This window comes from Andrographis paniculata, unplaced genomic scaffold (genome assembly GCF_009805555.1).
Source record: "Andrographis paniculata isolate CXL003 unplaced genomic scaffold, ASM980555v1 Contig11END, whole genome shotgun sequence".
Taxonomy (NCBI): domain Eukaryota; kingdom Viridiplantae; phylum Streptophyta; class Magnoliopsida; order Lamiales; family Acanthaceae; genus Andrographis; species Andrographis paniculata.
The window spans coordinates 3681155-3753243 of record NW_026137391.1 but is presented as its reverse complement, the minus strand read 5'-3'; the positions used below and the strand labels follow the sequence as shown (position 1 = coordinate 3753243).

Sequence of the window (72089 nt, the reverse complement as noted above, 5' to 3'; positions counted from 1 at the left end):
CTATTCTTTAAAAAAACAAATCATCAATAGCATCTTTCAAGGAGTTTGAAGTACTGTCACTAGCATCTACTAATCCAACAAATTGCTCTTTAACTTCTTCCATATTGTTTACATATCTCAAGAAAATAGAGATTTGTTCCTTTACAGAACTGTCTTGAACCTCATCAATCAAAATTGAGAAAAATTTTTCTCCAATTTCCTCAAAAATAACTTTCTTCAGTTCCGAAGCACAAGCATTGATAACATCCTTCTGAATCTTAGCAGAAGTCAATTGATTATTTCCCGGAGCATTTAAATTTATCATTTTTTTTAACTTCTTCATTAAGCTCACAATGCCAATTCAAACTTTCAAGAAACTTACCTCATTGCAAGGAAGTTTCAGACTTATCATGTCCACGAAAAGCAGAACCCTGTTGTAAAATCAATCGAACGACGTTCACAACTGCCATCAATCGAATATGTAATCAAGCTCCATTCTCTTAATTATTTGGGATATCACATAATCAACATTATTTCTCTAATAACTAAATGATGAAGCTTGAATTTTAGCACCATGGTATGCATTTTCTGTATCTCCAACATGCTCTTTAAATTTTTCTAGAGCTCTTTTCCAATTTTTGAATCCAATTTCTGTAAAAGTAGTATCTCAACCATGTTTATGACATTAAACAAGTAGAAAACCAAACAATATGCAACATCTCTTTAACACTGTATTCTAGCCAATCGAATTGATCAAACATATTGCTTGAAACTTTCTCATAAATTTTCCATAGCTAGTCTTTGGAAAATTGTAGTTGCGTGGTTGACATGAACCTTTAGCCAAATATCGTCTTCTCTTAAATTCCTATTCAAATTAAAATTAAACTAAAAAATTGCAACTTAAAACTAATGTGCTATGTTAACTAAGAAAAAAAAAGTAAAATTAAACTTACAAACAGGATTGCAAAAAAGAAGATGAAGTGGCTACCGTGGTCTGTTGAATTTTAGTTGGCAAAATTAAATATAGCATAACCTGCAGATGTATAAATAAATTAATTATCAATTTGAAGTATAAAAAACAGTTTGAGAAAATGCACTTAAAAAAGTTTTTTACATCTGTTTCAGAAAAAAATATATATAAATAAAAACTTACCGTGTTAGATAAGCTGGTGGAGGCGAAAAGAAAGTTGAAAATAAGAAGAGGAACTGAGGAAGTGAAATATAATATTTTAGAGGTGTTAGACAACTAGATAGGATGAACATCGAACGAACAAAATAGAACAACATGAATGCACGATGGAAATAAATTTAGGGTGGTTTGATTTTGAGAATTGGAATGGGGTTTTTGATATATAATTACAACCAATTTCATTTGTTTTTATTTTTTATTTTTAAAAAGAAATGGGTCAATATGGATGGCTTGCCAGTCCAAAAATCATAATATTAAACTAAACAAAAAATAAAAATTTTGGCAAAGGTGGCTACAGCCCACATCTAACTCCACCTCTGTGTGTCATCTTCACTGCCTATATAGACTGCTAATAGGAGTCACATGAATATCACTCATTCAGGATCTGTATCTCTATCATTTATATACCTTTATGATACTTACTACATTCCACAGTTGACTTTAAATCTTGTATCAGTTGGCCAATTAGTTGACCAAGGACTTACTGTTACTTTCTCTTCTTCTGGTGTGCAGGTTTAGGATCCACATACGGGTCAAAATTCTTGGGACTGGTCAAAAGGTGGGTCAACTATTTGAGGTACAATATTTGAAAATCCCTTCCTGTAATTTTTCTGCTGCTACTACTCATACCCCTCTTACTACCTTTCGTTCTCCTATTCCCTAGCGACACCCTCATCTTGGTCATGCGTCTTACTCTAAAATTTAGTCTCTCGTAAGTAAGAATCATTTGATTTTTACTCGTTTATTAATTTTTTTCCTCCCCAAAATTATTCTAACATAGTATTAGAGCCTTAGGTCTCGAGTTTGAGTCCCACCATCCCCTATTTGTCGTTGTTAATGGATAAGTTTCATGTGGTGGCGTTTATCCCCTTGCCACCGTGAGGGGACGTGTTGTTTGACTCTCGTTTGTAAATAGATAAATAAATGATGCACATCCTAACAGTTTAAGTTCTTATGTGAGTCGGTCATTTACATCATCTAACATACAAAGTGAGGACTTCTTGATACTTGGATTAAACCCTAAACCCCAAATAACATCATATTGTATCTAACTAATACCATATGTGTGCCAAATCATTTTATTAGTATGTTTAATTTGGGAGTGATGGTGCGAAATATAGCATGCTTCAAAGCTTGCCACAATTTTGTATAATCTATGTAATAAAATGACCTAAGAAATATTTGTAGTTCTTGGTTGGAGGTTAATATGCATGAGTATTTCTTAGCTCCCGCATATACAAATTAAAAAAACTGCTCAAATTTTGAAAAATCTATCGAACAAAGAGTAGTTAATGTTAGACTTCTAATGTGATGTTATATGTTATCTTAATTCAATGACCTATAAATAAGGTCACATAGTGTCATTCCAACGTAGGAGGAAGATTAATTCTTCATTTTACAACTTTTTGATTGGACATGACTATTGATCTCGCCCGTCAAATTTCTAAAACTTCTACAAAAGTCCATAAATAAGAATTGGTCAGTTTTGTAATATATTATAGATACTTTTATTATTATTATTATTATTATTATTATTATTATTATTATTTTCCACTCGTGTGAGATTCATAGCTCAAACCATAGAAGATCATATGAGTGCACATGAATAATTGACATCACATGTGCTGGGAGTATTGTGCCTAGCTTCTCACCCTATTTTGATACTGCCCTTATATTTTACTGGTTGTTGGATGTAGTTATATTCCTTTTCAATTCGTGAGTATTAATAATCCCTTGTTGATTGTTTAACTAACATGTTAGACTGGTTAGAGCCTTTTGACCCTATATGCTCTTGCGTGCTCTTATGTGATATGAATTATTTGATTTGAATTTTACACTTCTGGGTATAGTTTTTCCTTCGGGCTAGAATCTTATTTGTGATACATTGATTTGTGATGTGCCCGTTGTAGTTAATGAGTTGGAATTCCTTGTAGAATTTTTGGTACTTGAGTTAAGTAAGTTTGATTTTATCTTTGATATTGACTAGTTGAAGAGGTATAGAACTCAGTAAGACTTGCACATGGACAAGTTGACACTATGGATATTGGTTGAAGTGAGGATATCATGATATAAGCAACCGAGGATGTCAGAGTCTAAGGTGGTTAGTGTCTTAGGACGAGCTTAGCGTCCTTTTCTTGGAGTAGAATAAAAGTCACCCGGTCTATATGTGATTGGTTTGTGAGATTAGAGCAAAGGGGCCAAGAACAAGTATTTGTTGACAAGGATTGGGAATTTGTTTGATCGATTAAGAGGTCTGAGTCCCACAGGCACACAAGCTACGCTAAGCTGGATTTGTCGGGATTGAAGATTGGCCCCACAAGTCAACACGAGTCCTTTCAGCGCGCTTATGTCCTCACTTATGCGCACTCTGAGAGACTTCCCAGGGGGTCACCCATTCTCAAATTACTCTAGAGTTACTCCTGGAAAGTCTCTCAGGGTGGACGTGAGTGAGGATAGAAGTGCGTTAAAAGGACCCGTGTTGACTTGTAAGGCCAGTCTTCAATCCTGACACGTTCGGCTTAGTGTAGCTTGCAGGTTGGGGTGTCACAATTAGTATCAGAGCTGACCTGCATCAGCCCACAGCCGTTGATTGAACTGTTGATGGGCCTAGCAGTTGATGCTCCTTGGAGTGCAATGTGGACATTGCATTCTAAAGTGGGGGATGATGTGATACCCCCGGAGTTGAGCCATTTCTTGGACAACTCCCGTGTATGGATGAGCCGATATTAGGCCACCTGAAGTTGATTAGAGGTTAAAATAAATTGAATAGACTACTCACGTAAAAAATGTGCACATTCCTTTTCGTGAGCCTTATTGAAAGAACTCTAGAATTAAGTGTTCTTGCTCTAGAGTAATTTGAGGAAGGGTGACCCCCTTGGAAGTCTCACATGGTGCGCGTGAGTGAGAACAAAAGCGCACTGAAAAGACTCGTGTTGACCTGTGGGATAATCTACGATCCCGACATGCCCGGATTTGCGTGATTTGCTGGTCAGGGTGTCACATGTGAGTGTATTCTCAAAGCTTGAATTGTGTTCTGGGTATTACCAGATACATGTGAAGGGAAGGGATGTTAAGGAGACAGCTTTTAGGACTCGCTATAGACATTATGAGTTTGTAGTGATGCCTTTCAAAATCAGCAATTCCCCAAAAATATTTTGGATTTGATGCAGCAGGTATTCGGGAAGTAGTTGGAAGTTTTCATTGATGACAACCTAATTTATTCTTCTGATCATGATACCCTTGCTTAACAATTGAGATTAGCGTTGGAGACTTTAAGGGAGAAACAATTATATGTCAAGCTGTCAAAGTATGAATTTTGATTGAGTAATTTGTATTTTTTTTTATAATGTGATCTCTGCTAAGGGTGTGACTACAGATGTCTCGTAGGTTAATGCAATATTGAGTTTGAACCATGTAATGTATAAGAGTTACGAGGTTTTCTTGGATTGGCTGGCCACTGCCAGGATTTCATTAAGATTGCACAACCATTGGGGAATCTAACAGAGAATATGGTTAAGTTTGTATGGGATGATAAATGTGAGGTGGTCTTTCTCGAGTTAAAGTCGAGATTGACGGTTGTGCCAATTTTGGCATTGCCCGAGGATGAGCAACAGTTTGATATCGTCAGTGATGCATTGTTGAATGATTTGGGAAGTGTGTTAATACAAAATGGTTGGATTATTGTATATGCTTTAAGATAGTTGAAATCGCATGAGGAACGATATCGATCTTCCAATTTAAAGTGGTTGTCGTTGTGCATGCCTTGAAGATTGGACGAGACTACCTGTTGGAAATTAAGTACCAGACATCACGGATCACAAGAGTTTGAAGTATGTGTTCACACAACCAAAATTAAAAATAAGGCAACAACGCTGGTTAGAGTTGGTTGAGGATTATAATGCCGAGATTTTGTATCATAAGGGTATGGCCAATATGGTGACAAATGGTTGAGCTGGAAGGGACATCATGTGGGTGCCCTTTTGTTCTAAGATAAATTATGTGTGGAGATTTGTTGTTTCATATGGGAGATAGTTCTTCCATGTTCTACGCAAGTATGTTATGTGTGTTATTGGTGGCACCATTATTATATGATGAGATTCTTGAAAGGTAGCGGGCAGATCCCAAATGCTTTAAAATTATGGAATAAGTCCAGAAGGGAAAATTTAGATTCACAATTGATTTTTTGATTTATAGTGATGGCATCCTCCAATTTTGAGGAAGATTATGCATTTCAGATAATGCCAAAGAATTAAATAAGAGATTGTTGGATAAGGCTCATTCATTGTCATACTCGGTGTATCCAATGGGTGATTACATATCTAATTATTTATGAGGCAATTTTTGGTGTCCGGATATGAAAAAGAATGTTGCAGATTATGTGCTCGATGTTTAATGTGTTTGAAAGTGAAGATTGAGCATTGTAAATAGATGGGCTTGTTATAACCACTTGAGATTTTGAGTTGGAGTGAGACTCAAGTGAGATGGACTTTGGAACTAGCTTGCATGCGAGTAAGAATTAGACTGATTCTTTTTGGGTCATTGTTGACCAATTTTAGAATGCAACAATATTGATTGATGTGAGGAATGATTGATTGATGACTAATATAGGCTATATGTATGTGCAGAATATGGTAGAACATTTTGGGGTGCCAACTAGTATTGTAACAGACTACGATTTCCAGTTTATGTCATACTTTTGGAAGAAACTTCAACGAGAGTTAAGGATCAAGTTGAATTTTAGCACACTTTTCACTTGATAGTTAAACTAAGCATACTATTTAGATATTAGAGAAAATATTGAGAGCTTGTGTACTTCTGTTCAGTGGTATTGGACTAATCGGTTTGGATTGATTGAGTTTTCTTATAATAATAGTTATCGCATGAGCATTATGGTTGCACCGTTTAAAGATGTTATAGAGTGACAATATCATACCACATTGTGTTGGGATGATTTTAGTGATAGAGTCTTATTGGGGCTGGATTTGATTAAGAAGACAACATAACATATTCGCATGATTCAAGATCGAATCCATGCAACCCAGAGGTGATTGAAAAAAAAATATTACACTAATAAGAGTCACGGAGTTTGAGAGTTTGAGGTTGGAAACTGAGCATTGATTCATGTATTCCTTTCGAAAGGTGCTGAGAGATTTGATATCTGAGCGAAGTTGAGTCCATAATCTAGAGCGGACCTTATATAATGTTAGAACATGTTGAGAAGTTGGCTTATCGGTTGGACTTACCAAGTGAGTTAGGTTAGGTCTATAATATTTTATATGAGTTTTATATTTGGAGTGGCATGACCAATGAGAGTAAGATAATCAAACCCGATGAGATTATTTTGGAGGATGATTTGAATTTTGATAAAAAAAAATCGATCCAGATTTTGGACTCGAGGGTGAAAGTGCTGAGAAACAAGTAGATACACGTTATGAAGGTGTGTTGTGGAACTGTCATAGAGTTGAGAAGGTCACGTGGGAAGAGGATCATTTGATGAAAAAATAGTATCCCAAACTCTTTAGTATGCTTGTGTGATTATGTTCGTGCATTTTGTATTTACCTAAAATCTGATTTTTACAAGCCTGTGATTTGGTTGTATGTGTGATTATATGTCTTTCTCTATAAATTTAATACCATCTGAATCGTTGATCTGAGCGTATATATGATATTTATTGATGCTATTATGGGTATCGTTGCTTGACTCATCGTTGTTGTTGTGTTGTTGATGAAGAGGTACTGAATTCCAGAGTTTGGAAGTGAATTGTGGTGTTGAGTCGCAGATCAATTTTGGAGATGAAATATTTTTTTAGGTGGTTCGGATGTAATACCCGATCCATAGTCGAGTTTGCCCATTAGGTCTTTTTTTAATTGAATATCTTAAAGTTGTAGTTTCCAATACGTCGAGGCCTACCAAAACTAAGAAAGTAATGGTTGAAGTGCACGAAGGAATCGACGTATCTCACAGACATGGTGAAAATATGAGATGGACGATTTTCCTTTGTGATTATTTTTTGCCAATGATCTTCATGGATTGTGTGGACTATGCTTGTGTCTGTGAAGCATGCCACGGCATGAACTTATCGAGAAGATTCCGACAGAGGAATGACATTCCATTATTAAGTCATGTCTTTTCCAAGCTTTGACTATGAATATCAAAAGGAAGAAATATTTGTCATCATCAAAGGACCATTCTTTTTTCTTGGAAGCCACAAATTACTTCACCAAATGAGTGGAGGCAATTTCTCTCATCCAAGACTGCCAAAACCATGTGACTAAGTTTATAAAAAATAACTTAATTCATAAGTTCGGAATTCCGCAAACAATCACCACAAACATAGGAACATTTTTTACAAGTGCAAGAGTCAGTTTTTGCCACCCAATATAGAATCAAGATTCTGCATTCTATGCCTTTTATTATCCCCAAGTTAATGGGCAGACGGAAACAACTAACAAGGTTTTGATTGCCATGGTTAAGAAAGCATTGGAATGAAATCCATAGGGGTAACATGAAATATGGGAAGAATTTCTATAGGTTTACTACAATGCAAAGCCATTAGTGATCGGGAGAACGCCTTTCAGGTTAACTTATGGACAAGACACGGTTTTGCCCATGAAAATTATAGTAATCCTTAAAGATACTTAGAAAAGATCAATTTATGATGTAGGAAAATAAATACAAACTACTCTATGATTTGGATTCCCTATTTGAATAAAAGCTTAGAGCTTTGGACCATATCCAAATGAAGAAAAGGCAAATAGAGAAGAAATAGAACAAGCATGTTTGGTCCACATCCTTTCAAGAGGAGGATTTAGTTTAGAAAGTCATTTTTCTAGGATACACAAAAAATACTATAAACTGGGAGGGACCCTACATCATTTTGGCCAAATTACTAAATAGTTCATACAAGATCATGAAACCGACGAAAAATTAGTTTTATTTTGCTCTGAATGGAAAAGAATTAAGGAAATTCTACCTATTTGTTTTGAAAAAATGGAATAATAATAGTAGTTCATCATATGAAAAAACATAAACAATCAAAGTCACAAGCACCAAAACACAAAAACGGAAAAATCGAGTTCAATGGCCTAATATAGTTCAAAACAAACTATTTCGTTATGGGTGGTGGATTCATAGAAGATTCTTCAGCAGCTACTGCTTCAGGAGTGTCTTATTGCGGATCAGTGGTCTCGGAAGACGGAACAGTTTGAGTGAGAGCAAATGGAGCAGTTTTCTCAACTTTCGCGGTAGGATAGTCAGTGGACTCAAATGGAACTGGTATAGGCTGAGCAGGAGCAGAGGAATTACTGATGAATGAGGTACCCTGGGAAAATATGTTATAATATAACTCTTCCAATAAGGAATCAGAAAGTACCTTGGTGGACGGAATTCCAAAAATGGTGGATTACGGCAGCCACGTTGGCGGAATAACTTAAAAGAGCAGAAGAAAGACTGCTTATGATGAAAACAACGCGGTTGGTGAGCTCAGAAGCCATATCGGAGGAGCATCCTATGCCACTGAAAAGCCCGATCATATGGGTGGTCTAAAGAGACAGCCAAATAGTTGCAATTTCATCCCAAGTATCATGCAACTCTTCCAGACCATATACCATCTTCTCGTATAAATTTTCTCTTGTTGCATCTTTAATACAAAATAATCTAGTTTCTTCACTCACTCGTATAGGTCCGTCTGGCGGGAGTGTGGGCAGCCAAGTTCTCGTCCAATTGGTTTACATGCGGGTCGTTCTTTTAGTCTTTGCTACATTCATTTCACTTCCTCCTTGAGTTTCTCTTGCTCTGCCTGCATGGCCTTTACTTCCTATTGCTCCTCATCAAATGTTTGGTGTTCGATGGTGAACACAGACACATACATTGTTTTCTTTTACTCCAAGGAGAACTAACGGGTCCAGCTTCTTCTCATTGTTCTTCTGGATAGTGAAAAGAAGTTTGGACTTATCCGATACATCATCTATCCGGTTTACCAACCCTTCCAATATAGAAAGGGCACTACGGATCAGTGGACTTATTTTTCTAGATTAATCTCAGCAAGGAAATTTGGATGAATCCAAAAGTCTGGAGGTTGAAAGGCATTCCAACCATCAAAGTATTTAACGGATTTTTTGAAGTAAGCGGACTTGCTGAGTTTCTAGAACAAGAAGAGGAGCGGAGCTACTGGAAAAGCACTTTTCATGTCTTCCAGTAGAATCTGGACTAAAGGTGTTGGTTCAAGCTCTAGAGCTGATGAGGATCAAAAACAAAAAGAGTTGTTATTTAGGGTTCTTTTCGTGGTTCTTACTGAAATAAAAATAAGCATTTCGAAGAATCACATGTTCCTAATGAAGTAAACAATAGTATTATACCTAATGACAGAGATATGCTTTGACGTACCTCTTTGTGGCTTTGGGAGTGCTAGATCGAAGAGTGACTTCTTGCGTGTTAAGACATTGGACAACCAACGACCAGAGGAGGCCGAAATCCCAAAGCTAGAGGAACGCTTCTTAGTGGTCGTGGTTGCAAACAGAAAGAAATGTCATAAATTTTCTACAAGCCTTTTCGATAGACTATAATGGAAGATTACCTGGCATAAGAATTGATGAGGTAAAAACTACATCCTCAGCCTCAAATGGTAGAGTTGTTTCATCCTCAGAATGTTCGTCCACCAGTTTCACTAGATAAGTGACTAGCGGATCATAAACTAGGCCTTTATTGATGTCCGCTCACCTTGGGTCAAAAAGAGGAGTCACCACAGGCTGGAGCTACTAAGGAAAGTAGACAGAACTCTTTGTCTCCAACATGTAAGCCCGTTATTGTGCCAAAGCATCAGGGTATTGATGGATAAGATTTCGGATAGTGGTAGAAGAATGTAGCCGAAAGTTGCGATATTTTGAACTATGCCAAGTTTCCTAGCCAGGAGCTGAGGCTGCTATGGTTCAGAGTAGAGTAGATTATATTGAAATGAGGTGGAACAACCAGTGATCAGAAGCCTAGCGAAAAAAATACTTTTTTCCAGCATACATTGAAATGTGGACTTATAGTGGGTCTGTCATCCCTCAATTGGATAAACCAAGAGTGACTGTATAGATTGTCAATAAAATGGTAGAAAAGTTCATTCGGCCGAATATAGGTGTGTAAAATTGAATGGGTGATCAAATGAAGGTTACCTATGCATGAGCTTTCCTATGGATGATAAGAAAGATGGACGGAGACTAGCCTGGGGATCTACAAACTCTGAAAATATAATCTTGCCTATATTTTCATGAACCGAAAGGGGCCTGTGATGTAAAGGTATTTGGAAGAGGATTTCAACATTTTGCTAATCAAATAATTGATTTCCTATAAAAAAATTTCAGGAAGTATGAGGGTAAATCAGTCTCTTAGCCAGACATGATAATATGGAGGATGCATTCCAACTTTTTTTTTTTTTTTATCATACTCTTGGAAACAAAACAAACAAAATAGTTGTTAAACCAAAAGAAAAGAAAGACATTGTTTTCAGAGGGTTAAACTGCGCCGGATAACATGTTATTGGCCAAAAATTAATTAGAGGTGGTTTTGTTGTTATAAAGCTTCGTTAACACTAAAGAGACAGACATACATGAAGCAATGAGTTGCGTTGGATTTTTGGGTTATATTTGATTTCTTTTTTTAATTGAGAGGGTAAAATATAATTTTTGTATATTCTATTCACATTTTTGTCAATTTTAGTCCTTATACTGTTAAAATGATTATTTTAATTCATTTTATCCACATTTATGTCAGTTTTACTTCCTCTATTTTTAAAATTATAATTTGATTCCTTATCAATTAATATAGTTTAGATTTATTCCTTAATTATTATTTTCTTAAAAACATTAATTGATATACTTATTATATAATAATTATGTATGTTTACTTTTATTTTTTATTGTTCACTCTCATGTAGGATTTGTTGCCTTGTGATAGTGGAGGAAACTCGTTTTTTACATGCTTAGTACTTGAAGTTTTTGAGCTTTCTGTGCGGTTATCATTGATTTTGATTCGTTTTTTCGGATATGTCCGGTATAGATGTAAATATACCTTTTCACTATATTTAATGTCATGTTCTTATCTGTACGCAAAAAAACTCTTGCGTTTTCATATGCCAATAATTTAGTTAAGACAACCAACTAGCAACTACATTGTATAGATGGGTGGTTTCTATATTAGATGTTTAAGTTTATTTTGAACCAACTTGTCTAGAAAAAATATTTGTGTAGGCATGTTTGAAAAAAATATAATAAATACTCCCTCCGTCGGCCTCTAATGGTCACATTTACCTTTTGTGTTATTATACTTAATATTAAAAATATCATTATATTTGTATAATTTTTTGTACAAATATTCTTCTATTAGTATTTGTTGGGATATGAAGCCTAATTATATCCTACAATTTAGTGATATGATTTGGATATGATTTAGATATTATATCCTAGATTTAGAGATATGGTTTTGATATTATTGAAATAGGCCTAGGCTATAAATATCCATGTATTCTCAATTGAACATGTGTCTGCATACTTTATAGTAAAATTTCTGGCTTGGCAGTACCCCCAGACGTAGATCATTCTGATCGAACTGGGTTACCAAATTCTTGTGTTCTTGTGTCCTTGTTTGTCTCTTCTTGATTTCCTGAGCCTGACGGAGCAATGCCGCGTGGAGGTAGAAGGCCCACGGGTCGTGAACTTCTTTTCTCGGAGAAGAAGCAATGACGGTATCTGGGGAATAAGCATCGGCTAACTCTGTGGAATTTCCATAACAAGTGGTATCAAAGCCTAGTTCGTTGGTAGGGTGGATTGGGAGACATCAAACATTGATTGTAGTTGTGGGAATTCCTTGTGACCTGCGGAGGTGCCTTGTGTCGAAAGTCTCCTGGCGGTGTTAGGTCAGTCTCGACAGTTGTGATAGGTCAGGCAGCGGGTCCATTTGTGATAAACGGTGCAAGGTGGGCAGGGAAGGATAAGATTTTCGACAAACGCAGCGGAGGAGATATCTGATGTGCTCTCAAATAAAGTGAGCCTTGGGTTCGTTTGTGGGAGTTAAGATGGGTGATCATCATGCTGTCAAGGTATTCGATGGAATGAACTTCGTTTTTTGGAAGATGCATATAGAAGATTACATGTATGGTAAAGATGTAGAGGCGGCGTTGAAGGAGAAAACCGAAGACATGGATGAAGCCGATTACAAGAAGATCGACAGGAAGAAGATGAGTGCGGTTTGACTAACCCTTTGGGAGAATGTCTTGACTGAATTTAGATATGAGACAAAGGGAACGGGTGAAGATCAAGAATGGTCAAAGTTGAAGCCGAAGAACAAGGAAAATGAAGATGCAAGTTAGGTGGTATGTTGGAACTGCAAGGGGCACTTGAAACGACAGTGCAGGGCGCCGAAGAAGGATCAGGGTTTGGCACACGCAGTGGAGGAGATATCCGATGCCCTGATTCTGAGCGTCAGTAGTCCAATGAAGTCATGAATTTTTGTCTCAAGAGTGTCATTCCACTCATGCAGTGATTAGGGAATCATGGAATCCTATACCGCAGGTAATTTTGGTGTTGTTTATCTTGCAGATGATGAGACACTGCAAATTGTAGGTAAAGGGATGATTTGAATTAGAACACCGAACGGTGGGGAGTGGAGACTGAATGACGTGAGGCATGTCCCAGGTTTGAAACGGAATCTGATTTCCGTGGGACAATTGAATGAGGTAGGTTACTCGACAGTCTTTTAAACTAAGTCTTGGAAGGTAACCCAAGGATCCATTGTGGTGGCCCAAGGGATAAAAGATGGAACTCTCTACATAACAAAAAGCATGCAAGAAGGAATCAGTTCCATAGCCATAAATGATGACACAAATTTATGGCATTCTCGTCTCGGACATATGAGCGAGAAGGGGATAGGGGAGCTCATTTCAAATGGAAGATTGTCAGGTCTCAAGTTCGTCGATATTGGAGCATGCGAGGACTGGTTCTTTGGGAAGCAACAAAAGGTGGCATTCTCAAAGGGTATGAGAGACCTAGAATTGGAAAAGTTGGAATTGGTCAAAACGGACTTATGGGGACCAGCTCCTGTATCGATCCTTGGAGGCTCATAGTATTACACCGCGTTCATTGACGAAGCCACAAGGGAAGTATGGGTATCTTTCCTTAAGTGTAACTATGATGCTTTTGATACCTTTGGGAGGTGGAAAGCACGTGCAATGGGAGTAGTGAGCCAATTTATAAGCAATCCTTGAGGAGAGCCTAAGGTGGTGACCTTAGATGAACCTCAATTGGCCTCGATGAGTGAAGAATGAGGCTTGGCGTTGTCGTTGCCGATGAAGTAAAATGTTGAAGTGGAAGATGCAATCAGTCAAGTGGGAGATTGTTGGGATATGAAGCCTGATTATATTTTAAAATTTAGTGATATGATTTGGATATGATTTAGATATTATATCCCAGATTTAGAGATATAATTTGGATATTATTGGCATAGACTTAGGCTAAAAATATCCATGTATTCTCATTTTAACATGTGTCTGCGTACTTTATAGTAAAAATTTCTGGTTTGGCAGCGCCCCTAAACGTAGATCATTCCGATCAAATTGGGTTACCAAATTCTTGTGTTCTTGTGTCCTTGTTTGTCTCTTCATGATTTCCTGGAATTTCCGTAACAGTATTATAAGACACTGATGGAAGTATTTTTGCAATTTTTTTCTTAATTTGTATTATATTTTGATATAATAATTAATATTTAAAGATTAACACGCAAAAAGTAAATGAGACCCTTTGAGCCGGACGAATGTAGTATTAATTTAAATTATAAATAAGAATGATACTTTCGGATAAAATCATACACTACCTCATCATAAAAAAAGGCTCCAAATTTAATGTGATGTGTATATATATATTTACATATTATCTTTTATAGTAAAAAATAGAAAATAATGATACGATTTTTTATTACAAAGAAAAGTAATTACACGGATAGACAAAACCAAAAGCAATTATATTTTAAGGGGACTATGTGGTAATAATTATATTTATTAAATTTTTAAAAAAATATTAATTAATGACTAAGATTGAACTAAAATTCAATGAATAAGGAACCTACAGTGGTGGAATTACTAAGGAGCTTGGGGAAGCTCAAGCCCTCCGAGCCAAGGAAAAAATCTCTGTGAGTAGTATAGCATGCTCCGGACTTCAATCATCTAGCCTCCTCGATTTTGTCATTTTCTAACTTTAAAGCCCCACTCCGGACGCTGATTGCTCTCTGCAATTTTCTCTAATTGCACATATGTATTGAGCCAATTTATACATTTGATATATTTATAACATATAAATTGTAATAAAGTTTAGGGTATTTTTTTAAAATGGAAAAGGTTTATTTTATGTTTGTTGATGCAATTTTTTAATAATAAAAAGTAAAATATGAAAATAGGAATATCTTCGAATTTGATAGATGAGTGTCTGAGATTGGGAATCTCTAAACACTGTAGAATATATAAAATAAAATAGGAAAAATAAAATAAAAGACTGGAAAATAAAGTGGTGATCCTCAAAAGCAATTCTCTTGAATTTGATGTCGATTGAAGATGGTTTTTTAGGTCAAAAATAGACCTTAAATAACCCCTTAAAGAAGCGGTTTGAACCATCATTTGGTCGGTTACAGCAACTGCTGTCAACCGTCCACCAAGTTCTCCTCTGTTGACACGTGTTGCAACTTCCTTCAACCGTTCGCTGGTTGCAACTTCCTCCAACCGCCCCAAACTTGCCTCGACTTGAACAGTCCCAGAAATGCCTTTCGTCCGACCTGCATATCCACTGCCATGTCCCTTCTTGCCCGACTTCGTTTCGCCCGACCTCTGTGCCACCCAACCAATCTAGAGACTAACTGGTCGCTAGACCAAACGATTCCTTGGCCGCCCCGTCAAGCGACCAACATCTGGTCTCTTGTCCGACCACGTATCATTCGTCTCATTCTTCTTCGCCCGACCTCACTTGGTCCGAACTCTGCATTAACCGACCTCCATATCAGCCGACCTCCGTATCGTCCGACTCAACTGACTGCGGACCGCCCGACCTGCTCAACCGACTTAGGACCATCCGACCTATTTAACCGACTGAGAACCAACCGACCGCAGACCAACCAAATGTGGTCCCGACCACAGAACAACCGACTGTGGTCCCGACCACGGACCAACCGACCTCAGTCCCGACTGCAGACCAACCAACTGCGGTCCCGACCACAGAGCAACCGATCGGCTCTATTTGTCTTATCTCCTTAGAAGGACAGACTGCCCTATTGACAGACCTCCGCGTCTGTCCATACTTCTTTCTTGTCCGACCTTCCTCTTGACAGACCTCCGCGTCTGTCCGACTTCTTTTTTCCCGACTTCTAGGCCATTTGGCTTATATCCAGACCCATCCAGAATTCTACTGTCATTATTTATTATTATTATTATTTTTCGTGCTCAACAATGGTTTTTTAAAAAGGACAAAAATTTGATAGATCCGTTCTCTGCCATCGTTCTCATCCCTTCAGTCGTCCAATGGCCGCCGCTCCGCCCGCCGGCATGCTTGCTCATTTTATGGAGTCTCTCTCTAAACTAGTATGTGCATGTAAATAAGCCAATGTTAATTTAATTTTTACTATTTATTTTATTCATCTTCTTTTTATTTGTCTGTTTTGACTAGTTTAAGATTTCTAAATGAATTTTAATTTAATTCAATTAGGAATTAGGAATTAGGAATTGAGGTTTATAGATTTATTATTGTAGTAAAGTCCCTTGTTTTGATTTGTACGAAAAAAAAAAATTAATTTGTTATTTATTCTTCGTAAACTTTTACACTTTTTAATAAATATTCAATTTTTAAAAATATTTTAATTATTTTAATTATTTATATTTATAACATTCAGCCTCACCTAGGTACTACTTTTGGTTCCGCCATTGGGGAGCTAAATTATCATTTTAAAAATATACGGATTAAATATGACATATTAGTGAATAAAAAGTATCAAATATATATTTTATGTTAATTGAGATGTTTGAATTGGTGTTTGGTTGAAAATTAATTTGTGTAATAATGATGTACTGATTTATAGTTAGTCGGTTTGTCGGTTGAAGTGAGATGTATTGATTGATTTGATATTGTTGAATAAAAAATAATCAATTAATTAAATAAATTAGTTTTTTATTTTTATTGTAATATAATAATATATTTTTGTTAGAAAAAAATCTTTAATTTAAAAAAACGTTTTTGTTGAAATTTATTTTCATTTTTTAATAAAATATAATAAAATTTTCTATTGCATTTTATTAATACAATGTAATATTTTTATGATTTTTTTTTAAATACTAAAATGATTCTTATTTCTATAAATACATAATAGTAAAATAACCTCTCCGTCCACGAACTAATGTCCTATTTTTTTATTTGAAACGTCCAACAACTATTGTCCTATTTTTTTTTTTAAACACAAATTTTATTTTACCCTTCATTTATTTACTACTTTTAGTGTGTGTTTGTTTGGAGATTGGATTTTAAATACACTATTAATCTCATTTCCACCCAAAACATCAAATCAAACACCTATTTTTTATTTTGTTTTATATTATACTAAAAATAAATTTTACATTCAAAACATCATATCAACATCTATTTATATCACATCATACAACTATTCAAATTCAAACTCAAAATCCAAACCCCCAAACAAACACACCCTAATCTCTATCATACCGTTAAGGATAAATTTGTCAATTTATAATAAAAAACAATCATCTAAAAAATCGTACAAATATACTTTTGAACAATAAAAATTAGATGGAGAAAGTATAAAATAATTGCGCCTCCAGAACATATTTGCAGTCCACTCGAAAATGACATAAATATACTGGGTGGGAATGAATTCACAAATGTTTCTTTAGCATAATTTTCCCAAATTTTACTATTTGGACTCTGCGTTATCCGAAAAAATATATGTTTTTCTCTCACAAAACATTTTATCAAATATTATTTTTATATCAAACCCAAACTAAATTTTTTCCAAACTTATTAAAAGATACAACGCACAGTGCAAAAATCTTTCATGAATACTAATTCAATTATCTAAACACTAAAGTGTGTTCACTATGTTTTAAATATACACAAATTTTCAAAAATATTACCTAAAAAATATAATATACCTATGTTTCAATATACATAATTTTTCAAAAATATTACGTAACATATGTAATACTATATAATGTACAATATATACATATAACAATACAAATCATCATTCTATGTTTCTTTTAAGTTTTGAATTTTGAATAATAAATTTTAAATTTAAATAATAATTTAAAATGATATAAATATGTGTTACTTTGATGTTTTAGATATAAAATTAATTTTTATTATAATATAGAAAGTGAAAATTGTATTTTATTTGATGTTTTTCGAAAAAAAATAGTGAATAATTTTATTATTTTTAAAAATCCCAACCAAACACATATTTTTATATTTCCTTCATCTCAATTCAAAATATTATTTTTACTAATTTAGTTTATTCCATTTCAAAATATATCTTTCATTTTTTACAAAAAATAATTATAAACTAATACTAAAATTTCTTTAATTTTTCCTTAGATTAGGACAACTGCAACCATACACCAAATATGGAGTTTGGTGTACATAATGGAAATGAATTCCTCCAATGCACTCCATATTTGGAGGAAATGCTACATTATAACAATTTTTGGTGTTCGTTTTAAATTTTTTTTTTTATATTAATTCTTTTATTTATTTTGAAATTTTAATACTTTTTTAAAAAAATATTAATTGTAAATATAAAAAACAGTTTTAAAATAGAGTTGTGTATTAGAATAAAAATAGTGTAACAATTGCATTTTTGGAGTTAAGTGACGTAAATAAAATTTGTGGATTAAAGATGCTTTACAAACATACATTACACATACAATTATTTTATACAAAAAATTAAAAAATAAATATATCAAAATCTCTTAACACTTTTACAAATTAATAAAATAATATTATTTCTTAATCTATTATAAAACTTTAACTTAATAAAGGGAAAGGGAAGGAGGGAGTGATTCTTTTATACCTTACAATAAAATATTTAAAAGTATAAACTGTTGGGCCAAAAAACAAACTTTGAAAAAAAAACCCACCCTAGTTGATTGAAATTTAAAAGAGTGTTGCTTGGCCCAATGAAATTTATGCATGTATATGGCTCATTTTATGAGGATACTCTAATAATAATAATACAGCACTTTTATCTAATTTATATTAAATTTAATTTTTTTAATCAAAGTTTGGACTATTTTCTTCAGCGAATTTTTCATTTAATTTTATTTTTTTTACCAATTATGCGGACACGAAATATTCTGTTCTAAGAGCTTTCTGAAGTATCTCAAAAACCTTCATTTATTTTATGACAGAATTTTTAAAATTATCTGAAAAAATAAATATTCGAATTTTCGGATCACATAAACTCTAAACAAACAAACTCTAAATAAATATTCGATTTTCCTGATCCCCCTCCCCGACAGAGCCCCGCCCGCTTCCTGCGGACCCCAGGCGACCTCTGCCTTGGAGCTCCACCAGCCGCCCAGCAGCCGCCCGCTTCCCTCGCGCCCCAGGCGGCCCATCCTTTGGCGGTCCCGCCCGCTCTCTTTGAGCACCAGACGTCCTCTGCCTTGGCGGCCCCGGTCGGCGCCATCAGCCGACTGCTGGTTGGTCAGTCACTGTTCCCCCTCCCCGACTGTCCGCCCGCCTACTTCGCGCCCCAGGCGCCCTCGGCCTTGGCGGCCATGCCCGTCTTGGCGGCCCGGACCGGTGCTATCAGCCGACTTCTGGTTGGTCGGTTACTGTTCCCCCTCCCCGACAGATCGATTCCCGCGGAAATATCGTTGATCCGTCGTGCGTGAAGATCGTCTTTTGCAACCACTTCGCTGATTGTTTGGAAGATTTGCATCGAAGGATGAAGTTTTCTGCGTGTTTGGTTGGGATTCTCTGCTTGATTTATTTTATTGCTTTGGTAGGAAGCCCATTTTTGTATAAATCTTTGGGCTTCATTTTGTAGGCTGTATAGTTATTGGAAGAAATCTGTGTATGCGAGGGCCTTTTTGTATAGATGCTGGCCTTCTTTCTTTGCTGGGTTAGGCATTGGATTAGTGGGCTGCCTTAGGATCGGCCCAGTATTGTTGGTGTTGGGCCGGCCCTACGGATGCGTGGGCCTCTCGTCACCATGTAATGACACTTTGCTGAAATTTATGAAATTTTAAGGTTTTTTTTTTTTTTTTTTTTAAAAAAAAAAACTCTAAGAGTCACCACCTCTATCTTTTTTGTTTGTTTCCTCTCTTCCGTTGGCACTTTGAGTGTTGTATGGTTGTGATAAAAAATAAATTGTCATCTACTTTAAATAAATAAATAAATAAAAACTATCTAGTAATTGAGTTTATAACAAAATTATGTGTGAAGTTAGAGAAATCATAGTAAAATTGATTTTGTATTTTTATTTTTCACCTATATATATTTTAATATATCAGATGAGATTGCCCAATGGGTCGACTTGCTTCAATTAGGCTTCAAATGTATAAATTCGATATAATTACGACTTAAAACAAATAAAAATAAAAATAAAGTCTGTTGGACTAAGTCTAATTAGCCCAACCCGATCCGATCCGACTGATTTGGCATCTCTATTGTTGCCTATGAGTGTTAGATGTATCATTCACTACAAAGCTGGTAATTAATCTATAATAGTATGTTTAATAAGCATATGTTTAGAATCCTGAAAAAAATAAGTATAAGCAAAACCTAAAAGCATACAATTCGATTTTGTATTTGAATTAAATCATTATAAAAGAAATTTTTTATAAAAAATTGTTTGGATGTAAAGTTTAAAATGCTTTCAAATTGTTAAAATTACCTAAAATGACATGTCGATATAATTGTATTTTTTTATAAAATTTTTATAATTTATTTTTAAATTTTATTAATATTTAAAGATGTTAAAGTATAGTATAATAAATATATTTTTAAATTTTGATTATTCATATTTTAACATTTTAATTTAAAGATTATATAAAATAGAAATAAAATTACAATCTAACATTAAATTGTATGTATTTTACAATTTATTTTAAAAGTTTATAAATTATATTTAATAAATTTAGTAAAATAAAAAATATTATATACTCTTATTTAAATTTAGTATCTCAATTATAATTTTAATATTTTAATTCAAATATAACATATAAATTAAAAATAATAATATAATTATACTTTTTAATTTTTATTGGACACTTTCATATAAATCTCTTTGACCAAGTTAATTTCCTTATAACTGCTCGTTACTAATTTTCTTTCCATTAACTCTCAATTCTAAATTATTTATTACTTTCAACTTTTATGTGATTATTAAAAGACTTAAATATCTTTATCATGTTAAATTATTATATGTTCTTAAAATTCAAAATTTAAACAAATATAAAAAAAATTGTTTCACCAATTTCACTGATGATAATCACACGATCTGGTCGTCGGTTTTCATAAATTTTCGCTAGAAATTTGTAGTTCGGTTTCCTCTCATGAAATGATACTGTTTACACTTGAAATTGTAAATTATTTGTAAATTTTATGCTTCCTCTTTGTTGTTTATAAGATTTTTAAGGTTAATATGTTTTAATACATTGTTGATATTTTTTACGGTAATGTAACAATGTATACAAAGAATAACGACAATAATATCATCTTAATTCCAATAAAAGAATGAAGAAAATTTGTAATCCAAAGCTACTATCTTTCACGCCAAAATATCATATTTTTAGCGAAAATCAATATATTATGCAAGCTCGTGAAGACAACCCTGGTTTCCGTTGAAATAAGTATTTTTTAACCTAAGATAAACTATTCTTGCAAAAACATATTTTGTTTATGCGAGAAACAATGAATTTTGAAGACAGTTGTACCTACAATAGAAGTCAGTTTTACCTACACAAACTCAAACTCAAAGTTGTACCTACAAAAGAATCATATTCCACTTGACTATCGCTAGAATTGTACCTGTACTAGAAGAAATTTGTACCTCGAGATCAAAATTGAGACTTTTCGGTTTTGTTATCGTATTAAAATGCAACCGTATAGAGTATTTCATGAAAAAGCACATACATTATAAAGTACAAGAAAAATTTTCAACGATACAACATCATTTTTTTAAGTGTAAATGTATATTTAAATGTTGTAATTGTATATATAAATATATATATATATATGTAACTGTTGTTTATAAATGATAGTCAAATCTAAATGAGAAGATGGAATGTCCAATATTTTTCACCCAGATAAATAATTGGATTGTTGCGAGCAGATATAAATATATATGTAAATATATATCTATTCATAATTTTTTTACAAGTATTGTATATATAATTATATATATTAATGTATATGTATGTTGTAACCGGCTCGAAAAATAGTACGCAGAATGTTGTACCTACAATAGAAGATATTCATACTTATACAAACTCAAAGTTGTACCTCCATAAATATCATTTAGTACTTGGCCCTTTCTATGCTTGTATCTGTACTTGAAAAAATTTGTACTTCGAGATCAAAATCTATATTTTTGTATTTTGGCACCGTAATCAGGTACAACTGGACATATATTTCAACAAGGAGCACATCTCTCACAAATTACAAGAATTTTTTTTTTCACAAAACGTTATTTTTCATGCAACGTGTAAATTTATGTGTAAATATTAAAGTTGTAATTATATATATAAATGTATAGATACATGTTGTTTGTAAATATTAGTCAATTATAAAATGTATATGTACATGTAAATAAATATCTATACGTAAAAGTTGTTTATGAGTATTGCACATACAATTATATATATTAATGTATACGTAAATGTGTATATATGTTGTAATCGCCTCGAAAAAATAGTATGCGTAAGATTGTGCCTGCAATAGAAAAAATTGTACCTGCATAACCTCAAAATTGTACTATACGTATCAGGTTGCACTTGGCTTTTTTTAGGTCTATACCTCAAAACATGTTTCCGCGAGCTCGCAGAAACATGTTGTGTTTCCTTTGAATACAATAAATTTCAATATTGCATATTTGTAACTTTTTAGTTGGTAACATCATATTTTTCCAAGAGGTAATATTATACTCCCTCCGTCCCAAACAAGGTACAACATTTGTTTTGGGTACGGATTTTTAGGTGTGTAGTATTAAGTAGTATAATTTAGAAATTAGGTGATGTGATGGAGAGAGAAATGTATATTTTATTTTTTTATTTGGGTGATATGATGAGATAAAGTGTGAGATAGAGATTAAGTATAATTAATTATTTCTTATTTTGAAAATGTTGCAGAATGTTTGAGACATACCGAAAAGTAAATGTTGCACGGTGTTTAGGACGGAGGGAGTAGTTTTTAGTGGATTCGATGACAAATTTATCGGTTATTCATGGTAATTTTTTGATGCAATGCTAAGTCAAATTGAAACATAAGTGAGGGCCACAAACAATTTAGATCTACTACCTCCGTCCACAAACTAACGTCCTATTTTCCTATTTGGAATGTCCAACAATTATTGTCCTATTTCTATTTTTATACACAAAATTTACTCTTTTACCCTTACTTTATTTACTCTTTTATTTTATATATACAAAATTAAGAGCAAATTTGTCATTTTATAACAAAAACCCTAATTGCATAAAAATGCGTGTAAATATCAAATAGGACATTAGAAAATGGACGGAGGGAGTATTATTTAACCAACAATGCATACAACTTGGCCTTATTAACAAGGCTTGGCTGCAATCAGAATACATTTTACAATGATTGCCCGATAATCATCAATTATTTCTTCTATTTTTCTTCGATTACTATCTTGTTTCTCTACAGATTTCTACCAAATATAAGACAATATGTATTCAACAAATTGGAAACTTTTAACATAAACAACCAATCTATTCTATTTAACAAATACACAAATTATTACCAATACAAGTAAATACAATCGAGATTTAAAAAAAAAACAAACAAAAAAACACATTTTAAATATTTCTAACATGAATAACTAAATCAAATAACTACATGAATAAATAAAAATATATAGAATACAGTAAAAAAAGCAAATAATACTACAAAATAAAATTAAAATTAGAGAATAACATTAACTTAAAACATACTTATTTTTATGGGGAGTCATTGTAGGCGGACGACACAGGGTAGGCGAATGACAATGACAGCGAGGCGGCGATGCCGATGGCAACGGCGGTTGGCGATGAAGGCGGTAGCAATTTCTCTCGAAAAAACCCCATTGGGGCAAGAGATCTCTTGCCAAAAAAAGGTCTTTTTGTAACGATCAAATATTCGTAACTAAAAGCCATTTTTCGTGCAAAATAGCTTTTTGTGTCGACTTTTTTATGGATTATGACCGCTACGAAATATCGCGGTACAAAAAGTTCGTGTCGCAATAAAATCCGTAATAAATATTAGGTGGTCAACTCTCAAAATAAGCACGTGTTAATTATATTTGTTACGTTTTTTGGTATGTAACAAAAACATCAATCATGTTTTTGAACTGACAAATATCCGACACAAATACTGCGGAACAAAAGTTGAATACTGTCAGAAAAATATTTGTTACGACATATGTCCGAATCAACAAATGTGTTACAAATGTCTAATCTTGTCAGAAAACTTATTGTTACAAGATTTGTCCGTAACAACAATACATTACGAAAGGACTGCCCCCTAACAAATAAGTTGTTTGTTACGAAATTACTCCGCAACAAAAAGTCATGACAAAAGTCAGGCAACCATTCATTACCATTTGTACCGGCCACTGTCCGTAACTAAAAATACGCTACAAAAGACGTCCCTGTGTGGAATAGTAGTTTTGTCACCATAAATAAATTCCATTTGTCTATATTATTAATCTGCGAGACAAATAATTTAAAACTTAATCTTATCATAATTGTTTCTAAATCCATCAAAATACTACACATGACCATGGTCATCAATACAACGATGTTCATAGTCCAGCAAAAAATAAAATATTAGTCGTCAACGGTGCTAATAAAACATCCCAACAAAACACCAATCCGTACACCAACATAACAACCTACTAAATAATGATACGGAAAACCAAAAAGTAATACGTAAATAGGTAATTCTGATATCATACGGAAGTACGATCTTAAGGGCAACTCATAAACACTATTATGAATGACCCAGTTAGTCGAGTGCAGAATCATAGAGTCTGCAATCACGGGCGGCGAACCAACTGTAATGTGTTTTTAATAAAATATAAGCATTCATTACATAAATTGAAGTAATTTAATTTCCAAAAGAATAACGTAAATAAAAAATTGCTTACATCCTGGTAAATCCACTCGATATTATCTCCCTCGAGTACATCACCGAAAATTTTCGCTTCAGCATTAGTTAGGAGGATAAGTGCGGTCTCCGGGACCATTACAACTGTAACATACACCTTAACAATGGCTAGGGTATCACCTATATAAATAGGTTGAACGAGCGCTAGTTACGATGATGAATATAATAAAATAAAACTTACGCTTTAGCCTGATCTAGGGACCCTAACTTAAATACAAGTATAATAACAAAGAAACTCGAAAAGCACTAATAAAATAGGCTGACCCCTGAACATTATGAAAATAAATAACACAACATGCACCATAGGGGCCAACTCCCCTTACACATACACTAATAATTATAAATCACCACGATCATAGATGGGCAATCCTTCAGCAAAAAAAAAACGAACACAACTCTCCAATAGCAACCAAGTAACCACTAATCAAGCCCTACAAATAACGTTCAACCATACAACTACCTTAAACCCAAATAGACATCTCCTACAACAATAAAACCAGATGCTAGATATAACAATCTTACACATGATCCATTTTATGTCCATTTCACACCGTACAACTACACAATCAAAAGACAACTTATCAAGAGCAAACAAACCTGGTGTAGGGAGGCTTAGCATCACTCCTTCGCCGACCACACGTTTCTCCAGTCCTCGAGAGAGCAAACGAACACATGTCCCAATCTACGCCAGAACATTTCTTACTATTATCAACATTCCTTTGTGTTAAGAGCATGAAACAAATTAAAATTTACCGTAAAACCAATATACGACATTATTGTAGACATCAATCATATTAATAACACAAACCGTCATCAATTCAAGTGAACTAGTGCCAGCTGACTCACCCCTCCTTCCAGCCAACCGGGTAATTCCCTTCATAATAGACATTGGATTCACATCAACTAGTAGAGTCGATATTTTTCCCCCACGTTACATATAGAATCTACCATACTTACCGGGGCTTCTGGAGATGGTCCAATGGAAGGAGGTGTCCACGAAGAAATTTCTGCCTTGTACATAGTCACTTCATCTCTAATAGCTTTAATTTCAGACAAGACCGCCTTCATCTCAGCAATACCATTGCGAAATTCCTCCATTTGTGATTGCATGGCTTCACTGTCGACATGGTTGGCAGATTGAGTCTTGGTTTGGGCAGAGGTTGCTGCGACATCAACCGCCGTTCGCCGTTTTCTTTTCCCTGCAAGCGCTCGTCGGTATAAAGATTCACGGACGACTGGTGTTGTTCTCTGATCTGTTGGGATTTTGTTGAGTTCAGAATTGAGATATTCCTGCATAATACAATGAGTTTGAAAACAAATGTAATAACATTACATGAGGATGAAAACACAAAAAACTACTTCTTAAACATATCTAAATAAGCTCTGTACTATGAACAAGCTAATACCACGTGCTTTCCTGTGCTCACTTCAATATCTTGTTCCCAGTTCTCCTCAATTTCATGTAGGTGGCCCTTCCCGACTACTGCTACCAGTGAATTTTGCTCACGAGCAACTCTAAGTCAATTGATTGACATATATTTGTCGCGCTCGTGGATAATAGTTTCCATAATAGTTGGAAACTCCTTGCTTACTTCTTGAATAGTTGGCATGTGACCATCATCCATTTCCTTTAGCTTCTTATTGATCACTTCAGAACTTGGCGAGAAAAATGATTGAAACATGAAGGTGGAAAGCAATTTTATCTTGTGCCTAAGAGGCATCTTCATCCATGTTCTATGTAATGTGTACTGAACAGGTCGATCACCAAGGACAACCTTAACGCCATACTTTTTTGCTTCTTCATACGCCACGTGAAACTCATCCCCAGGTTGAACTTCCAGTTTCGTAGCAAGCTTAAGAGCAAAAAAGTTGTAAATAATGGCAAAAAGTTTCCTGTTTCTCTTCCACATCTGCACCATTTCTCCAATTGTTGGAACCTTAAAAAGACATGTACGAGCAGGGCATAACTCCAGGAAAACAACCTCTGGTTTTAAGAAATCAATCACAGCTTCAACTTCTTGGCAAGATTCCTTCGAAAGATGAGACGTTCCAACCAAATAAACATGACAGACGCCGCCATCCACAGTTGAATCACAACTGAGCATCACCACATTCTTCCAAAGCTCCGGGTCCAGAAACTCCCCCTCATCATCACTACTTTCAGACGAATATTCGAAATTCTCAAAATCCTCGCCAAAAAGAGCGTCCCCTTCCTCTGCGTGCACAACACAATCAATCCCGGTAGGTGCCGTTACAGATTCAAACCCCGTCACAAGGCGGCGAGAAGGACAAGAGCGCAGGGAAACAAATCTTGCTAATCCCCTCCAAAAATTCAAACATTACAGTAATTCCCTCCAAAAACTTGAGGAAGCTCTGATACCACTTCTTTTATACCCATTACATTTGTGTAATTAGGTACGAAATAATTTCAACCATAAAGATATCCAAAAGTCACAAAATCGATTTTTACGCAGTCAATGAAAAACCTAGGTTTTAAATCCAAAAACCTACATTGCAAAAACTTAATCGAACAAATGAACATCAAGTAGATGAGTATTATACTATATAAAAAATCCTTAAATACACAAATACGTTAGGTTAACAAATCGTTTTAACTCACTCGTCGAATTTGCGCCCTAGAACGTAGCCCGAACGACCGCCTTGAAAACTAGGTGATGAAGGTCGCTAGGTTAGGGTGAATTTTGAGCTGCCTTCCACCAGCAACGGCGGCGCAAAGGCGAAGGCGACGGCGGATCGAGGGTGGAGGCAATGGAGGCTCGAGTCTGAGGCTTCTCTGTAAATTCGTCTAGGGAGAGAAACACTTAATAATTTGATTTGATTTATTGTATATGAAACATTGGCTGAAGACACAAAAGCGCATTGACGCTTTTTTATTTTTAATTTTGTTTTTAGTAATAAGTTTTATATTGAATTTATTTTAATTTAAAAAAACTTCCCATAATAATTTATTAAGTAATGAAAAGCTTGTATTTAATTATTTTTTAAATTATTTTTAGATTTATTTTTCATAAATTTTTTAATTTATAATACTTATTTTTTTTGTTACGGTCGGTCCACGTAACAAATATATATAAGATAACTTTTTGTCAAAATTGTATTTGGTACGGATAATTTTTTGTAACAAAAGAAAAAAAAAGGTTGAGCACTGCCCGTTTTTTTTTTGTTTCGACATAAATCGTAACATAAACCACTTTTTGTGACGAGATTATTGTTACGGAACATTAGCCCGTTACCAAAAAACCTTTTTTTGGTAGTGAGAATTCCCGCAAGTTGAAAATTTTGAATAGATTTGGTGATTTTATAAATTAGTATTAGTATTTTGTAGCATGGTAAAAATAAAAATTTGAAGTTAAAAGAAATGTGATTATGTGAAAATAAAGTTTTAGGGAAAGAAAATAAAATTGGAGAGTTTTAGAGAAGATTTTTATGATTTAGATATTTATTTTCAATTAAAAGTTAAAATATAATTATTTTTGTAGTATATTATAATATTGTATTTATTATTATTATTACTATTAAAGATAAAAAATTATTTTAAATGAAAAGTGCGTACTTATTTCAAAAGTTATCCTAAATATGCTTCTAAAAACAATAATTTTCAACTTCAAAAGTTGAGCTACCAATATAAACATATAGAAAATACTTTTTTTTAGAAATAAAAGCAAAAATATCCCTTAAAAAAATCAATCCAAAAAGAGCCTTAATATGCTACATTGGGTTCTTTGAACTCTTTATTTCCAATCTCTTAAAACTTAATTTTATTTATTTATTTTTTAATTAAGATTTTTATGTAACAATTGTGATTATTTTTTTATTTTTTTTATAATGTGGAAATTCGCAATCACTATCTAAATGTGCGGTCGGGATAAGCTCTCGGTCAAACTTAATAGCTCGCAAACTAGCCTCGATAAGACAAGTCACACTAGGCGAACCATGTGTGGCAGCCAATATCCGGAGGTATAACAGTTTGAATTCATGATCTCACGGTCACGAATTCATCCCCACGTTACCATGTCATCCCTCACGGAAGAACTATTGTGATTATTTTTCTTCGATGGTTTGAGGTACATTCATTGTACCGTTCATTTGTGTCATTGGACTATGAATCTATGATGTTATATTCCCCAGAGTGAATAGCATTTTAACTATTGCCATATAAGTAATTTATTTTATTCAATTTTGATGCGTTTGTTTGATGTTATATAAGACTTGTCTCAATCTACGTTGAAAAAATGCCTCCACTAAAACTTCATAGTTAATAATCGAAACTTGCTTTAAATTTCCTCTTCTATTATTACCACTAATATTAATAAAATATTTCAATGCTCCCCACTTAATATCTTCAATTAATTTATTTAGTTGTTTATCATATATATATATATATATTTGTATAATACATATATTTACACATGGAATTTATAGTCAAACGATTTCATAAGCTTTTTATTGATACTTGTAATCATATAAAATTAAGAAAGTCTTTACTATCCCGGACGCAAAAATAAATATTAGAATTGGTATTGGATTTCCGTACGTAAAGTTTTTCTTTATTCATTTATTCTCTCGATTGCTCTAAAAATTTAATGTTTATTTTTCATATAAAATAATATTATATCTAAAAAAAACCAAAAATACCACCAAACAATGTCAATCCAAAAATATAAAGACTCTTTGAATATTTTCGAAAAATAGAAATTGAATATTAACCTAAAAAGAGAGTGCATATATATAGGCATATATATGTGGGTCCCAAAAGATAATATATAAAAATATGTTAATATCCCCCTCAAACTCAAGGTGGTAAAGTAGAAACCAACTTGAGTTTGCTCAACAATGTGGAGAACCGGCCTCGGAAGAAAGACTTAGTGAAGATATCCGCAGTTTGATCATTGGAAGAGACAGAAGATAGATGAACAGTGCCTGCACGAACATGCTGACAAATAAAGTGACAATCAATCGTAATATGCTTGGTGCGCTCGTGAAAGACATCATTATGAGAGATCTGAATTGCGCTCGTGTTGTCACAATGGAGGGAAGTGGAAGAAGGCTAAGGAACCCTGAGATCATAAAGAAGCCGACGAAGCCAAATGAGCTCTGAAGTCGAATCCGCAAGAGCACGATACTCAAACTCTGCACTGGAGCGAGAAATGAGAGTCTGTTTCTTGCTGCGCCAAGAAACAAGGGAAATCCCAAGAAAAAAACAATAACCTGTGATAGAGCGACGATCAGTCGGATCACCTACCCAATCAGCATCAGAGAAACCTGCAAGAACCAATGGAGAGTCCGCAGAAAAATGAAGACCGTGTAGGAGTGTTCCCTTGACATAACGAAGGATGCACAACACAACAGCATAGTGAACTGTCCGGGGATTAGTCATGAACTGAGCAACAACATGAACCGCATGTGCTATGTCACGGCGAGTGACCGTCAAGTATATCAGGGATCCTACTAACTGCCGATAGCGGGAGGGATCCTCTAATGGAGTGCCTTCGAAAGGAGTAAGTCGGCAGTTCCCCTCGAGAGGGGTGGATGCAATTTGGCTATCAGTCAGACCAGAACGAAATATGAGATCAGATGCATATTTCGCCTGAGATAGATATATGCCATCTGGAGCGTCAGAAATCTCAAGTCCGAGAAAATAGCGGAGCTGACCAAGACTCTTCATGTTAAAGTGTCGATGAAGGTAGGTCTGTAGATCAGATATACTAGAAGTATCGTCGCCGGTAATAACCATGTCATCGACATACAACAAAAGAATGATGATCCCAGAAGGAGAATGACGAATAAAGATAGCAGAGTCATAGGGAGATGCAAAAAAGCCATACTGACGGAGCGCAACACTAAACTTGGCAAACCAAGCTCGGGGTGCCTGCTTCAGTCCATAAAGGGCACGACGCAACTATCATACCTTCCCTGAAAAATCTGAGCCAAGTGGAGGAGTCATGTAGACTTCCTCAGACAAATATCCATGAAGAAATGCATTCTTCACATCCAACTGTAATAATTGCCAGCGTCAAACAAGGGCAACAGTAATGAGACAACGAACATATGTCAAACGAGCAACTGTTGCAAATGTCTCCTCATAATCAATACCATACTCCTGCGAAAAATCCCTGGCTACAAAGCGAGCCTTGTTGCGCTCAATAGAACCATCGGAGTGAGCTTTTATTTTGTACACCATTTGCAGCTAATATGTTTCTTGCCAGGTGACTTGTCGCGCGGTCAATCAAATATTTCACCTACTCCGTGATCACAATTTAATGTAATATAGGGGAAGGGATCGTCTCCACAGGGATTGTGTGATTCACTCTTTCGTGTTCTAATGCAGTAAATAAAGAAGGATTTTTCTTTTATTATCTAATTAAAATAAAATAACAAAACAATTAAATTAAAAGGGAACTGACTATAAGGGGATGCCTGGCTCAAGGGATGATGCAGTTATGACACTTGTGTTCTATCATTAATTCAATTAAATTAATTCTTATTAAAGTATCAATAAATTGGTTATAGTTATCAACAAGCTCTAACAACCAATTTTTTCTTACAGTGTAGGTAATTAAGGTACGACCGTTAACTACCCCTAATTAAGCAAATAAACCTAGGTGTGCCCATAAGAATATTGCCTAACCGCATTCCAATCTAGAAAAACCCAATTCAAAATAATTACTACCTAAGAGGAGCAATTAGATTTGATTGTCTAACCCCCGGGAAGGAACTATTCAACCCGGTTGTCACCTATTCAAGTGCGAATACAATTACGGATATCCTACTTGAATTGACTTTAGATTATCAAACTAATTTAAATATCGGTACCAAAATATTCAATCAATCTAACAATCATAAACGTTATTCTCAAAATTAGACAAATATTGATAATCAAAAAGAACTTTTATAAAGAAAATCAAGAATCTCCAAAACAAAAGAACCAAAACATTATCACCCCTCAAACCAGAAAAGTATCTACTCCATAATTAAATAATAAATAACAAAAGAGAAAGATGAAGTCGTAGTGGGAGGGGGAAATCTTCTCTGTCGATTTGCTCCTGCGCGATCTATGGATCTGTCAGTCTCCTGCTCCTGTGCGTATCTGCCCTAGCCGTTCTCCCCCTTTTGAAATGTGTGATCCCTCCTTTCATTTAATGTTTGCCCTAATTATTTTGTAGATGGGTTTTTGGGCCTTTAATTAATTTTATTTCTTTTTTTTCTGTCAATTATGCCAAATTTAATATTTGCCCTCTGCACACAGCAAATAAACAATTCGCATATAAATTAGGTAGAATCCAATCAAAATCACCCAATTATCGCATATGATATGAATATAAAACGCATGCGATTTCTAACTATCACCAGGAGGGAGATCGGCGATATCTCACGTGCCGGTCTTCTTAAGAGCCTGCAATTCCTCAGACATAGCGTCGCGCCACAAGGGATCACAGTTCGCCCCATGAAAGGTCCTGGGTTCATGGTGAGATAAAATGACAGAAAAACAATGATAATTAAGTAGATGAGAAGGAGAACGACTTACATGGGTGGGTCGCCGATCAGTGGCGGTAGGAACTGAAATTTCTGGAGGGTCGGGCACAGGCTCAAGAGGCGTAGGAGGGTCAGTTGGTGGAGAAGGATCAACATCAGATAGACCAGCAGGAACAGACGGGGGTTTGGGACCTGCAGAAGAAGGAGAGGAATCCAGAACAGAAACGGACGGGGGTTCGGGACCTGCAGAAGGAGGAGATGAATTCAGAACATGAACGGACGGGAGTTTGGGACTTGCAGGAGGAGGAGATGAATCTAGAACAAAGAACGGGGACTCTGACTCAAAGGGAATGGAAAATTTAGACTCAGAGGAAAAGAACTTATGCTCCAAAAAAGTAACATCCCGAGAGATACGTAGACGATTCGACCCAGGATCCCAACATCGATAACCTTTATGTTTTATCCCATACCCAAGAAAACAACACAGACGGGTGTGTGGTTCTAATTTGTTACGTTCATAAGGAGGAAGATGAACAAAGCTGACACAACCAAAAGGATGAAGATGAGAGTAATCAGGTACCTGACGGAAGAGCCTCTCAAAAAGTGTGGAATCCTGAAGGACAAAGGAGGGTAAACGGTTAATATTATAAACATCAGTAAGAGCAGCCTCGCCCTAGAACCGATCTGGACAACTGGAAGATAACAGCTGGCTCAAACTGTGTCTAAAATATGACGATGCTTGCGCTCTGCCCTACCATTTTGTTGAGATATGTAGGGACAAGAACGCTGGACAAGAGTACCTTGGGTGGACAAAAAAATAAGAAAGGCATAATCATTATATTCGAGGGCATTGTCAGTGCGAAGAGTCTGAATAGGACACAAGAACTGAGTTTGCACCATTTTAGGGAATGCAGAGTAAATGGAAGCAAGATCAGACCGCTTAAGCATAAAGTAAATCCAAGTAAAGCGAGAGTAATCATCAACAAAAAGCACAAAGTAACGAAACCAAGTAAGAGTAGCAACATGAGGGCCCCCAAATGTCAGAATGTACTAACGAAAAAGATTTATCAACAATAGACAAGTTATTCAAGAAAGATAAAGCTGGTTGTTTTCCAAGTGTACAATGCAAGCAATCAAAAAATCAAAACGAACTGTGCTTAAAACACTTGTATTTGCAAGAGACTTGAGTTTAGATAGGGAGGCATGACCAAGTCTTAGGTGCCAGTAATAGGAAGAGGAAGAAGAGACTGCAGCGGAAAGAGATGGTGTCTGGCGAGGGCAAAGGTGGTCAAGCTCAAATAGGCGGCCTGTCTTGCGACCCGTCTCACGTATCTGACCCGTCTGCATGTCTTGAACTTGCACACCAGAAGAAGAAAAAATTACAGTAAAATCCTGCTCAACCAATTGACCGACAGACGCAAGGTTTAGGGTTAATTTGGGAATGACATAAAAATCATTGAGGTGGGGGGACGATATATGGCCAGTATGGGTAATGCACATAGAGGTTCCATCAGCGGTAAGTATAGAGTGGATGAGGTGATGGGTTGGGAGGAATGTAAAAGGCGAGGGTCAGGTGTCATGTGGTTACAACAGGAAGAATCAATATACCATGTGTTGTTACCTGATGTTAAGGCTAATGAATGATGAATTGATAAAACCTGAGTGAGCATGTGACGTAGATCCTCAAGAGTGGGAGGCGGTTGAGGCGACTGTGATACGCTAGTGGCAACAACAATGGCAGAGAAAGAGCCGGAAGATGACCGACCAGCCTTGGGATTCTTGGGACAATGCGGACGGATGTGGCCTTTCTGATGACAGTAGTGGCACTCAACCTTAGGGCAATAGATATAAAGATGATTTGCATTCGGGCAACTGCGACATTTATCAAACTGCGGTGGTTGGGCATCCTTGCGATTATCTCTCCGATGAGGAGTAGAAGAGGGAACTTCCAAGGCTGAATTAAGAGTAGGAGCCTTGAGCATCTTGAGGCGGGTGTCCTCAAACAAAATCTCCTTCATCGCTGTCTCCAAGGAAGGCAAGGGATGACGATGAAGCAAGGAAGCACGCCCAGAGTCATATTCTGGACCAAGCTTCATCAAGAGCTGAATCAACCAAAAGTGCTCAATCTGTATGTCGGCCTCATCAATGCGATCCCGCATAGACTGTATAGTAGAAAGGAACTCATTTATATCTTGGCGCAAGTCATATGTCAATGCATTCAATCACCCTATAAGCTAATAATAATGCATGCCTTCAGTGGCCTGATATCAATGCTGCAAATAATCCCAAGCTTTCTTGGCAGTGTCCATGCGGCAAAGTTGAATCTGAATGGATTTGGAAAAGGTATTCGGAATCCAAGTAAGAATAATGTGGTTCTTACTATCCCACTAATCCAAGGCATTCCGATAGTCCGTGAGATCCTTATTGTTGAGGGGCGCCGTAGAAGTGACAACATGAACAACCGGTGCAGAAAAGTCGCCAGTAACATAGCGCGATAATCTTTTACCAATCAAGAAACTCTTCATGGATTCAACCCACAAATCATAATTATCACAAAAAAGAATAACAGTAATCCTGGAAGCGTCTACACGATCCATATTAAAAGCCATACTATGAAGCGCGAAAATCAGGAATAGTGTAGCGCGCAAAAGAATCGTGCAGAAAATCAAACTGGGCAAGCTAACCCAGTAACAGTTGCAAAATAAATTCTTCAGATGGAAAAACCGACCATATTAGGATATCGGGGATCGAAGCAGGAGACGGCGGCCGGAAACCGCCGGACGCGGCGGGAAGGGGGCGGTCACCGGAGGGATATGACGTCGATCTGCGTCGGAGGCGCGTGCGACTGCTACGCGCTAGCGTTGGCGGCGAAAGCAATGAGAATTAGTAGGTATGTCTATCCCAAAAAAAAAAAAAAAAACTCTGATACCATATTTAAATATTTGTGGAAAATAAAAATTGTATATTAACCTAAAAAGAAAGTATATATATAAACATATATATGTGAGCCCAAAAGATAATATATAAAAATATGCTAACAAAGCCAAAAGCAATTAAAGCATTTTAGAGTTTTTTTTTCTTATAAGAACTATTTCATTTATATATATATAGATGAGAATATTGTTGTTGTCACAAAGAATATTTTATCTAATTATTTAATATTTTCTTTTAATTATGATTAATTTTTACACCTTTCTTATTAATAATATTAAAAAATATAATTGATCTTATTAATAATATTAAAAAATATAATTGTACATACATTTATATAATATATATTATAATTATATTCATTAAAAATAATTTAATATAAAATAATATTTTTTTATATATATTACTGCTATATTTTTTTCATACATTATGTTAAAATTTATTTATGAGATTTTCTATATTCTGAATTTTTAATAATTATATAATAAAAATTTATTAAATTATAATATAAAAAAAGAATAGATATAATAAAAGAGAATTAAATTTTGATAAATTAATTAAATTAAATATGAGATAATAATATAATTTAACTTAAAAAAGATAAAATATAATATATTATATAAAGATATCTTATATTATTATTTTATTATTGTTAAGCCCTAAAGTTTGAATTATATGCGCGGGCTATTAGGGATAGGCCCAAAAAGCTACGTTTGGCCGACATGAATCTAGCTAAATTGAGAGTAAGGTTTGATCCACTGATTTCGGAGGGATGCTTAGGCAACCGAACGCCAGGTATATGTATAAGTAATAAAAGTAAGGGACCTTGGGTTCTATAGTTGATGGCCGAACATCTTAAGTAGTCATGAAGGAATGGATGTCCGGCCGAAGCCATTATAACTACCCCGAAAAGGAAGGCCACAGTGCGAAGAACTAGCATCAGTTTGACGCATGATCTTAGTAACCAACTGAAAAGCGGTTTGACAACGATTCAGTCATTTTGTATATAAGGACTCCAACGAAGTGGTGGTAGGAACATTTGATCAACAAAAAAATTCCAAAAACTTTGCTGGGGATTACCATTTTTCATTTTCCAATTTGCATTTCAATGTAATTACATCTAGTGCTTAGGAATTTCCAATTATAAACATAATCAATCAAGTTTGAAAAATATTTTCGAGTTTTACTCTATTTTCATTAAAATTTTCTTGGTCAACAAATTGATGACCATAGCGGAAGTCGAGGAAAAATTATTGATTCTACGTTTGACGAAAATTTTATGTCTCCGGTCCGGCCAAATCATCGGAATGATCCATATGGCAAGTTCTCAGTCTCAGACTTTTAGCGCGTCTGTCAGAGTTTTTATGTCGGCGGCAACGACCATCCCAGTCACATGAGAAGCGGCTCAAATACCAACTGAATGGTTAGCCTATGTCCAACAAATGAACAATCAACAAACAACAATGGTGCAGACTATGTTGCGGGAACAACAAAACCAACGCAAAATATGATCGACTAAGCTATGTCAACAGTCACACTGCATTCCGTTACAACGCCACCAGGAATGTCCCATTCCCGAATTCAGGAAAATTTATCCGCCCTATCTTTTGTGGATAACACTATTTCAAGTGTCACCGCCTTAAGTAGGATGAATATAGGAAAAACCCCTATCACCTATCCCAAAAAATCCCACTTGAAGCAAGACCCGATATCATCCATCTGGTTTATCCACAGAAATAATGACCAGAAGGATAGTCTCATGATCCTATGTCTATTTCCAGATCATCTACCGCACAGGGTCGATCCTGAAGAGATCGCACATGTGTTAAGGGTATATTTTGACATGAATTCACAAATGGCTAACCGACCTGCATATCAAATGTCATTTCTAGAAAGGATCTTTAGTGAGCATCCCCTCCCAAGGAACTATCGGCACCCCTACTTCCATGTGTTCTCAGAAGATTACGACTTTTCAACTATTGAGCATGTAGGCCGCTTCACCGCCCAATTGGGTGAAATTGGTAACAACCCGTTTTACAAACTACAATTGTTTGGTTTATCTTTAACAAGAACAACGTTCTTTTGGTTTGCCAATTTACCATATGGGCAAATTCAAACATGGGATGGATTAGAAGCAGTATTTCATACCAGATTCTTTTATCTTGTCCCGACTCTATCTTATATTGGTTTGTTGAAGACAAGGGAGATGAATGAAGAAACCACACCGCAGTTTATGTAGCATTCGGTTTATGAAATGAAGGTGTCCGACTGTCATCGATGAAAAGGAAAAGAAAAATTTGATAGTCCACAATATGCACTGCTAAGGGAAGATTTGGCCGCACATAATATCCAAAATCTAGCCCAATTTGCGTCCAAATCAGAACTTTTGGAGGTTTTGCTCAAAGAAAAAAAATCAAAATCTTAGAAGAGGGAAGTTTTAGCAAATGGCCAGTATGAACATGGAAGCATATACTTCGAATCCAACCCACGTCAAAGATGGCAGCTGAATTGTCAAATGGAGGCCATATTTTTTTCCTAAGCTTAAGCCTGCACCTGGGACGAAGCCGAACGAGGAACAACTGAAATTTGACACTTCTAAGGCCTATGATATCTTTGATATTTTATTGGCGGACGATCAAGTTTTGATGCCGAAGGGACAACAACTGTCACTAAAGAAGAAATAAAAAAAGACCTTATTGTAAGTTGCATAATTCATTCACTCATAATACGAGCCAATGCAATCTTTTTAGAAAGTGGATACAGATGGCAATCAAGGAAGATAGGCTCAAATACGTTACTTTAGGATTCGAGCAGCAGCCATTTCCAAGGTAACTATAGCCATGGTTGAAATTTTCAGTAAAAATAAAAGGGAAAATGTCGAAGGACAAGAAAAATTGAAGCAAATTCTATCATGAGTAGCCAAAAAATGGGACAATTTGGATGGTACATTCGAGGTGGAGATTTAAGACAGGGCCTTGGTACGAAATAATATCATGCGAAAGCCCCAAGTGCCAGAGAGTGATAAATGGAACAGGAATCGAAGTCACTGCCCGTAAACATTGATCCAGATTTCAGGATATGAATTATACTCAAATTAGAAATTCCAAAAGAATATATATTGTGATGAAATGAAGGCGACCAAATAAGAACAGTCGGCATGGCCAATTGACGAATGGGTTGGACACAATGCCAGAAAAGAACGTTAGGATAATCAAACAAAGAGAAGGACTTGAAGGACGAGAGTCCCTTTCCAAAAAGTCTCAATGTTTCAGGTGTCAGTTCTCTCGTCGGATCAATATAGACTCCGAACTAGGGAATATTCCTGAGTAAAAAAGGATGACATTCGGGGCTTTCTCCCCAAATGAGATTCAAGATCTAATGGGATTATGTCAAGTTTCACCAGGCTTCAAAGACCAAAGTAGGAGTGAAAAGGTTCTCCATCAAGATACATCTCACCCTTGTCATGTAAGGATGTTAGGGATGCATTTCATCAAAGAAGAACTAATGTCGGCCTGTTTTGCTGGCAACCAGACACTTGAGGAGTAATGGGTGTCTTTTGTGCCATCTGAATCATTTGGATCACCTTCAGTGGTTTTCCTCCCATTTCAGAAGGAGTGACGCTACACTTGAAACTCCTCTATGTTAACGCTCACATTATTGGGAAACCAACAAGTAAAATTTTCATCGATAATTGGGCAATTTTGAATGTTATGCCACTTAAAACCTTGACAAGTTTCACTGGGCAGTCGATTAAACCGGAAGGTATGATGGTCCCCCCCAATAGAGGTTGGACCAAAGACTATTTCTACAGTCTTTTTATTGTGGATGTGGATACCACTTATTCTGTTTTGCTTTGAAGGGATTGGATACATGTTTCACATTGTGTTCCTTCATCACTTCACCAACACTTGATATTTTGGAAAGGAAATCAGGTCGTCACAATGGAGGCTACTAGAAACCCTTTCTATCCTACCGATATCATTAAAGAAACTATTTTTTATAGTCTAACAAGATTACCCCTCATGAGATCAATTCTTGCATATTTTTCTGTCGATGAATGATATGTCGTGACTTGCCATTGTACATAATATGTTGTTGCTTTCTAACTGCAACTAGGTTGTCACAGTGTATCATTACTATGGGAACATATATTTTCCAATATAAAATATCCTTTAGGAGTTTTCAAAGCCATTAAGCATCCTCTCATGCCCCGTCCAAGGCGATAAGCTCTTATTCTAAGGAAGATCGATCTATACACATCTTTTTCATCAATTTCCACAAAACAACGCTTCTTCCGATCGTGAGCACTTATCCATTCACAGAAAATGAGTCACTTCAATTTCATATTCAATTGACATAAGAGTATTCCTTCAAGCATTAAAGGATACTTTGAATAACATAGACTTAGATTTCAAGTATATTTTAGATACCTCAAAACCCTCGTAGCAACAATCCATCGATGCTTACTTGAATTACTATAGTATCTTCTCAGTTTATTCATTGAGTACACAAGATAGGGATTAGTACAGTTAATTAAAAAACATATCTCTTTGTGATTCTTGCATATTTCTTTTGATCCATAGGGTTACCATATAATTTCACTCAATTGACGTTTGGATCAAGTGAGGTTTTCAATATATTGTTCATCATAGGCACTAAACTTTCTCAATACTTTAATCTTATAGTGAGATTTTGTTAAGGCAATTTCCTCTTGGTATTTAATCATTTTGATCCCAAGGATTACATATCCCAACCCCAAGCCTTCATGTAAAACTTTCTTTTTCAACATTTATTATATTTTTTTTCATATAATGAGTTATTGATCACTTTCTATGATCAACGTATCGTCTATGTAGAGGCAGATTAGCATAAGGTTACTAGAATCTCCTTTCTAGGTAATACAGTTATCACACTCATTCTATTTAAAATCATTTGATAATATCATTTTGTCAATTTTCAAGTGCCACTTCAGCAGCACTTTGTTTTAGACCATACTGAAGATTACGAGCTTCCACCCCTTCCTAGGTACTAGAAACTTTGAATTCTTCTGCGTATGTCTCGTCCTTTATATCACTATTTTAGAATGTGTTCTTGACATCTCTGGATTGTGGAAAGCAACAATCACAAGAGACACCCTAATTGAGGTGATCCTAGATACAAGAGGATACATATAAAAAATGTTATCTCCCCCACGCTTAGTTTAAAATTCTTGATAATCGGTTGAGCCTTTTATCTTTTAGACCAATTCATCGGTCTTACATCTCCTTTTTAGGATACATTTTTATTATTTTTTTTTTTGGATCCACTTACATTCTAGAAGCTTACAACCCTTTCAAAGATTTGTTATAGACTTAGTGCGATTTATTTTATGATTGAATCAATCTCGTCATTTATTACTTTTTACTAGATATTAGCATGTCATCTTGACAATGCTTATTTCATTATCCTACATTCAGAATTCAGAAAATTATGATGAAATCAGAGTTCTTTGACACTTTGATCCTTAAACTACGTCTCAGTTATTCCAAAGGATCAAAACTGATACAAATATTCAGAAATATCATCTTTATCCTTATAGGGGAATTTATTTTCAAAAAGAAATATATCTTTTGAAGCCATGTCATCACTTTACTTATGTTGAAGATTTTTAACTTGTGAACAAAAAAACAAAATACGCTATTGTTGAGTATGCAATTGACTAATTTTGGGCCAATATAAGGGCATCTCCACCTTAGCGAACCCCCCTTCCCCAACACTTTGGGATATTTGTAGAAAAGTTTATAGTCTTTTCACAACTCAAAAGGATCAACATCCTTACTTTTTGGAAAATTCAACTAACCGTTACACGGTTCCGTTACGCGTGCCTTAAGGCACTTGTCAAAAGACTCGTGGCTTTTCTACGACTCATAAAGAACTATTTTCTTACATGTTTGAGAAATTATAACTTTTCATTAACATGATTTCCCCTCACATATCCCAAGACACTTGGTAAAAGCTCTAGGGACAAATAAGGAGTCACATCCTCATTTTTATGGAATAACTTGTCATCAATAAAACTTCCCCTTACATAATTCAAGCAAGTAAGTTGAAATATGTTATTTTATTTCCGTAAAAAATCTGGTGCTTAGTCAATAGATTTACTATAAAGAGTTCATAGGTAAGATAGCCTTTACCTAGGAACACTCTATACATGGAAAGTACAAAACATTACTGACTAGTAACATAGTGGAAACTAAGGGTGTGTTTGGTTACCAATTGCATTTTAAAGTTAGAGTAATTTATTTAATTAATATTTGATTTATAATTTAATATATATGATTAAAAATTTTATAATATGTGTCTAAATATTTTAAAAATTATATTTTAGTAAATATACAATATAAATATTATTTTGTAGATAATAAAATTTTAGATAATACAAATAAATAAAAAAAGTATAAATACTTTTTTATGATTAATATAAAATATTTATTGAAGAAAGATATAAATGAATAATTTTGAATGAGTTCCATATAATATAATATTTGAAAAAAAAAATAATTTGGGATCATAGTGCCAACACTGATTCGGTAACCAAACAGACCCTAAATTTTGTGGATGTTTGGGACATGCAACACATCCTTTAGTACAATTATTTTTCGCTCGTGGGTCCAAGCATTACATTTCTGGTTCTGGAAACCTTGAATTTTTTTTTTTCCTCATCAGCTTTAGTTAGGTTTTTCATCTTTTTCAAGGGGTTGCCTTACTCCGTTAAGTTGGCTTTATCGCCAAAGATCTTCAATCTTGAACTCTCTTTTTGATTGTCCTCTTTAATGTGTAGTTTGACAACCAGTTCCTCAAATGAAATAGCTTTTTTGTATTTTTTTTAGATAGTTCTTAAAGTCTCTCCATGATGTAGGCAACTTTTCAATAACTTCTAGCACATTAGGGTGTCGGGACCAACATCGACTCGGCTTGGACATCATGTACCAAGAGTTGAAACTCTTATACTTGGTCTACAACTGGGCATCTGTTGACGAAATGATTCAAAAGGTATCTCGATACGGAATACCTTCGGTACCCGCATCCTCAAATTTATACTTTCTCTTGAACTGTTTGTCAAAACTCTTTATCATTCTTTACAAATAGATATACAAAAGACCGATCAAAATAAAATTTAAACACAAGATATTTCTCATCTTCATGATCTCAAGCAGCTTGTCTGGAATTAGAGTGTCTTCTTTGGAGAACCATTTTGCTTGCATCAATATGGTGATTCATGAGCGGAAAACAACAATGGATGGCTTCCACTGGTCATACTGCATCCAACGATGTGTGGATTGTGCTTCATATTCTCAATAGGAGTCAAGATAAAGAAAATCATACCCCAAAGGTTTTTTTACGTTTTGTAAATTTATGCTTGAACTACAAACATTTGATCGGAAATCCCAATGTTGCAATTAAAGACCTACAAGTTATGAATACTTTATATTTTTTCTTTTTAAGTTTGATCTAACGATTAATGAAATGGCAATTATCGTTTTTCTGATGCTTGAAAATCTTGCGTGGAAATTCTTTATTTTTTCTATTTTTACTCCTTTAGCTTTCGTCGGAGGAGAAACTGGCGGCAATGACTCTAGTAGAGGCGGCAGCTACAGATCCTGTGGCAACGCCATTCCTGGTGGTGACGGAGTTCAACAAGGCAAACAGGGCTTCTGCAATATCGGACGAAGAGGGAAGTTGGTCTTGATGGTGGAAGGGTTAATGATTGGTGTATCAAGATTCATTATCATTAATATTTCGCTCTATGGTTGTTGGAAAATATAAGATAATAATGACAGAATTGGGGAAGAAAGCCAAGTCGAGGAAAGCCATTTTTCACAAAGAAAAATATGATAGGTAGTGCACCGGTGTATCCATATCATTCTCAAAGATTAAAAAAAAAAATTAGATTCCCTCGAAACAACGCTGCTATCAAAAAGCTTGGTGAATAGGAAGAAAATAGGATAGTTGTCGAGGGAGAAGAGAAGAATCTATAGGCTTTTGGGTCTAGGGTTCATGCCGCTCTCCACTCAACAAACTCTGGGGATTCTCTTTTGATATAATTCTTAGAATTTATAAAAACAACTACATCAAAAATTATATCTTACAAGATATGATATTATCATTAGATATGGAAATCAATCATAAGATATGTCTTACTCATTTAAGGTAGATAGAATTTTTCTGGACTTTAATCTCTATCTGACCCGTGAGCTCATTCGAATTCGCAACTTGGCTCGGCACATAGTTATATAATATGGATAGTCATATTTTACCAATTATTTAATCTATTTTTCACTCACTATAATTTTATTCTGAAAATAGATTAAACCCTTTAATCATTATTTGATTTCCCAAATTCTTAAAACAAGAATTCCTACAATTATTTTACAGATAAACAACAAATATAAAATAGTTATGTTTTTTCAAATACTCTAACACATAATTATTACATTCGACTTGTCAAACTAGCTAATTAAATCGATAAATAGCTAATTGACAAATACTCCCTTAAATTTTTTTAATGTATTATTATTCTTTTTCTAAAGAAAAAGATTACACTTAATATACTTTTTATTTAAAATATATATAAAAAAATTCTATTAAAAATCACATTTAACATATATTTATATTACAATAAATTTATATTTATTCAATCAATTAATTATTTACTATGTTTAAATCAACCTGTTGAGCACAAAAAATAATAATAATAATAAATAATGGCAGTAGGATTCTGGATGGGTCTGGATATAAGCCAAACGGCCCAGAAGTCGGGAAAAAAAAAGTCGGACAAGGAAGGATGATCGGCCGATATGGAGGTCGGACAGGACAAGGTTGGGCACAGGGCTCGGGCGTGATAAGGTCGGGCAAAGCAGAAGTATCGGCGGACGCAGAGGTCTGTCAAGACGAAGGTCGGGCAAGGAAGAAGTATGGACAGACGCGGAGGTCTGTAAAGAGGACAGTCTGTCCATCTAAGGAGATAAGGCAAATAGAGCCGGTCGGTTGCTTTGTGGTCGGGACCACAGTCGGTTGCTCTGTGATCGGGACCACGGTTGGTTGGTCTGCAGTCGGGACCGAGGTCGGTTGTTCTGTGGTCGGGACCACAGTCGGTTGCTCTGTGGTCGGGACCACATTTGGTTGGTCTGCGGTCGGTTGGTTTTCAGTCGGTTAAATAGGTCGGATGGTCCAAAGTCGGTTGAGCAGGTCGGGCGGTCCGCAGTCGGTTGAGTCGGGCGACACGGAGGTCGGCTGATATGGAGGTCGGTTGATGCGGAGTTCGGACCAAGTGAGGTCGGGCGAAGAAGAATGAGACGGACGATACGTGGTCGGACAAGAGACCAGATGGTGGTCGCTTGATGGGGCGGCCAAGGAATCGTTTAGTCTAGCGACTAGTTAGTCTCTGGATTGGTTGGGTGGCACATAGGTCGGGCGAAACGAAGTTGGGCAAGAAGGGACATAGCAGTGGGTATGCAGGTCGGACGAAAGGCATTTCTGGGGCGGTTGGAGGAAGTTGCAATCGGCGAACGGTTGAAGGAAGTTGCAACACGTGTCAACATAGGAGAACTTGGTGGACGGTTGACAACAGTTACTGTAACCGACCAAATGGTGGTTCAATCCGCTTCTTTAAGGGGTTATTTAAGGATCCGGTGCTGTTCGAAAAAAGGCATCTTCAATCGACATCAAATTCACGAGAATTGCTTTTGGGGATCACCACTTTATTTTCCAGTCTTTATTTTATATTTTCGTATTTTATTTATGTATCTTACAGTGTTTAGAGATTCCTAATCTCAGGCACTCATCTATCAAATTCGAAGATAATTTTTTATTTTTGGATTTTACTTTTTATTGTTGAAAAATTGCATCAACAATTTGGCGACCACAGTGGGAGAAAGGCAAGATTGTTGATTCTACGTCAACAGAAAGTTTCATACGATTGAGGTCCGGCCGAATCGTCATAAGGATCCATATGGCAGGCTCGCAACCTCAATCATCATCAACACCGGTGGGAGAAAATATTTCACCACCAGTAATGCCAAATCCAGGGGAGATTCCCCAACCACCTACCGATTGGTTGTCTTACGTTCAACAATTGAACAATCAGCAAACTTTGGCTATGCAGAATATGTTGCGCGAGCAACATAACATCATGTTGCGTGAACACCAAAATCTAATGCAGAACATGTTGGATAAGGCGTTCTCCAGATTCACCCTGTATCCAAACATGCCTCCAGCCGTGTCACCTTCTCGTTTTCAGGCGACATTTCCAGAATCAACGTTTGCAGGGCCAACATACATTGACAGTACACTTCCAAGCGCCACAACTTTCAACCGAACAGATATGGGGAAGACTCCTCTAAATTTCCCAGATATTGTTCCTTTGGGACCAAGAGTTGATAATACTCAACCGAATATCGTAAGGGGAGAGAGGTTGGGGGGACAGGATCATAATCCCATCCCAGCTGAGCCAACCGTCCCCAGAGAAGAAAGATTGGGAGATCAGATTCATAATCCCACCTCAGCCGAGCCAGCCTTCGTTAAGGAACAGGTCCATAATCCCATTGCGGTGTTCGACCATGTTCCACCCAGAATAGATCTAGAGGACATCGCTCAAGTTTTTTGGGTACATTTCGGAATGAATCCGCAAACGGTGAACCGACCGGCGTATCAGAGGCCATTTCTAGAAAGAATAGTCAATGAGCATCCTCTCCCGAGGAATTACCGGCCACCGGATTTTCATTTTTTTTTCAGGAGAAGATGAAGCCTCGACCATTGAACATGTGGGACGGTTCACGGCTCAATTGGGGGAAGTGGGCAATAATCCGTTTTACAAATTACAGTTGTTCGGATTATCGCTTACAAGAACCGTTTTTTCCTGGTTTGTTAATCTTCCGCCAGGACGGTTGCAAACCTGGGAAGGCTTGGAGGCAGCGTTTCATACAAGGTTTTTTAACCCTCTCCCGACGGTATCACTCACAGATCTCTTGGAGATCCGACAGATGCCAGACGAGACTGCTTATCAATTTATAGAGCGGATACGTCTAATGAAGGGACGTTGCCCAACGTTTATTGAAGAAAACGAAATGACCACTTTGGTGGTCAGGAACATGTACACCAGCCTTCGGGAGGCTTTGACAGCCCACGATAGTCGAGATCTGGCCAGTTTGGCATCCAAGGCAGGGAGGTTAGAATCCCTTTTCAGAGAAAATGATTACGACTTCCGTCAGGGGGGAGGTGCTGAAGCAATGGTAGTGCAAGATCGACCAACGTGCAAGCCAGCACCAGTCCGCGATAAATTGAGGTCGGGTCCAATGTAGCCTCGAATGATGGAGGTCGGATCTGAGGCTGACGTGGCCTCGGATGACGGTCTGCTAACTCCTAAACATCACAAGAAGTGACGCTTAGGAGTCTTGCGGGAGGAGGCATATTGTTGAGCACAAAAAATAATAATAATAATAATAAATAATAGTAGTAGGATTCTGGATGGGTCTGGATATAAGCCAAACGGCCCAGAAGTCGGGAAAAAAGAAGTCGGACAAGGAAGGATAATCGGCCGATACGGAGGTCGGACAGGACAAGGTCGGGCACAGGGCTCGGGTGTGATAAGGTCGGGCAAAGCAGAAGTATCGGCGGACGCGGAGGTCTGTCAAGACGAAGGTCGGACAAGAAAAAAGTATGGACAGACGCAGAGGTCTGTCAAGAGGACAGTCTGTCCATCTAAGGAGATAAGGCAAATAGAGCTGGTCGGTTGCTCTGTGGTCGGGACCACAGTCGGTTGGTCTGTAGTCGGGACCGAGGTCGGGACTACAGTCGGTTGTTCTGTGGTCGGGAACACATTTGGTTGCTCTACGGTCGGTTGGTTCTCAGTCGGTTAAATAGGTCGGATGGTCCAAAGTCGGTTGAGCAGGTCGGGCGGTCCGCAGTCGGTTGAGCAGGTCGGGCAGTCCACAGTCGGTTGAGTCGGACGACACGGAGGTCGGCTGATATGGAGGTTGGTTGATGCGGAGTTCGGACCAAGTGAGGTCGGGAGAGAAAGAATGAGACGGACGATACGTGGTCGGACAAGAGACCAGATGGTGGTCGCTTGATGGGGCGGCCAAGGAATCGTTTGGTCTAGCGACTAGTTAGTCTCTGAATTGGTCGGGTGGCACATAGGTCGGGCGAAACGAAGTCGGGCAAGAAGGGACATGGCAGTGGGTATACAGGTCGGACGAAGGGCATTTCTGGGACGGTTCAAGTCGTGAGAGGCAGTTCTGAGGCGGTTGGAGGAAGTTGCAACCGGCGAACGGTTGAAAGAAGTTGCAACACGTGTCAACAGAGGAGAACTTGGTGGACGGTTGACAGCAGTTGCTGTAACCGACCAAATGGTGGTTCATACCGCTTCTTTAAGGGGTTATTTAAGGATCCGGTGCTGTTCGAAAAAAGGCATCTTCAATCGACATCAAATTCACGAGAATTGTTTTTGGGGATCACCACTTTATTTTTCAGTCTTTATTTTATATTTTCCTATTCTATTTATGTATCTTACACTATATTTAGAGATTCCTAATCTTAGGCACTCATCTATCAAATTTGAAAATAATTTCTTATTTTCGAATTTACTTTTTATTGTTGAAAAATTGCATCAACACGACCATAAGCTCGAATACTTCTAAAATATATTTACACACGCATTCTTAATTGTACCTACGTATTAATAATTAAAAATTCAAATAAATTGTTTATTATATTATGCATGAAGAATAAAAATGTTATTATTACTATCATTGTTATTATTTGTTAGTGGAGGGACATAAAAGATGCCACATTGCTCTGACGTCAGCCACAATACAAAGTAAAACATTTGTTTATCGGATTTAAAATTATTTAAGACAATAAAAAGCTTTATCTCACAAACTCGGGTGTGCATATTTTCGTTGTGTTTCGAAAACATTAGTTTGAGTTTGATATTAAAATAATATTTGATAAAATATTTTGTGAGAGGAAAAAATATATTTTTTTAGATGCAGAGTCCAAATAATAAAATTTTAGGGAATTTTGATTGAAGAAACATATCGGTGTGTGTACAATATATATATTTGTATATAATTGGAGATTGATTAATTTATATCAAACTAATATAGTATAAAAAATTACAGTTATATATTATTGGGTAAACTGTAATTTTTAATCCCGTAACTGGACCCCTTTATCATTTTAGTCCCGTAAGTGGAGTCTGTCGCAAACTAGTCCCACAAGTGAAAAATTTTCGTTGTTTTAGTCCTCCAGCGCCGGAGATGCCCGCGTGGCTCGCCGGAGGTGACGTGTCCGCCAGTGTCGCTAACCTGGCGGACACGTGAATTTTTGTTTTTTCATTTTTTTAATTTTTTTTTAAAACTTATTTTTAATTTATTTTTAATTTTATTTGTATTTTTTTTATTTTTTTTTATTTGGTCCAATTAAAAAAATTAAAAAAATAAAATAAATCCACGTGTCCACCAGGTGTCGCTGACCTGGCGAGACACCTGGCGGACACGTCACCTCCGGCGAGCCACGCCGGCGTCTCCGGCGCCGGAGGACTAAAACAGCGAAAATTTTCACTTATGAGACTAATTTGCGACAGGCTCCACTTACAGGACCCAGTTACGGGACTAAAAAACAGTTTACCCTATATTATTTAACTACAACTATAACGATTATGAAAAATAAATCACTATAGATAAAGTAATTGTCTGTGTTTTTTTTTTTCATTATTTTTTTATTATAATTCTTAATATGCTTGTTTCTCTAAAAAAATAGTAAATATTTTTTTAATAAAATTTTATATTCAACAATTATGTTACTTAAAATATTAAAATAAATACAAAAAGACAAAACGACTACCAATAATAAGTTGAAAATGTTATAATATTAGATCAAAAAGGTAACACAAAATCTGATAATATTGCCACTTGATATTCTTTGTCAAGTTGAGATTCATCAACTATCACAAATGAAAAGGTGAAGTCTATTGTGACCTAATTTCAACATCTCAGCATAGGAAATTAATATTGTCAAGATACAATTCTATTGTGCCAATTTTGGGTGATAATAAATTATGTGTTAAATTTATTCTATAACCATGCTACAACTTGAGATAAAATTTGTTGACCTATCTATATTTATTAAAAGAAAATAAAAATAAAATAAATTACATTGAAAATGTGCTCAATCTTATAATTCAGCAATACATGTTGTGAATTATAATTAAAAAATTATTGAATATAAGAGTTACAACTTAAAAGATCAATGTTTCTACATATAGCATTGTCGCCAAAAAGGCAATGCAAGACGTTTCAAATTTAATATCCATTACCTTACATCATTTATAAATAACAAAGTACAAAAACATAAAATTTCATTTGTCTTTCTAAAACATATTGAATACTATTCTAATACCAATCAATGTAAATATAATTGAAATAGCTCTATATAAGTGTTACACATAACACAATTGTGATGTTTTGACTATAATTCAAAACAATTACTTCCTTCGTTTCGGATAAATGTACCTCTTTGAATAGTTTTAATAAATTCAAAAATAATATTATTTTATTAATTAGTGAACTCTGTAAAAATGATTTTGACATTTTTGTTTTTCTATTTTTTTTTGGTAAATTTTTTTTCAGTCCTGTATCTAACCCCTTTAACATTTTAGGACTTTAAGTGGACCCTACCTAAAAATAGTCTAGTAAGTAAAAATTTTTCGCTAAAATGGTCTTCCGGTGCCGGACATCCACGCTGGCTTGTCATTGCTGACATGGGGCTAACGCGTCTGACATGTCGTCGCCACGTAGATACCACGTCAGTGACACGTGGAATTTTTTTATTTTTATTTTACAAAATGTCTTGGTAACTATTTTTTTTTGTCTCGTATATGACATTCTTTATCATTTTTAGGATTTTAAATGAAGTATGTCTGAAAATAGTCCTACAAGTAAAAAATTTTCGCTAAAATAGTCCTCCGACGTGGCAACTACGTAGCGATGACATGTCAGCCGCGTCAGTGCCACGTCAGCAACGGTGGGTCAGTGTGGTAAATCCGGCACCAGAGGACCATTTTAGCAAAAAAATTTTACTTATGAGACTATTTTCAGACAGTGTCCACTTAAAGTTCTAAAATTATAAAGGGGGTCAGATACAATACTAAAAAATAGTTTACCCTTGTTTTTTTTATGTTGTAGCAATCCAAAATCATTACTTTTCGAGTGCGCTAAATTCCCGGCCGAACCTAATATTTTGCAAATTAGGACCGACAAAGCAAGTCACACTAAGCGAACAATGTATAGCCGCCGATGAGACTTGGAGGCGTCGGGGGTTTGAACCCATGATCTTATAGTATGTATATATGTAGTGGTATATTTGAAGTTTATGTAAAAATTAAAGGTATTTTTGTATTAGTATGTAATTACTTTTACTATATTAGAAAAGAGATAGTTTTGAGTGACACAGACAAAAATTATAAAAATTATACTTTCAGTTGGAATGAAAAAGTAATATATACATGTAATTATTGCTTCACCGGTCCACTAAAAATACATGTTTATTTTTCATTTATTTATTCACAAAAAATATGTAATTTTATTTTAGCAAAAAATTCTTATAAACATTTACAAATATGTCATATTTATATTTACACATTCAATTTATCAAAATAAAAATAAAAATTCACACCTGATATTCATATGTATTCATTAAAAATATATGTCCGACTTAAATGAATACTAATTTTATTGACATATAAACATGTGATTGTCACTTGTACAAATTTTTATTCAATTTATAGTAAAATATTTTAATCAAATTGTTTATACAACATTTCTAAAATCTTTTTAAAAATTCAAAATTTTGTATGTTAAACTTGTATCAATATATGAAATGAATCAAAAATTGATTTTTTACAATTAGTATATAGATATGGAAAATAATAATTTTTAAAATTGTGTAAACTGATTTTTTAGGCACGTAATTAAACTCCTTTATCATTTTAATTCCGTAATTGAAGTCTGTCGCAAACTAGTCCCGTAAGTGAAAAATTTGCGCACTTTTAGTCCTCCGGCGTTGGAGATGCCTACGTCGCACTGCGTGGCTCGCCGGAGGACACGTGTCCACCAGGTCAGCGACACCTGGCAGACATCTGGATTTTTAAATTTTTTTTCTAAATTTTAGTTTATTTATTGTCTTTTTTTTTTTGTAAAAAGTAAAAAAAAAATTAAAAAATTTAAAATTTAAAATTTAAAAAGAAACTAAAAGAAAAAATAAAAATCTACGTCTCCGCCAGGTGTCGCTGACTTGGTTGACACGTGTCCTCCGGCGAGTCACGCGGGTGCCACGTAGGCATCTCCGGCGCCGGAGGACTAAAAAGTGCAAAAACTTTTCACTTACGAGACTAGTTTGTGACAAACTCCAGTTACAAGACTAACATGATAAAATGGTCAATTGTGAGACTAAAAAATTAGTTTACTTTTTCAAAATTTGAGGAGACGATAGTAAAATTATAGGTGACACCCGAATTTTTTTTAATTGAATTACCATTTAATAAAATTAAAGGGAGTCATCATTTGATTTTTTTAAAATAAAAAATAATAAAAAATGATAAGAGTATTTAAAAATTATTTGAATATATTTATTGAGAATGTTTAAACTTTCATAATTTCAAAGATACACATGTTTTATCTGCCAAATCTAAAATCTCAATATATTGAAAATTAAAAGATAATTATATAAGGAGTGTGTTTATTTATTCAGACCGTTGAAAGTTAATTTCTTTCGACTAATGTTTTCATACACATTTATCACTAATATTGTTTAATATTTGTGGATATTTACACATCAAGAGAATAACATATGGTGACCATTAGTATGTTAAACAGAAAATTATCGAACTTTTTTAATTTCCAACAGGTTTGAAAGAATTATTTATATCATTTAAAAAGTTTGTTTTAATTGAATTTGTAAATAGATATTAGCTCTAGATGTTAGAAAAGAGAGATTACACATAATACTTTAAGAAGATTGTTAATTATAGAGAGATAATTTTTGAGTTCATGAGAGAAATATTTGAACAAGTGATAATAAAAAATTTGTCTACGCTCCAAAATCTTAGTAGAAAAGTGATCAACAATCTACTCTATGAATGAATGTTCAAATTTTGTGGAATTGAACTTAGTGCCTTGTAAGGGCTAATTTTGTGAGCTTTTGATTCAAGTGTTGGTAGAGGAAAAGATTAATTAGAATTTTGTATTGTGTATATGCTAAGTCATATGTAGTGGAAGTATAGGCCCAAATTGATATCCCCCAAAGTAAGACTTATCTATGGTGGAAGTATATGCCTTGATTGATATCCCCCAAAGTAGGACTTGTGAGTCCGAATTGAGTCAACAAACCAATATGTGAATTACGCGTACACAAAAATCTATACATTGGAACAACCTATACACAAAAATCTATACATTGGAACAACCTTCAAACAGATACATGTTAAATTTTCATTTCCATCAGTTTTAGAATACAAGATCATTGATACTTCAAGTTGCTTGACAATCAAATTACTACAATAGGTATTAAATTAGGATACATAAAAAATGAATAAGGAAGAAAGATCCAGTACTAGACCACCGCTTCTTGACAGATGGAATAATCAATATTAGAAAACCAAGATTTGTGCATTTTTGGTGTCGCAAGATGAAGATGTTTCATCTTTTTTTTTTTTAGCATCGATTATTAACAAACTACTAAAATTGTGACATTACTTGGGAATGCACTTCAACTCTTGTAACTCGAACAATTTCGAAGTTAAAGGCGAATAGATTCAAGATAAAAGTTGTTGTCAACGGCATCCAAAGACATTGTATTCAATTTCTAATATTTTTTAAGAAGACCAATTCATAATGATATGGACATGTATCGTAACAAAATCAACCTAGAGCTTGTTAGAAATATCTACGAAGGTACACATGGTGTTGGTGCTACAAAATTACAATGTACTCATATTGCCTATGACAATTCATAAACTACCAAAGATGACAAAATGAATGTATATTATACAACATTTCAATATATAGTCAAACAAGCATTTATGCTAGGTATGAATCTTGATGTAAGAACTTTAGTAAAGAAAATATTAAGAACAATATATTTAAGATATAATTTAAATGTGACATCGTTAGAAGAAATGGGGAAGATCACAACGATGTCACTTGAAAGTTTAGTTGGAATGTTGAAGAAGTATTAAATAAATTATCTTGAAGTTGAGATTTAAAAAAATTCAGCACTACAATTTGAAGAAACAGAGACACCTGATCATAAATAAGATATCATATTTTTATCCATTAACATATCAAAGATGTACAACAAAATTAGGCGAGATTGCTGAAATGTCAGAAAAAGAAAAAAAAATAAAAATAGAATAACATCAAGTAAACAAGCTAATAGTCCATATAAGGACAATAAATGGAATTCATCCTGGTGTGTTTGTTTAGGGGTTTGGATTTTGAGTTGGGATTTGAATAGTAAAAATTTTGAATTTGAATAGTTGTACGATGTGATATAAATAGGTGTTGATGTGATGTTTTGAATGAAAAATTGATTTTTATTATAATATAAAAAATGAAAAATAGGTGTTTGATTTGATATTTTTTGGGGGAAAAAATGGGATGAATAGTGTATTTAAAATCCAATCCCCCAAACAAACACACAGAAGATCAATGAATCAAATTTAGGTAATTTCTAAAACTGTTTTGAATTCTTTTTAAAAAATTTCTGGTGACGATTATAGAGAAGGTAATATGCAAGAATTATTTGATGCTTACGAAAAAATCATAACTGAACAAGAAATTTTTATTTCAAGAATTGTGAGATCAGCATACCATATGAATAACCTAAAAATAACTATTATTTAGATAAAGAAAAAGATCAAATAAATTGATTGAACCAATATCTTATCAATAAAGTCAATGAATGACAATCCAAAAGAATCACTTTCCTACTGAACATTTGAGAATCAAATGCAAGTAAAAGTTAGATAATATTATGCTCAAGGTAAATGATATAGAAATATGATTAGTCTCGAATACAAGAAAAAAAAATAAAAATTTTACTATTTTCCTAAAAGTAGATTAAATAATTGATCTAATAAAGATAACCCACAATAGATGCAAACAAAATTCCTAAGTAGTTAAGCAAAGCAGACAACCAAAATAATATATACTACAGTCTTTATAGTCATATTGTTGAATAATATGACAAGATTTTTAACGATTTAATGAATTAAAGAGAGTTAACATGACATTGTGATGAACTCAGAAAGAAAAATAGATTTAGAATGACTTGAATACCCAAAATGAATAAAATATTTGAGGCATGTAACATTGTGTTATTTACACAAAGTGTTACTAAGAACTTTACATGGTATTTTGATAACAGATGCTCGAGGTACATGACATATCAAAAAGTTCTGTTAAAAAATTACCATGAAATTAATTGTCGAGAAGTCATAGTTAGTGATGAAATCAAATGAAAAATTCTCTAGATTTGATACACTTCAAACAGAAAGTTTGCTTAACATTAACAAGGTTCTTTTGTTGACGGTTTAAATACGGACCTCGTTAGTATTAGTCAATTATGTGATGATAAAAGGCTCAATAAGATAATTATGAGGTGTATGATAGAAATCATAATTGCATAAAAATATAAAGTAGGCCGAACAAAAATTGTTAAACATTAAACAAACCTAGACATCATAATTATGTTTCTATCAATGATCAATTGAGATTATGGCATAATCAAGTAAGCCATTTTAATTTCGAGAACTTAGTGAAATTAAGCACATCTAATGCTATTAGAGGTCTAGACAAATTTTCTAGTATTATTAAATTTGTATGCAAAATTGTGTGAAAGGAAAATAGAAAGATGTTGTGCATAAAGTGTTAGATCAACATACGACCAAGGTCAACATGATATTTTGCATGAATTTTTTATTCCTAACACTCCAACAAAATAGTATGAAAGGTAAACATATACATCTAATGCTTATATCTAATATATATTACTGAAATTACTAGATTAAATAATAAGAAATATATTTTTGTATGTGATGATGATTATTCTAAATATACATGGACCGATTTTCTTAAAAAAAGTATGATACGTTTGAATCTTTTGAGAAATTATGCAAAATGTTAAATAGAGAAGAAAAAATAACATATAAAATTCAAATGATAGATAGATCTTGAAAAAGAATTTGATAATTAATACGCTATTAAATTTTGTGATCAACGTGATATTTTGTATGAATTCTTTACTCCTAAGACTCCAACAAAACAACATTGTAGAAAGAAAAAATTGAACATTTCAGAAAATGCTACATCTATTCTAATTTGAAATAATGTTACAAAATTTTGTTGGACAAATTGAAGCTATGAAAACTGATTGTCATGTAATTAATAAAGTTTATCTACGTAAAAATTTTAGACAAACACCTTATCAAATTTTTTGAAGAAAAGTTTTGAATGTTTATTTCGTACATTTGAATGTCAATTTTTTATTTTGAATGATAGAGATCACTAAAGATCTAGACTTGACTTTAAATTTGATGAACAAATTATTCTAGGATACTCTACTAATATTCGAGCTTATATAGTATAAAATAATGGGATCAATGAATATTATATTTGATTAATCTATTAATTCTAGTGATACTAAAAATCATAATAATAATGATAATGATTTGTTTGTTCGTAATAATTTATCCTCTATAATAGTTGAAAGAATAAAAATGAAACTTTAATCCAAAATACTGAAGTGGAGATTTCTTTTGAGGTTCCAACATCAGATATGCAACTTGTTACTCCTAAAGCAAAATTAGAATTTGAGCATAGAACAAATAACAAATTTTCACATACTTAGACAGAGTATTATTATTAGTAAAAACAAGATGAACTTTAAAGAATTAGTGGTACCCTTTAAAGCTTCCAATAAAAATTCTCTAACACCAAATCATCGCGTAGCAAACGGTGCCGAGGTCGATTCACATGAACTGTGTGGTTTAGTTTATGTTTTGTCACAAATTTTTAAGTTTTTTTTTATGAATGGGGGGCGGAGGAAATTTGGAAATTCAACTAAAGCGATTTAAACAAGCGATGAAAATAAAAATTGGATTTTCAAGAGATTAAATTTCTAGCCCAATAAGTAAATAAGAAATCAGATTAAATATTCGATCATCCATTTTAAATAATCTTATTATTCAATTGATAAATTAATTATAGGCATTAGATACGATCATAACGCCCAATTTTTCCTTACTTTATTAGCGATAATGGTACTACCAATAAACCACATCCTTAATCAAAGAAATAATCTAGATACAACCATAAATTAATTTCTCCAATAAAAAATAATACGAGAAATAACTCAATTTAAATATTCAATCAATTACGAAAAGATTAAATTATTTGGTCATGCAATTCTTAGGCTAAGCTTGTTAATCTATTTACCACTTCATCAAACAAGTGCACAATTATGGATACAAATATTATATTGGCACACAATGGTTAAACCAATCTAAAATTTGGTCATGATGAAAGATCAAATAAATAATTGTAGCATGAATCACAAAAATTGCACAAATACCAATTTTATAAGCAAGATTCAATTTAAATCAAAACATAATCTCACAAATTCAAATCTGAAATCTAAATTCAATCTTGGACTAGAATAAAGTAAATTAGTTACTCATGCTCAAAGTAAATGAAAGCGATAAAACAAAGATAATGATGATCTTCCAGTGACTATTTATCTCCTATGCCTCACCCAATCCTTCAAGCCATGAAATGTGAGTGTAAGCTGTAATGCTTAGTTCAATGCCTTGTTCCCCTTTTATGGATGATCGAGTCTTCAATTGCGTTCTTTAATCACTCTCTCCCAATCATCACGCCTACGATTACGCCTCTATCCCCATAATTCATCACTTTCCTTGACATACGAGCTTAAATCAAGCACTTCTATAATTATTTGACCGAGAATTTAACATAGACGTGAATCACTCCATTCTCTTGCACCAATCAATGACATGTCAAAAATTAGTAGAAAACTATCCAAAATATTAATTATATTTTATAATTTATCTATTCAAATATAGGATAATATATGTTTTATCAATTAGCATAATTAAATTGCTTTATTTCTAACATAGAACCCCAAGAATATTAAATAAGTTTTATGTGATAAATATTAGATAACATACCTACCTAATGAATTTTCAATAATAAAATTGATGAAAATTATAATAACACAAAAAAAAAACCATTGAAGGTTTAGAGTATAAAGAAACTTTTGCTCCTATAGATAAAAATATTAGTCAAATATTTGGATGAGATAATTTAGAAATTATTCTCACACTAATGAGAAAACATATAAAAGCTATCAAAATATATATCAAGAATTCTGTATATTAAAAATTTTATAAACTTATGATAGGAAGCTTTTTTTTTTTTTTTTTTTTACTGTCAGTCAACTTGATATTTCATTTAGTGTTGGTGTATGTATAAGATTTTGATCCAATCCTAAATAATCTAATTTTAAAGTTGTTAAAAGAATTAAATGTTATATGTTGGAAAATTATTATATCATGAGAATATCAAAATAATTATTGAAAAATAATTTGATAATCATGTCGAGTCGAGAATAAAACTTCTCTTCGTAAAACGAATACGCTCTGATAGTGCCTCCAATTCTTGGCATAGCGTTCTCAAAGATAAATCAACATATTATCTCTAGATTATGTTACATCGCAAAATGATCAAATGAAGGATGAGAGTTTTCGGATATCAACCAGAACTCGCCGAAAAACTCGTTGAAAAAAAAAGAGAGGAAATGAGATGGAGAGGAAGTGGAGGTGTTAATCTCAAAATAGGGTGATGGGAATGGCCTTTTATAGGCACTCCCCCCTCGGGGGTAATCAATGGCAAACTGAAACTTCCGGCTTTAATGGCCGGTAACTGCCAGCCTTAAGTTCAGTAACCATCGTAATTTATTTTATTCATGATGATTGATTTTAAGTTTTTTAATACAAAATAGTCATTTATCATACATGATGTAATTATATTTTTTGGGTTATATTTTCTTGGACTTCAACAAAATATTTTGTTGTTTCGATTTGGCTCCGGAGTATAATAGATTTTATCAAATTTAGCATTCACCAAGCTCAAGTCTAAACCTACGATCACATTATTTGGTCCGGGTGAGCGGCACACGCCTGTGGATTACCCGTATTCATATGTCTAATAACCACTATACAACCCACATTCATTAGCTTTCGACATTTTTTTCTTTTTTTTTTCAAATAAGAACTGTGATATCAATCAAGAGATTGTATGAACTAGCTCTGATACCAGATGATGCGAAGGCAACCGAAGGATTCGGAAACTCGCAAACCACATAAAATAAAGAAATAGAAAGATGCGGAATTTGGTAGAAGAAAGAGAGATGAAGAGGATATAGATAGAATGATACTTTGGTTTCTTGATTCACAAGGTTGATCGGATAGGCACCACGTGAGAACTAAGCAACACGCAACACAAAATCTCTAAACCAAACAAGGAATAAATAAGGATAATATGGATTCTCGATCCACATGGTTGGTCGGATTAGCACCACGTGAGAACTAGGCAGCACGCAACACAAAATCTCTAAACCAATCATGGAATAAAGAAGGCAACATATACTATAAGGAAATAGGTAAAAATGGAAACTCTGGACTCCTTCCATATTATTGATATTCTTTGTTTGTTGTCTTGGTAGGAAGTCTCGGATCTTCTAATGATGATCTAGGGATGATTAAATGATCGGAGAATCAAACTTATAATAGTCCATAGGTTGTCTATCTTCGGAAATTTCCTCGATAATGGAGTCCATAGCACGATTATCCAAGAATAACATAGCCATTTGAATCTTTTGTGCTTCGCTCCGGAAAATCAGTTCGGCTAGAAACATTGATGGATCGGTAGCTCTCGTGATGGTCACATCATTACTCCCGTTTTACATAGACATATTTTTTCAAACACCGTTTAGAATTACCTCAAACATACATTCAATTTGCTCAAATGGTGTGAACTCAATTTTCTTGTCCTATACAGACCCTTTGTACTGATAATGCCCTTGAGTATAGAGATTCTACCTTATTAAATTTTCTCTTTGCTCAAGTTATATTGATTCAGTGTTCCTATCTATACACCTCTCAACAGAATGGTCGCGTTGAGCGTAAACATCGTCACATTCTAGATATTGTTCGTGCAGCCCTTTTGTTTGTCTCTTGTCCTGATAGGTTCTAGGGAGAAGCCACCCTCATTTTTGTCTATACAATAAATCATATTTCATCATTTGTCCTCCATAATAGCACCCCTTTCGAGCATCTATACGGTCAGCCACCCGATTATAGTATCCTTCGTCCTTTCGGTTATGTCGGTTTTTTCGTTATCCCTCCGCATGAACGTTCCAAATTAGAACCTCATGCGCATGTATATTGTCTTCTTGGTTTTGGGTCAGAGCATAAAGGTTATAGGCTTTGGGATCTGGTTTCTAAACGGTTGCGTATATCTCATCATGTTAACTTTTGGGAGAGTTTCATATTTTCCACATGTCTAAATTTCATGTCCCATCTATTCCTGGTTCACCTTCTTTCCTGTCGGCATGTCCTCCTTTGTTTCCTAATCCTAATCCTACGGCTCTATCACCGCCTTTGGATCTTGTTCCAGTTGAGGCTTCTGATCCACCCCCAGTTGAGGCTTATAATCCACCTCCGACCTTGTCTCCAGATGATGATCCATCTGCGGTCTCGTCGATCACATAGAGTGAGTCGTCCTCCTCCTCACTTGCGTGATTATCATCGTTACTCGCCATATTATCTCATCATCAGCCTAGGTCATTTCGTGAGGCTGAGTGCTGATCCTTTATGGCAGGAAGCTATGACTAAGGAATTTGAGGCTCTGGCAAAAACTCACACTTGAGATTTAATGGATTTGCCTTTTGGCAAGACACCTATTGAGTGCAAGTGGGTTTAAAATCAAGACTAATTCTGATGGTTCAATTGAGCGCTACAAGGCTCGTCTGATGGCCAAAGGTTATTTCCAAGAGTATGAAGTTGACTATGAGGAAAGTTTTGCTCTCGTTGCTCGTCTCACTACTGTTCGTTGTCTTCTTGTCGTTGTTGTTGCTCGTCAGCGGTCTCTTCTTCAATTAGATGTCAAGAATGCATGTTTACATGGCTCACTTTTTGAAGAAGTTTATATGACTCCCCGTCTAGGTTTCTCGTCCTCTGGAAAGGTTTGTCGCTTACGTCGCACTTTATATGGGTTGAAACAGGCCCATCGGGCTTAGTATGCCACATTTTGTGTTGCACTATTGGAGTTTGGTTTTACCACATGCGCTTACGACTCTGGACTATTTCTTCGTCGTTCTTCATCTGGGGGAGTTATACTCTTGCTTTATATTGATGATATGATTATCATGGGAGATGATGCGTCTAGTATTTCTGATCTATAGGCCTATCTTAGCCAGTAGTTTGAGATTGAGAGCTTGGGTCCCCTTCGTTACTTCTTGGGGCTTAAAGTCTCTAATTCTCCCCATTTTCTCTTCTCTCTCAGGCTAAGTATGTCTTCCTATCTCCTTGCTTGAGCTGGTCTCACAGACTGTCAGGTAGCTTCTACACCACTTGCCTATGGCATTCGACTTACTCCTCATGATGGCTCTCTTCTTGCTTGACTGTCACTCCACCAGCAGTTCATATTATGAGTCAGTTCATGGCCCTGAGGACCTTTCACCACTCTGCCGTCTTACATATTCTTCGTTATGTGAAAGGTACTCTCTTGCATGGTTTGCACTTTTCCTCTCATTCGTCTTTAACTCTCAGTGGTTACTCTGATGCTGATTGGACTGGTGATCCTACTGATTGTCGTTCGACCACTTATTTCTGCTTCTTCTTGTGTGATTCTCCCATCTCTTGGCGCAACAAGAAGCAGACTTTAGTTTTTTGATCGAGTGCCGAGTCGGAGTATCGTACCCTTGCTGACTCTACGTCAACTTTTATGGCTTCTTCGATTACTCAATGATTTTGGTGTTCCTCAGTCATCTTCTACGGCTCTTTATTGCGACAGTCAGAGTGCTATGAAGATGACCCACAATGATACATTTCACGAGCGCACCAAGCATATTGAGCTTGACTGTTACTTCATTCGAAAACATGTCGTCGGTGGTATTGTCCATCTCATTTCGGTCTCCTCTGCAGATCAGATAATAGATATCTTCACCAAGTCTCTTCTTCCCAACCTCTTCCGATTGCTCTTGGACAAACTCAAGTTGATTTCTATGGCACCCACTTGAGTTTGAGGGGATGTTGAGATATGTCGAGATATTGTAAATATTCGGTTTAGATTTAATAAATTTATATTTAGATTTGGTCTTATCTATAGATTATATTATTTAGATTTGAATCTATCGAGTCTGTTTGTATTGTCTTATTTTGACATCAATAACACACTTTAATTATTTTTCTCCAAAATTTTTAACAAAACTTAAACATAAAATTAAACTAAACTATTAATTTACACTTTGGATCAATAGAAGCTTTTACGCCGATCGAATATCCAAATGGGCTTATTGGACATCAGATTAATACCTCTGATTCGACCCAAAAACCCAAATCCGAATATAATTTATTTTAATTCAAATATAGGATGGATATTCAAACAATTTCAATTGAATGCCCAGGCCTAAAATGGGAGGCGATCGGTGCATGTACACGTCGCCTATTTAAGCAGAATCCCCCCGCACCTTTCTCCTTCCTTCCAGTCGTCCTCCACCGCGGACATGGTGAAGTTTTCCAAGGAGCTTGAAGCTCAGCTAATTCCTGAATGGAAAGATGCCTTCGTCAATTACTGGCTTCTCAAAAAGCAAGTCAAGAAGATTAAGCTATCCAGAAAACTGAAACGCGCTCCGGATTCCAACCGCGGCCTCCGGCGCTCAATCCTCCATCCGATCGGACTTTTCCTGAATAGATTAACCGTTCAATCGCGGAATGGCGGCGGAGATGACAATCGGAAAATCGTTGATCAGGTACACTGCCTGGAATGAAATTAATGTTTTATCGCTTTTCTGGATAGTTAATTTTCGGAAAATTGAGTAAGGATACTAGATTTTACACGTTGATTAACACTAATTTCGCAATTTCAGGTGAAGTGCAGAGCAATTGATGAAGCCGAAGAAGATGGAGAAGAAATCGTTGAAACTGAGCTTGCTCAGCTGTTCTCTGAAGAAGATGAGGCAATTAATTAGCTAACATTTTTAAGTAATGATAAATTTGTACATGCTCATAAGTTCCATGGCCGTACAGGTGAAGGTTTTTTTCCAGATCCTTGACGACGAGCTCAACAAAGTGAACCAGTTCTACACAACGAAGGAAACCGAGGTCCTGGAGAGAGGAGAATTACTACATAAGCAGCTCCAGATCTTGCTCGACATCAAGAGAGTTCTCGGAGATCGTCGCCGGAAAAAATCATACAGCTTCGGCGGAGGCGGCGTCTCTGGTCTCTTCTCTCGATCGAATTCTTCATTGAGCGGGAACTCCGACTTTTCCGGTTAGTTAACATAGCAATAAAAAATATATATAAAAAAACCCAAAATTAAATTGGCAACTTTATTTATTTATATATCTTTAGTGCGTGGCTTAAATTAATTGTGATTACTTGGAAATTTAAGATGGGGCGACACGACATTCCACTGAAAAATTGGAAATGTTGTAGCTCTGCAATTAGATTTCGCATCTTTCATATATATATATATATATATATGCCAAAAATTTCCATTGAATTAGTGATCTCCATTCACTATATTTCATATTGAACAATTTACTTCAACAAATAACATATATACATATATATGGCCCCATGCAGAAAGTCAGCATAGCGATGAATATTGCGACAGTCCAGATTCTCGAGGAGACGACGATATCATTACGGCTCTGGAGAAAAATGGTATAAATTTGCAGGTGAATAATAATACAGCAGCAAAAGGAAAGAAGGGGAAGCCTAAACTGGGGATGGCTATGAGGATTGACATTCCAGCCACCACGCCGGTGCGCACGATTGCCACTGTGACGGCGGCGCTTTGGGAGGATTTGGTGAACAACCCTAAGAAAGGAGGAGAATGCAGAATTAACAGACACAAGATTCAGTGTGCAGAGAAGATGATAAGGGGAGCATTCGTGGAGCTCTACAGAGGACTTGGATTGCTCAAAACCTACAGGTATTTAAATATATATATATATATATCTGATTTCATGTGTGCATGCATAGCTATATCTGATTGTTAGTTATCAAAGTAATTCAATATGTATAGTCTAATTTATTTTAGAGGCAATATCATATGCTTTATATGTAAGTGTTCAATGTTGTGTCCTCAGCTTCTCTAATACTTACTATAATGTAGTTTTATTCATTTAAACTCTAACCAAATAATTTCAAAATAAGTTATAAAGGCAACAAAGTTAAGTGTATTTTGGGTATGTATCACATGTTGTAGTATCATACTCCCTGAATTGATGCATGTTAATAATTACTTTTGTGAGAAAATCTGCTGCTTTTCTTGCTTTAGTTTTATTATCGATGAAATATATGAACGTTGCAAACAAATAATAAATGACATGACATGACATGACATGAAGAAACAATGAATATTCAAGAAAAATGCATGCATCATACATTACCTCTGTCATCTTCATACAATCAAGGTACACAGGCCTAATTTCAAATATTATATTTTTTATCAATGGATGTGTTTTGGTGTTCCTGGTTAATCATACTTTTTGGTTTATATATGTAAATGCAGCTCACTCAACATCGTTGCCTTCACCAAAATACTCAAGAAATTCGATAAGGTAATTGGGCATATAATCTAGATATCTCAGAAACTTTTTGATGAATCTTTATGGGGTTGTGGTGGCCTTTTTCTTCTGTCTGACCATCACAGGTTACGCATGGGCAAGCATGCGGGAGTTCGTATCTTAAGGTTGTCAAGAGATCACATTTCATTAGCTCAGATAAGGTAATTAGATACAAATTATAACATAATATAGATATACGTAGGTGTGTTTGAGTACATGCATATATATATATGTGTCTGCATGTCTCGATATATATGTGAATCTATTTTGTGTTAATCATTAATTCACGGTTGCATAATCTCTATGTGTTGGATGATTGCATGTGGTTTCTTCATTGAGTAATCTTCACGACACAATTATATATAGGAATATGTATGAAATTGCCCAACGTGGCTAGCCTAGAGAACATCACGACATGGATTTTCTGATTGATTCTCCTTCCTGGTGCAAATCAAGAAGACCAAATTCATGTATCTTAAAGTCCAAATCTGAATGGAACTTAGTGGGATTTGAATAGACAGTGAGAAATATACATACATATAGATATATATGTAGTTAGTGGTGGTGGGGTTTGAACAAATTAGTAATCAATGATATATATGTATAATGTTATTTGTGGTTGTGCAAAGGTTGTAAGACTAATGGACGAAGTGGAGTCATTATTCACACAGCACTTTGCCAACAGTGACAGGAAAAAGGCCATGAAGTTCTTGCGACCCCAACACCCAAATGACTCTCACATGGTTACTTTTTTTGTAGGTAACGACAATATTCCATCTTTAAAAGAAGAAATTAAAAATGAAATTCAACTTTCCTTTTCCGAATGATTTCATTGGTAAAAATATGATGTTGTGGGTTTCTTCTTCAGGTTTGTTCACAGGGAGTTTTGTCACATTGTTTGGTGTGTATGCCACGTTAGCACATCTCAGTGGTATGTACTCGTATGATTACTTGGAAATGGTCTATCCTGTTTTCAGGTAAAATTACTGATTTTCATCACATAATTAGGAAATGTTCATGTAATGTAACAAGTAGAAACAGAGGATTTGAATTTAATTTGTTAAGTGAATGCAGCATGTTCGCGTTGCTGAGCCTTCACTTGTTCATGTATGGATGCAACCTGTTCGCGTGGAAAAGCACGAGGATCAACCACAACTTCATATTCGATTTCCAGGCGAGCACGGCCCTCAAGTACCGCGACGCTTTCCTCATCTGCACCTGCTTGATGACTGCTGTTGTCTCCGCTATGGTCATACACCTCATCCTCGTATCTACTGGCTTTGCCCCTCGTCAAGTCGACTTCATTCCTGGGATTCTCTTTCTGGTAAAACCATCCATTAGCCAGCTTCCTGCTATGATTCAAGATTAATTCTAAACTATGTTCCTCATGTTGATGCAGAGTTTTGTGGCTATCCTGATTTGTCCGTTGAACGTTTTCTATCGCCCAACAAGGTTCTCCTTTCTTGGCATCATTCGCAATATCGTGTGCTCTCCATTTTACAAGGTATGCTTGAGCGAAGATTCTACAATGTAAATATATATATAGTGCAAGTTTTAGGCCTAATGAAGTGATGTTGTGCAGGTTTTGCTTGTAGACTTCTTCATGGCTGATCAGCTGACCAGTCAGGTAGCTAGCTTCTTTGTTTTAGCTAACTTTCAACCTCGCCTTGTTCTTATCATCATCGAGCTTTTTATCTCTCAGGTTCCATTGTTGAGGCACATGGAATCAGCCAGCTGTTATTTCCTGGCCGGAAGTTTCCAGACACACCGCTACGAAACCTGCAAGTCTGGGAAGCTCTACAGGGAGCTCGCATATGCCATCTCCTTCGCACCCTACTACTGGCGTGCAATGCAGGTGTGTATGTATATACAATACAGAAGATGAGTACATATAATGTCATGCAATGACTATCCAATGTGCTGTGTTGCAGTGTGTAAGAAGATGGTTGGACGAATGTAATATCGACCACTTGATCAACTTGGGAAAATATGTATCAGCTATGGTGGCAGCCGGGGCACGGGTGACCTATGCCAGAGAGCCGTCGTCACAGCTATGGATGAGCATAATGTTAGTGAGCTCAGTTGTGGCCACGGTATACCAGCTGTACTGGGATTTCATCAAAGATTGGGGACTTCTGAATCCCAAGTCGAGGAACCGGTGGCTTAGGGACGATCTTGTACTCAAGAATAAATACATTTACTACGCATCCATCGTAAGAAGCTCTTCCCTTTTCTCTCCATCTTCTTGTCTCCATTCATTCACTCGTTTAACTCTGTCGATCGATCCCAGGCGCTGAATGTTGTCCTAAGAGTGGCGTGGGTGGAAACGATGATGAGGTTCAGCATCGGGTTGCTTGAGTCGCGGCTGATCGACTTCTTGCTTGCTTCCTTGGAGGTCATTCGGCGCGGACATTGGAACTACTACAGGTACTCACTCTACTTACTAATTAGGTGCATGATCTACTATAGTATGTATTGTATTTGTATTTGTATGTTTGTAACGGTTTGGCGTTGCACAGGTTGGAGAATGAGCATCTAAACAATGTTGGTAAGTTGAGAGCTGTCAAAACTGCGCCATTGCCGTTCCGGGAGCCGGATTCCGATGGATAGAACTTGAATTTACCATAATGCCACTGGGCTGGGCGCGCCTTCTTGTAAGAAGAAGTTTCACCGTATTAATTTACATTTCTGCTGCCGGTATCTTTCCTTACAATAAATTTTCCATTTGATGATTTTGAAATGAATTTCCCGCCATTTTTTTTTTTTTTTTTATTGCGATGTATGTATCCGATCCGAACGCCAAACCCTTATCTTGCACTTCAGATCACCCCCTTCTTAAGCCTTTCGGCGATCTTTTTGGAGAGGCAGTAGGAGGTTGCCTCGACGGTGATCATCGGGTTGACGCCAGGCGCGCCGGGGAGAACACTGGCGTCGCAAACAAACAGCCCTGCAGCTTCCCAGCTCTCCCCATTCTGATCGACGGCGCCATCCCTTTCGGTCGCTCCCACTCTGCAGCTTCCCATCTGATGCGCCGAGCAGTACGTGGTCCACTTCTCGGCCATCATCGATTTAGGGCCTTCCTCCGCCGTCACCGTGTCCAGAAACTCCTCCACTGCCTCCTCACTTACTCCTCCTACGCACCTCAGCTTCTGCCCGTCGCTCCGATGTGTCCCCACCTCAGCAGCGCCTGCTGCGATCAGTATCCTCAACGCGCGTCGCAGCCCCACCCTCATGTCCTCTTTATCCTTCTTGCCAAGGCAGTAGCTTATCCGTCCTTCCGACAACACTTCCCCGCTCCCTCTGTCGCGGATCATCGAGAAAATGTGAGCTGTTCTCGCATACTTAACCATCCTTTTCTTGAACTCCACTCCCGACTCCCACGGGCACAATGCTGCGTAAGATCCCGGCCCCAGAATCGCAGTCTCTATGATGGCTCTCACATTCGAATCTTCCTCCACTTTGTGCAGCGATGTGATGATCCCTCCTTGGTACGACTTCCCCTCCACGATGTCTCCGGACGAGCCGGTCTCGGGGAAATGTCCCCACGCCATCAGCACCGGGTGGAGGTGGAGATTCCGCCCGATGTTTTTGTTCCTTAAGCCGCTTCTGATCAGTAATGGCGGCGTTAGGAGCGAACCGCAGGCTGAGATCGTGGCTTTCGCTTTGATTACCATCTTTTTCTTTATGTCCGGATTCGTACTCGTCGCTATCACTCCTTTGCACCTCGCTCGCCTTCGCCGTGGTGTCGTTTCATTATCCTCTATTACAAGGCTCTCGGCCTTGCATCCGGAGATGATGACAGCGCCGCAGTTAACGGCATCGACTAGCCACGTCGTGTCGGTCCCCTTCTTGTCGCCCCTTATGCATCCGTAGCAGCACGAGCCGCAGTAATGCCCTGCCGTTGAGTTCCTCGCGACACGCTCTGCCTTCAGGCCGAGGCGCTCGCACCCTTTACGGAGTACTTGATTCTGAAACCCCTCGCGATCGCACTCGCCCGTTACGCGGATTCGTTCCCACACACGATCCATCGATTCGTGATACTCGGGGCTACCGTAGAGCCCAAGGCCGTGATCGACGTTCCACTCTTTGAGCACGGATTCGGGAGTCCTTATACAGGCTGACCAGTTGATGGCGGAGCCACCGCCCACGGTGGATCCGGCGAGGAGCATGACTTTCCCGTCGAGGGTGGACAGGATCCCTCCCGACTCGTAGAGCTCGTTCATGGAGGGCCCTTCGAGGGCCGAATAGTCCCTCTGGGTGAAGTAGTTCCCTTTCTCAACCACGACGACCTTCAAGCCTGCCTGCGCAAGAACTGCCGCCGCAACACCACCGCCGCAGCCGGAGCCAACGATGGCAACATCGCACGTGACAATGTGAGTATTGGTTGGGGCATCGTGTCCGACGGATAAGCCTTTCTCGGACAGGGAAGCGACGAGGGTGTCGTCATTAGTCTCACGTTGGGTCTCGACAATGCCTTTGTCGAGAGGCCTGTCGGCGCCGGAGCGTGTGTTGGTTGGAACCGTCGACGTTTGATGAGGATCCGGAGCCGGCGGTGTATGAGTATCGACTTGGTAGTCCATGGCTTTCCACCCGGGATTGCTCGACCTTTCACTTACCTAATTAAGAATAATCCAAATAGATATTATTTATATACTTGTCAATTGTCATATCACAATTATAAATGTGTTTGGTTACCATTCTAAACAAAAATAAATATTACTCATTATTTTCAATAATTATATTTTTGTTTCGAAAAAACTATCAAATCAAATTTTGATATTTTGTGGTTGGAATAATTTTGAATTTAATTTTCTTAAGTAAAAATTATTTATTAAGTACAATTACATAAAATCTATATTTAAATATATTATTACCATTGAAAATTGCGCAATGTGTTATTTTTTAAATTATTAAATAAAAAAAAATCACACATCAAACAAACTTTAATATCTTAAATTAAAAAATATATATATCAAAAAGATTTATTCCTTAGTGTTTTTATACGAGTCGATTCCATAAATATTATTTAAAAAAATTCAATATACATACGTTAACCCAAAGTAATTAATATTCCAAATTTTATTATAGTTAATGGTGTTGATTAATATGTAAGTAATAGAATTATCAACAATTGATTAAAAAACAAACATATATATATAGACAGAGTTGAAATTTTCAAAAGGCCCTTTATTTCTGACCAAATCTTTTGCATTATATAATAAAATAAATTGTTGAATGAATAATAGGAGAAAGAATCAACTCCATATAAACATATGGTATAAAATAATTATTTGTTTATGTATGTTCTGATCTGTTGTGTTTTTTTTTTTATATATATAATTATTGGATATTCATTCATTTATATCAATTTCTTCTTCCTGTACTACTGCATATGTGTTTTAACTGAAAAATAAAAAATAAAAAATAAAAAATAAAACGAATGAATTGATTAGATAGTATAGGCATGGATGTGTACCTGTGTGAAGAAGACGAAGAGCACTATGAACTTGAGGAACACGAACCCCAATCTGATTGGCGTCAAGATGCTGCCATGACGCTCCACCAGCCATTTCTGCACAACCTTCTCCCTCTTCTCCAACGCCATCTCACTGAATCTCTTCGCCTTCACTAACCATTTCGCTCTCTCCAAACTCGATCCCCCGCTCAGAAGTGCCGTCCCCAATCTCGTCGACAGCATCCTCACCAATATCCTCACCACCAGCTGTGCTTCCACAAACCCCCTTTTCATCACCATTTCACCCACCTTTTCAATATCAATATCAAAATCCGAATAATCAAAATCAAAATCAAATTCAAATTCAGATTCATTAATTAATAATCATCTACAATTAATTACCTCGTCAGGAACAGGATACTGAGAGGCAGAAGCTCGGAAGAAGGACTCGATTGGCCGATCGAGGGGGAATTGCGAGTTGTGAGGAAGAGAAATTGAAGGTACGAAAACCTCGGAGATACTGGCGATGGTTTGGAGGTCGGAAGGTGAGAATCCATGGGTGTATTTGGTCTGTCTTGTCCCTCCTCTGAGCAACGGATGGGGATGGGGATGACATCGGCAGTCATCGTGTGTTGTTGAAGCAGCCTTAGCCATGGCCATAGCGCTCTACCTCGCACAAATCACAATCAATTTCTAGGCCTTCTTCCTTTTGCTTCGTTTCGTTTCTATTTATACATGGAGTGGAGACAGTTAGTTTCATTCAACATATTTTTATTTATTTTAATTAACCGTTTTTTATTTTTAATTTTTAATGATGATATCTGACTTTTTGTCATTTGGCCTTTTTTTTTTATTATTCCAAAGTATTATTGTGGAATTCATTATATTTTTTTAACCTAATACTAACATTTTTGTCTTTTCTTTTCACCAGTTGATGTGGAAGACAATGTACTTTTATAAAATTATTTTAATTTTATGAAATATTATGTTACAATAATGTTTCTTTAGCCTTGTTTGAACGTATTTTTTTTAAATTTTATAATAAATTAAAAATAATACTAGTATTTTATTTGTTAGTAAAAATGTGTAAAATATTTTGATATGTTTGCTATTTAATACTCCCGTCGTCTCATTTATCGTGTCCACTTTTCTATTTTTATTTGTCCACTTATTCTGTTATTTTTCTCTTTTTTAAAAAATTTATACACTTTAATGACATGTTATCTTCGTCTTAATCTAAAATTATTTTTATTATACCATAATTATTTTCACTAATATATTTTTAATTATTTACTAATTATATCCCTCATAAATTTTTGTGTCTACAGTAAATGGGACACGATAGTCGGGACGGTTGAAGAAGTATATTTGTAATTTAAATAAAAGTAAAAAATATTTTGATATTAATGTATAATTATTTTTACTAAAACAAAAAAAAATAATATTTTTGAGTAGAACAAGTAGAAATAGTATTTTGAATTGTATAAATATAAATTTAAATAAAATAAATCCAATTATATTAAAGATGCATGGAATATATTTTTACAAGTATATTAATTAAGTAAAAAACTATTCCTTCCATCTCAGTAAAAGTGTCTATGTAATTATAGATATGAGAATACATAAAAAAAAATGTGAATAATTAAAAAATGTATTACTAAAATTAATTGTTGTATAATATAAATAATTATAAATTAAGATTAAAATAACTGAATAATTTAATTAAGATTAAAAAAAATTATAATTATGAAATTTAAAAGGTGATTAAATTGCATGATCATTTTTCAAATAATAAAATTTACAAATTATATGTGACGGATAAAAATAAAAAAAATATGATTATTTAATGGAAGACAAGGAATATAATTTTTTTTAATAAAAAATATTTAATTAAATTATACTCATCTGTCATTAAAATATATTCTCATTCCCCTTGTAAAAACACAAAGAGAATGATAACATATTTCATCGATGAAGATAGTAATAAAAATACATAGAACAATTAAATTGTGTTTATAAAATTTTACCCTCAATTTTTATTATTTATAATTTTTTTAAAAATATTAAATCAAATATATATTTATTATATTATATTAAAATTTAAATTTAATTATAATAAAAATTATATTATTATCCATTTACATTAGATCAAATAATTATTTCAATTAAAAATTTCTCATTTAAAAACCCAAAGACAACTTTTAAAGCAAAGACCAGACGCACTGTTATATATTCAATTGCAAATGAAATGTGTTGGTTACGTAATTTGATAGTGTAATTTTTTTTCTTATCTGCCAGTTATCATTGTAACTAATACATGTCTTGAAGTGAAGTTCATACCCCTCAAATCCAAATTAACCCTATTTAATTTTTATTTTATGTTGCCCATTTTTTTGTATTTGACTGGAATAGGGTTTTTTTTTTTTTTTTTCTTTATATTTTTTTTTATTGGTGACTCTATAGATACATATTTTATTTAATATTTTTCATTGATTGATAGGATTATTATTGTATATTTTTGGGGTCGTAGGAATTTATTTCGAATCACATAAATTATTTTTTGGTGTAGGGAGAAAAACTTTGGGTAAACAAAGCCTTTTCTTTTTCTTTTGACTTAAATATTTGTCATATTTGTGTCTCTAATTCCCCAAAGA

General features: G+C 35.3%; 2 protein-coding genes across 2 annotated transcripts; one reads left to right on the top strand and one right to left on the bottom strand.

Annotated features, from left to right (window-relative positions):
- The first annotated feature begins 61810 nt into the window (after positions 1–61810).
- LOC127249211 (phosphate transporter PHO1-like) lies at positions 61811–66639 on the top strand. Its single transcript, XM_051271915.1, has 15 exons — positions 61811–62155; positions 62273–62362; positions 62433–62676; positions 62992–63343; positions 63926–63974; positions 64067–64141; positions 64610–64739; positions 64849–64957; positions 65055–65304; positions 65380–65484; positions 65563–65607; positions 65683–65835; positions 65912–66193; positions 66271–66407; positions 66500–66639. Exons 1-15 carry the CDS (start codon positions 61910–61912, stop codon positions 66588–66590), a joined length of 2358 nt encoding a protein of 785 aa, XP_051127872.1. The 5' UTR covers positions 61811–61909; the 3' UTR covers positions 66591–66639.
- A 127-nt stretch (positions 66640–66766) lies between these two features.
- LOC127249215 (long-chain-alcohol oxidase FAO1-like) lies at positions 66767–70146 on the bottom strand. Its single transcript, XM_051271924.1, has 3 exons — positions 69838–70146; positions 69457–69744; positions 66767–68596 (listed from the first exon to the last, which is right to left on the bottom strand). Exons 1-3 carry the CDS (start codon positions 70093–70095, stop codon positions 66800–66802), a joined length of 2343 nt encoding a protein of 780 aa, XP_051127881.1. The 5' UTR covers positions 70096–70146; the 3' UTR covers positions 66767–66799.
- Positions 70147–72089: the final 1943 nt, after the last annotated feature.

Coding starts and splice junctions, on each gene's coding strand:
- LOC127249211 (XM_051271915.1), top strand. CDS start 61,910: ATGGTGAAGTTTTCCAAGGAGCTTGAAGCTCAGCTAATTCCTGAATGG. Junction 62,363..62,432: donor TGTTCTCTGAAGAAGATGAG/GCAATTAATTAG, acceptor ATGGCCGTACAG/GTGAAGGTTTTTTTCCAGAT. Junction 63,344..63,925: donor GGATTGCTCAAAACCTACAG/GTATTTAAATAT, acceptor ATGTAAATGCAG/CTCACTCAACATCGTTGCCT.
- LOC127249215 (XM_051271924.1), bottom strand. CDS start 70,095: ATGGCCATGGCTAAGGCTGCTTCAACAACACACGATGACTGCCGATGT. Junction 69,745..69,837: donor AGTATCCTGTTCCTGACGAG/GTAATTAATTGT, acceptor GATATTGAAAAG/GTGGGTGAAATGGTGATGAA. Junction 68,597..69,456: donor TCTTCGTCTTCTTCACACAG/GTACACATCCAT, acceptor ATTCTTAATTAG/GTAAGTGAAAGGTCGAGCAA.